The sequence below is a fragment of the Chamaea fasciata genome, unplaced genomic scaffold (genome assembly GCF_029207755.1).
Source record: "Chamaea fasciata isolate MVZ Bird 193981 ecotype frontalis unplaced genomic scaffold, bChaFas1.0.hap1 SCAF_17, whole genome shotgun sequence".
Classification (NCBI taxonomy): domain Eukaryota; kingdom Metazoa; phylum Chordata; class Aves; order Passeriformes; family Sylviidae; genus Chamaea; species Chamaea fasciata.
This window is the reverse complement of record NW_027094102.1, coordinates 2856610-2926555: the sequence shown is the minus strand read 5'-3', so window position 1 is coordinate 2926555 and position 69946 is coordinate 2856610. Positions and strand designations below refer to the sequence as shown.

General features: G+C 46.9%; 3 protein-coding genes and 1 long non-coding RNA gene across 5 annotated transcripts in view; all 4 read right to left on the bottom strand.

Annotated features, from left to right (window-relative positions):
• Positions 1-24292: 24292 nt before the first annotated feature.
• RBM38 (RNA binding motif protein 38) lies at positions 24293-38267 on the bottom strand. The gene is made up of 4 exons (XM_066198762.1): positions 38036-38267; positions 37200-37323; positions 36528-36582; positions 24293-25211 (listed from the first exon to the last, which is right to left on the bottom strand). Exons 1-4 carry the CDS (start codon positions 38201-38203, stop codon positions 24914-24916), a joined length of 645 nt encoding a protein of 214 aa, XP_066054859.1. The 5' UTR covers positions 38204-38267; the 3' UTR covers positions 24293-24913.
• A 4360-nt stretch (positions 38268-42627) lies between these two features.
• Positions 42628-44965, bottom strand: LOC136298244 (uncharacterized). The gene is made up of 3 exons (XR_010723282.1): positions 44653-44965; positions 43775-43830; positions 42628-42949 (listed from the first exon to the last, which is right to left on the bottom strand). It is a non-coding gene; the product is annotated as an uncharacterized lncRNA (long non-coding RNA).
• A 6298-nt stretch (positions 44966-51263) lies between these two features.
• RAE1 (ribonucleic acid export 1) lies at positions 51264-58809 on the bottom strand. Of its 2 annotated transcripts, XM_066198929.1 has the most exons (13): positions 58744-58809; positions 58176-58272; positions 57936-58040; positions 57263-57355; positions 56776-56862; positions 56298-56384; positions 55985-56056; positions 55375-55482; positions 54958-55064; positions 54776-54851; positions 54087-54281; positions 52525-52610; positions 51264-51966 (listed from the first exon to the last, which is right to left on the bottom strand). In XM_066198929.1, coding segments are annotated over exons 2-13 (1107 nt in total). In that variant the 5' UTR covers positions 58266-58272; positions 58744-58809; the 3' UTR covers positions 51264-51965. The 2 variants fall into 2 exon arrangements, with proteins under 2 accessions (XP_066055026.1, XP_066055025.1); XM_066198928.1 differs by having other exon boundaries at positions 51264-52610.
• A 1157-nt stretch (positions 58810-59966) lies between these two features.
• The window catches only part of SPO11 (SPO11 initiator of meiotic double strand breaks), an 11021-nt gene continuing 1041 nt past the window's right edge, over positions 59967-69946 (bottom strand). Inside the window, exons 2-13 of the mRNA XM_066199124.1 lie at positions 68751-68864; positions 66306-66394; positions 65618-65684; positions 65302-65410; positions 64613-64699; positions 63297-63333; positions 62964-63073; positions 61979-62078; positions 61438-61475; positions 60709-60785; positions 60404-60515; positions 59967-60137 (exon numbers count right to left, since the gene is read on the bottom strand). Of these exons, the coding sequence (XP_066055221.1) occupies positions 60018-60137; positions 60404-60515; positions 60709-60785; positions 61438-61475; positions 61979-62078; positions 62964-63073; positions 63297-63333; positions 64613-64699; positions 65302-65410; positions 65618-65684; positions 66306-66394; positions 68751-68864 (1060 nt within the window). The 3' untranslated portion in view covers positions 59967-60017. The remainder of the gene's footprint in view (positions 60138-60403; positions 60516-60708; positions 60786-61437; positions 61476-61978; positions 62079-62963; positions 63074-63296; positions 63334-64612; positions 64700-65301; positions 65411-65617; positions 65685-66305; positions 66395-68750; positions 68865-69946) is intronic.

Below are 69946 nucleotides of genomic sequence, written 5' to 3'. Positions count from 1 at the left end.
AAACACCGAGTTTAGATGTCCATTTTTGTGCTGTTTGTGTTGTACCCCTTGCCTTAATCTCAACTCGCGCTGCCAACCGCGGTGCATTTGCTGTATCTCCCCTCGCTACCTTTATCTGCCAGCATGTTTTAAATTAGTTTAAAGAGTATGGGAGCTTAAAAAAAAAAAAAAATCCAAACAGGCATCTTCAGATGAAAGCCAGCAGCATCGCCTTTAAAAATAGAGCAGCAGCCCTGCGCGAGGTGCCGAGCAAGTGGGTGCACGGGCGGGGAGCTGCAGAGGCACTGTTTAAACAGAAGGTAAATAAGTGGCCGGGGGAGCTGCAGTTCATCTTGTTCCCTTACGTGTTGCCCAGATAATGCAGCAGATCTTCAGGCAGGCTGGTTCTAAAAATGGCCACAGCTCTTGGGTTTCACGGGGTGACGCTCAGGCTGCCGCTGTCCGCCCGCCTCCGGTGCAGCCTCCATGGGAGCAGCCAGGGAAATGGCATTTGGGGCTCCAAAACCAGCAGCAGCGCTCAGCCCTTGGCACTGCTGCTTTGTGAAGAAGGCTTTTGCAGTGAAGATTTTGTGAATTTATACCCTGGTGGTTAATGCAGAAGTTGCTGCCTGTAAATCCCGGGGGTCAGGCGGTGTTTTAGTTAAATTCCCTTTCCTGCTGTGGTTGACCTGTGAAAACAGCAATCATCTGACAGTGACAGCAGCACTTAATTAGTAATTCAGGATTAAAGTGGGCTGTCCAGTGAGTGATTTCACAGGAGCAGAGTTTAGGATTGAAGCTAGTTTAATATAACAATTGTCTTGAAAGCCTCCTTGGCATTTTAATGGTGTTTTTCTTTGGTCTAAATATATATGAGAAGTTGAGAGGATGTTTAAATCTGAGCAGGGTATAAAAGGGACCAAGAGAAAGAATGAAAGGTCTTGTCCAAACTCCACCCAGTTGTGTGAGCCCCTGGCGTTCCTAGGACAGGGATCGTCCCAGGGAGCTGCACCAGTCACCGTTCCTCCCGCTGCTCCAGGATGAGCATTAGTATCTTTACCTTCCTTGTCACCCTCCTCTCTCCTGGCTAGCTGAGCTCAGCTCAGCTGTGCAAAGGACAAGTATTTGTTACCCTTCAGTGGCTGCAGCAATGGCCGACCAGCCCTTCCCTGCTCCCGAGGAGACTGTGTTTGGATTGAGCATATGTTGCTCACTGGAATGGAGAATTCTCCATTTTTTTTCCTAAATGAGTTTTCTCAGGCTGTCCCTATTCAGCGAATTCAGGAGAGGAAGGGCAGCAGTGCCCCTTGGCCAGAGCATGGCAAGCACTTCTGTTCTCCTACAGGAGAAGGCAGAGTGCAGCCTTCCCCATGGCAATAGAGTGATCCTCTGTTGGGTGAATTGTTGCTTACAAGGTTAATTAGCTGCAGAAAATGAGCTAGAATACTTGGGAGTAATGAATCATAATGAGTCATTATATTTGAGGAGTGACAAATTAAAATCACGCATGTTTTGGACTACTTGTTTTAGTCAGAATGGAAAATAGGGCTATGCTTTCTTCTGCTCTTCTGCTTTCGTGTCAAGATGTCAGGAGATAAATCAATAGGGCCAGAGCTTGTAAAGTCTGGCAGTGCCCAACTGCATGATGTTTAATCTTTCTCCTGGATCCTTGAGCTGGGGGAGGAGCAGGAGCTCCTCTGGAATCAATCCTTTTGCTTCCACCTTCAACAAGAGGGATTTTGATCTGTTACTGAGAAAACATGCAGCTTCTCCTAAGCTAAAAGAGAGAAAAAAAAAGGTTGTGATGTCCTAATGCCATGAGTGGTGGTGTCCTCTGGCAGCTTTGATTGAGGTGTAGCACCCTCATCTAGGGAACTACATTAAATTATAGCTCCACCTCCCACACCAAGGTGAGTCAAGGGACCTCTTGGCAGCAAGATTCATGAGATCCTTCAGCTCCTGCTGCTCCCAGAAGGATCTCTGGAGTTTTTCTGTGGAATTAGACCAAGCAACGTAGCAAACCAAGGAGCAGACAGACATTGGAACCCCTGAAATACCTGGAAAATAAGGATTAGCAAGCTGCTCCTACCTGGAATATAGCTGCTGGAATCTCAATGTAGGACGAAGGACACTGTGAAAAAGAGGATCTTGATGAGAAGAATTCTTTCTTAGTCCCCTTCAAGAATTAGAATATATCCCTGGGTGAGCTGAAGCCTGGCACAAGCTGCTGTGCTTGATTTGGGGTTTTTTTGTAGTGTGTTACCAAGGTTCAGCTGGTTCAAGGCTGGAGGAGCTGCGAGCAGTGGGAGGATTTGAATTCACAGCTTTCCTTTTAAATATACCAGTGGCTCCAGCAGGGCAAGTGGGACTGCTGCTGATTAAGTTCTTTGCAGGATTGATGCCTCTGGAAGTGTTTGGAGAGATCTGACAAATCTTTCTGTCTGTTGAAGGTTCCCATGGCGTTAGCTGTTTGTCACCACTGGGAGAAAACATCTTTCACATCATCTCAGAACTAAGAGCACTTCAGGCTTCAAAGACAGAAGTTACCAACTGGCACTTAGTTTTGCTACTAATTATTTGTCAAAACCGAACATAAGTTAGGCCCAAATTAGTGCATTTCTCCAGATGTTTCCACAGTTGCCCTGCCTGCAGCCCTGCGGGTTATGTTCTGAGTTTTTAAGCACTCATTTTGGTCCTTCTCACCTCCACTGATGTGGCTGGTCCAGGCATGGTCAGGTGCAAACTCTCACTTAATCGATGCTATCAGGCATCACTGACACGAAGAAAATTCTCCTTGGGGTGCAGAGCTCTTTCAGGAGGCAGCCGGTGGGGTGGCTGCATATAGACCTGGCCCTGAGCTTGGAGATGTGGATTCACACACAATCTCTCCTGTGAAAGCAGCTATTCTTGCTCTTGCCAGGCTGCTCTGAAGACCCATACAATGATGCTAATTGTAAGCCACAAGCTGGCTCTTATCTTCAAATTGTTTTTTCTCTGACAATTTTAAGAAGAGCTCAGCATGTTCTCAGTAGGAGCTGATAGATGCTGAGCACTTCTGAAACCCTGCCAACTTCGTTTAGGCTCCTGAAGGGAACTGAGTGCTTTTGAACATATGATCCTAAGGGTGCATTTCGTAACTCTGCAGCTCTGTCCATGTCATTTCTTCCCTCTCTCCCTGTCCCCAGAATGCTCCTGGCAGCAGCAATAACACCAGCAGCACCAGGCTAGTCATGGCTTGAGTGATGTCTCAGTTAAGACGTCAGCTCAAGCCACAGTGAGCAGAATTAAGTGACAGCAGTTAAAAGGTGCCTGTCTGCATCCTGTGTGCAGGATCCCCATCATCGCTAGCAGCAGAATGGATATATTTGAGATAGCTGGAATGGATTTTATGTAAGTACATGAAAACAATAATCTAGTGCAAATTCTGCCTTGTTTTTCAGGGTGTTTCGTTCCGTGTTTCAGGCCATGTGAGCTGTACTTGACAATGCTCTGACTCTCAGTTTCAGGATTCAGATTTTCTCCTAAGCAGATTCTTGGGGCAGATGTAATGAACATTTTTGCAGTGTTCATGGGGCAGGGGAGGAAGGCAGACAGGCCTTTATCCGAAGCTTTCCCAGCAGAGTTAGTGCATGGACAGCATCTGTTTTGGTGCTGTGAGGCTGACATCCTCTCCCAGCACACTTGGCAGCGAGCGGAAGGACCACATGTCAAAAAAATCTGGGGGGCCCAAACTCTGCGGACAGAAGCACGGCAAAGAATTTAAACATCAGTGAGCCGGAGTGATGCCGGAGGGCCGGCGGGGAGCGATTAGCACAGTGCTCTGGAATGCGGCGTTTCAATAGCGCTCCAGAAGGCTCTGCAGCCCCATTGACTTCTGCAGCGTCAGGAGAGAGCCCCGGCGCTCCGCTGGGCTCGGGAACGTGCAGGGCTGTGTGTGCAGCTCCGCCGAGCTCACCCCGCCCCTCCTCCTGCCCACGGGGGTTTCCTCTTCTCCCCAGCAGTCAGGTGCACACGAGGTGCGCTGCCAGAGCCCCCTTGGCAGTCCGCAGCGGTGTCAGCTGTTTGTGTGCCCCGGGCCAACGCGCTAAAAGCCACCTGTGGCCACGATCCAGCTGTTGCCAGCTGTGCGGTGGGGTGGGGTTTGCGTGGTTTTTTTCTCACGCTGTGGGCTTGGGGTGGTTTTTATTCCACCGGTTTTGGTCTCTTTGGGAATGCACCCAGCGGGACTAAGCATGTGTCTGTGGTCGCATTCACTTGTTTCGTTTGGTTTTCTTTAAATTTTCCTTTCCCCGCCCCTTCAGGTTTCTAGGTATATAAATCCAAGTGCGGAAAGAATTAAAAATAAAGCTGGCTGATGTGAACACATACTTTTTTAGTTGAGGTGGGAGAAGAATGCACTCATTCAAGCCTTCATCTAGGGCAGGGAATTCCCTGGCTTTTGTCTAAATATGGCTTGCGAGAGCGGAGCACAGGCAATGCAATGCTTCACTGAGTATTGTTTAAAAGGGAGCTTGGCACCGGCCAGCAAGTAGGATTCTTGTGAAAACATGGCACAAGGAGTTGTTTGACAGATTCTGACATAGCAAAGTCTTTACAAGAGGCAAAAAAAAAAAAAAAAAAAAAAAAAAGAAAAGAAAAAAAAAAAAGACCAAAAAAAACACCAACCCCCAAAAAACCCAGAAAAAAACCAACAACAACAACAAAACAACAAAAAAAAACCCACAAAAAAACCCCCACACAAAAAAACTCCAAACAAACACCACCTCTCAAAAAAAAAAAAAAAAAAAAAGAAGAAAAAGAGAGAAACTGCAGAGTGCACGAAGTCAAAAGCATATTGCCTGTCTAGGAAGACTGCAGAATAAAAGGTGCTTAGCACTGAGTCATACCCTGCATGCTCTGTGGGCCTGATCCTATCAGTGATCCATGGCACTGAGTTAAAAATCCACTCCTAAATGATTGCCTCTCTCATCCAGGAGAGGACACGAAGAACAGTGAGAGCTGGGGAAGAGGTTGCCATGGCTTGAACCCACTGGCCAGAGTCTCCATGCCAGACTTGCCAGGTTGGATGGACCACCAGTGTTCCACCCTGCAGGCAGTGACATCTCACCGGCAGATCTTTGGATGCAGCACTCAGTCCCAAGCAATCCTGTGGTCTGTGTAGGTGTCTCCTTTTTGCAAAACTTACGCTGAGTTGTGGTTTGAATCTCTGTTGCAGCAGCGTCCCTGCCCGGAAGGAAACCCTTTTCCCTCTGTCTCTGCTGCATCTGGAGACCTTGTGAGAACCTTGCAGCACGAAGGCCTTTGGCCATCTCAGCAATGGAGAATTTTGTCTCCAAAAGTCCTGGTCTATTTTTGAAATATGGCCATTATGCCAGTGTGTTTTGGGGGAGGGAAAGCTTATCCAGAACTCAGCACTTCTGGAATTCTCGGATGAGGACACATCAGTCGGTGTTTCCACTACTGACAACAGCTACTGAACAGTCTGTGGAGCTCATTCAGAGAAGGACTTGGCTCAGCCTTCCCTAAATTTGCCTTGAATGCTACATCCATGCTTGATCATAGCTGGAGCTTCCTCTCATCAAAGGTAAGTCACTCTTCCTCTGGTTGGTTGTTTGGATGGTGTCTTGCAATGTAAACCGGAATGATAGGAGTAGTCTGTCATTAGCACACACCCTCAGGCAGTTTTGTTGTTCCTGAAATGCAAGGCCTGAGTTGTTCTGCTGCCATAGGATTGGTGTGGTGAGTGCTTTAACTGCTCTGCATTTGTACTCGTGTTAGTGAAAGCTGTTCCCTAGGAGTGGTCTGGTAGGGGTCAGAAACCAGGAGAGCAGATCCACTCCTGTGGTCATCTTCCAGTGAAACCAAAGGTCAATCCACCACATATGTTGCCCATGAGATGCACTCCGTGGCAAAGTAACAGAGCCCAGGAGTTTCTGTGTCATCTTACCAAAGCTCAGGAGAGAGCGAAGGCACAGGAACACTCCCCCGCCCTTTTTGAGCATTTCAGCTGATGATGGTAATTGTAGTGGAACTGCTGCAAATATTTCAGAGAGCAAATATTTGGTGTCCCCATCCAGCAGAAAATAAGTAGAGGAGCCAACCACCTGCCACTCACTTGGTCACCTCAACAAAACCAGGCTGGGGCTGAGGATCAATAGCAACGTCACTGAGCTTTTGTGGTGAGCTCTCTCTGAACATGAGCTGTGCTGGGAGAGCAAACAACACCTGGAGGAGCTGGGCATGGGCTGAAAGGGAGCAGGGATGGTGGGCAGAGGCTGTTTGGGCTCCAGGGTGGGGCTCTGGCATGGGCAGGAGGAGGAGGATGCCTCCCTCAGCCCCTGGTAATGCGGGAGGTGAGTGGGTGGGTGCCCGGCCCCGGCTGGATGGGCAGCAGCTCCTGCCAGGAGCAAACCTTGGAGGGGAACTGCCCCCAGCCCCTCCTGCTCTTGGCTGGGCTGGGGTCACGCCACAAATGGCAGGGTTGTCACTGGGCACCGTTTGTCTGGCAGAGGCAGCAGATGTGGCACACCTCTGCCCAGGCAGAATTCCCTAAGGAAACCAGCGTCCCTTTGCCCTAACTGGGAAGCAGGAGGATGGCATGTTACCCAAATACCCAATGTCCAAGTGATCTGCATTCGGGAGCTGGGTTTTTTTTTTTTACTTTATCTTGTTTTGTTGTTGTTTTTAGCCTTCTAAAAACAAACTCCAGATTCGTCAGCTCGAAGTGATCTCATCGCATTACAGATTTGCTTTCCTGGGAAACTAAACTCTTCTGGTGTAATGATGGGAAAGTCTCACCTTCCCTTTTTCAATACTCCTTTAACCAAGGTTCTATTGAAATTAGCTTGGCAGGGCAACACCTCAGAAGCAAAGACACAAAAGAAAACCTTTTGTTACTATTAGGTTTTTTTATTCTATTTATTTTCTTACCCATCTCATGATTTTGGGGAGATGGCAAGTGATTTTTGAATCTTTATTGGCACAAATCCAAATCTATAGAGAAGGATACATTTTACAGTGCTTGTCCCACTGCCACCAAAAAAATACAGGCAAGCCTCAATAATTAATTATTGCACCGTCTTTTGGAGTTTCCTTTGAGCTGCAACACTGTCTGCTCACTCCTACTCTTTTTTCTGCGTCTTACAAATTCTTTGCACAAATGGAAGCCCAGCTCAGCGAGCCCAGTGCGGTATCACTGTGCTCAAGTGAGGATGGGCTTGGCTCTTCTTCAAAGGGAGCTTTTATCGAGTGTTTAGTGTGATGTGACAAAGCAGGGAAGTGTGCCATGGATGTGATGCTTCCTAATCCCCTCCTTCTACCTTGATTAAACTCAAGGGCAATTACCCTTGCAGGGTGAAGAGCGCTGCCAATGTGCATCATGTTTACAGCTGTACTCATTTTTTTATGCTTTTTTTCCCATTTTGCACTAGGACAAAACTCTCCTGCCTTATGCCAGGGATAAAATCCATTTTAAATACCAAGTTTCTCATGTTTTGCCACAGGAGCCCTGGGATTCAGAACATTGTGTTTCGGGCTGGCACCGTTGCTCACATGTGCAAAGTGATGCCCAGGCACCCAGAGACCTGCAAGGTCTCACTGTCAGTGCAGGGAAGCTTTGGATGGGGCCAGCAGGAACTAAAAAGATTTATTGTGGGACTATTTTATTGTGCTAGGAACAAGAATTTACTGTCTGGTGTGAGCGGGTTTTAGATGCTGCTGTAAATTCCAGATGAAAATTTCACAGCATTTGCCATCTCATTTTGCCCTATTTTGTTTTCTGGGTTCTGTTCTCATTTCTAGATTCTGCTTTATTCTGAATTCTGATAAATTTAAAGAGCCTCATTTTAAAAAACAAACAAACAACCACACCACATTTTGGTAAAAAATATTTGGGTAAACATTTATATTTTACCAATTTCCCAATTGCTTGTAGCAGTCACTTTAAAAAATCACTGCATCTAACTAATTTTACTTGAAAATATCCTGTTTCTTTTTTTCTCTCTGGTTTTTTTTTTCTTTCCTTCACAAGAAGCAGGCCAGATTTCAGAGCAACTTCAACAGGAAAAATGCACATCAGCACCCTGAGATATTTCCATGTTTGGCTTTGAATCTGTCAGTTTTACGTGGAGAAAAAAAAATGTTGTGAATTTTCTAGTTCAGAGACTTTGCAGTTTGGTGATTTGAATGCACTGAGGACGGGAGCTTTTCTGCCTGGCCATTCCTGCCTCCACCCTGTGTTTCACCCACCACTCTGTGCCCTGGCAGCCTGCTGGCTTCCTCCTTTTTTCTCTGGATAATCTTCTTCCCTATTTTTTTTTTTTCTATCTATCTATCTAAAATGACACGAAAGACTGTTTGGGTTGATTACGACACGATGCTGAACTTTTCTTTGCCGAGGACTCGCTGGTTGCCTCTGAAGCCACGGGTGGACAATGGTGGGACAGCAGACCCAGCTCCTTGTTGCTGTGATTCCAGGGCTGGTGTGGGATTCCTCCTGGCACGTTCCTGGGAGGGGTGACCCTGCAGGCAGAGCCAGGGCGAGGCTGCTCCCATTCCTGCTCAGCACGGCTGCAGCAGCCCACCTGCTCTCTGCTGTGCTGGAATATCAGCCAGAGCCTTGGCTCTGTTGTCTCAGGCTGCAAGGGGTGATTTTTAATCCCTCTATTCAGAGTGTTTGGAGGAACAGGAGGAGAAGCATACGGCATATGCTCACCTCGGCTCCCAGGAGGGGTGGGGGAGTGTCCCAGCAGCTGCTGGGGTGGTCCTTGTCCTTCTGTCCTTCCACAGCCAGGTCTGGAAGGCGTGCTCAGGGTGCCTGGGCATCACCCCACGAGCAGGTGAGCTCCACGAGCAGGTGCTGTCCCTTCCTCCCCTCTGCAGCCAACAGGGCCATGGACAAGAGTGTCCCAGGCCAGAGGGACTGGAGGAGAGACTCCATCCTCACCAGGATTTCCTTCAGTTGCATCAGTTCCACAACAGGGCTGGGAGCACCTTAAAGGCACAGGTTCTCCCTTCACAGTGCAGCTTTTGGGGTATTGGTGCCTTGGATGTTCGGAAGTTTGTTGGATGAAGGACCCACGTTTGATCAAAGCAGGTCTCTGGTGAGATCTGGATGCAGCTTTGGCCTCAAAGCACACGAGATATCTGCAGCAATAGAAGAGGGGGAGCAGGCTGAATGCTGAGCTCCTGCATCCTGCACCTCCCCACAGAGTCACCAATTCTCCAGCACATCCACCCTTGGTGTCCTGTCACTGCTCGTTGCCTGACCCAGCTGCAGCCAACAGGAGCACTGGCATAACTGGCACCTCGTCTTCTCCCTTCACTTGTTCCCTCCTGTGTCCCCTCCTGCCCACCCTGCTCTCGCTGCCTCGCCTGCTCTGGGCACCATCTGCTGAGTTTGGGGCTGTCTCATCTCACCAACTGTCGTTTGTCCTGGCTGTGGGGGGAAATGTGCTCACATTTTGCATCAAAGGACCCCTCAACCCCTCTCTTTGTGGACCAGCCGGGCTGTCGGAGAGGAGCCAAGCAGTTGGCACTCAGTAAGCAACGAGCGAGCATTAATAAAAGCATTACGGGGAGGTTAGAGCCTCATTAAAGTACTGCTAACGAACCGTCTGCCTTCCAGAAGCACGAGATTTCAGCTAACACTTCCTCCTTCTAATTTTATGTATATTTAAATCGTTCTGGGCAGGCAATATTCATTTCCGCAGACTGCTACAGCAAAAACAAAGCCCATTTTCTGCAGACGAGCTGCCCTGGAAGTGCCTTTGGGCGCTGTCTCCAGTCCTGCAGTCTCATCAGACACGGCGCAGAACCTCTGTGTGGTCCTGGCAGTGTCCTGGAGCTCACTGGACACAACCCCCGTCAGTCCCGGGAGCACAGCGGCACCGGGGGCTGTGGGATGGAGCCAAGCTCTTGGGCACACCACTGCGCCCCGCTCCCAGCCCTGCCCCTGCTGCTGGCACCCTTTGCCAGGCGTGTTTTGGGGGGACAGACACCCCACAGCTTGTGTGTGGGAGTCTCAGTACCCCGAGGTCTACAAGCAGCACCTGAGCCTTGCTGGTGGAGACGGCCGGGCTGGGGACTGGCGCTGATGCGGCTCGGCCAGACTTCCCCCAGGAGCCAGCAGGGATTTGTACAGGAGGGGCTTTGCTCTGGGTGTCCCCCCAGCACCCTCGGGGCTGGCTCCAGGTGGTGCTGCTGGCTCCCCACGCTCCCCCCGGGCTGCTGCAGACACCCGACTGCCCATTGTAAAGCAAATTAATTCTCCCCCTCGTCCGCCGGGGAATAGCCGAGCTCTCGGGGAGGCTTGGCAGCGGCAGTGAGGAAAGCAGCTGCTCCGAGACTCACAGCCCCTTTTTATTTCCTTTGCCTGGTTTTAGCAGCATGTGAGGGGCACGGGAGGCACATCTCGCTGGCCGGGATGCTGAGGCTGCCCTGGGTGAACTCACAGCTTCTCCTCCTGGACCTCCTCCTCTCACCTCCGACAGGTTTTTATTCTCCTGCTCCCTTTGAAGCAAACCCAGCGGTGTCACGGTCAAAGGACGGTCGGTGGTTGATGGACGGATCCATCTCTTTGACCTTACAGGGTAAACATGGTGTTTGTGACAATAAATGCCATTTTCCTGAATGGAAACAACCAGTCCAAATGGCTTCTTGCTAGGTTTAGCAGCCTGTCTGGAGGGTCTGCCCTGGGGAGAGGGGCGCCATGAGAGTAAACTCGGTTTTCCATTGCTGCTTTGTGTTGCAGAGAGGCTCAGAGCTCGATGCAGCTGCAGGTTTGTGCTAAGGATGTTCCCCCAGTGCTTCCCGAATTTTGTGGGGCTGCATGGGCAGTCTTGGGTGTCCTGCCTGGGGCTGGCAGTGTCTCAGGCTGGGGGACAACCAGAGCCTGGGGGAGTTCATGACTCACTGCAAAATTTCCTCTCTGTTTCAGGCATTACAACACAGATTTTCCTCCCGCAGAGGCCCCAGCTCTGCAGACAGGCACTACCCTCGCTGCAGGGAAATTTAGTAGGATGTCTTGGGGCAAAGGTAAAACTAAAGTACATCAGTAAATGTTTGCAGGATCAGGACCTTATTCAGGCATAAATCAGGTAGCTCCAGCCAACAATAGAATTACCTAAGTATAAAATCCCATGTAAGCCAGTAAGATCAGCTCCAAACCTGCTATGAATTTGCTTTTTGTTTCCATGCCAAGAATATATCACTTCTAACTGCTGCAATCAGGGCTGGTCCTTTCAGGTTTTTTTAAAGTGCTTTTGGGCACATTTATTTCCCATCCCCAGCAGATCCACACGAAGCCTGACCCTCCTTCCCTGGGGCATGTCGCAGCCTGCTTCACCCACAATAAATCCTCGCTATCAGAGAATATTTTTCTTTTCTTTCCTGGCTGTTTTTGTTACTGCATTCGGTAAACAAAGGGACAGCAGTGACGATCCAAACCCATTCTTTTTTATTTGCCTGGGAACAGAGTCAACTATTTGTTGGTCTTTTGTTGCTGTTTTTGTTCTTTTTTTTGCCAGTGACCGTTGAAACGGCTACTGGTACCTGTGGGGAGCACGTACTGGATTTGTCACCTGGGTGGATCTGTCACTGGATTTGTGACACTGGGTCAGGGAGGGGACACTGAGGAGGACAAGGAGCTGCTGAGGGAAGGTACCAGGTCAAACCAAAGGTCCAGGGTTCTTTCTGTCCCTCCCAAACAATAGCAGAACAGCCTGCAGCATTTTCCTGGTGGTGGTGTGTCCCTCAGTTTCCCCAGTTCTCAGTGCACTGTTGGTGCCCCAAGAGAAGTCTGATGTTGCTTGCACCTGGCTTGCACCTCCCATCCCAGTTTTTGGGAATGAGCTTCTCAAAACACTTGGGAGAAGGAAGGCAGGGAGGGATGGGAGCGAGAGAAGGGAGCTGGAGGCTCTTTTAGCCTCAGGGTGAACTTCTCCTGGCCTCTCCATCTCTGGGGCCTGTGCAGCAGTGAAGGCAGCTCAGGCAGCTCCCAGGCTGGTCTCTTCTTAGCAGACACCAAGAGAAGCATCCTGGCTCCCACTGCCATCCCCACCTGTCCCTCCAACCCACAGCAGGCCTCTCCAAAAACCCAGGCAGAGCTTCCCCTTCCACATTCCACCGGGACACAGCAGTCCCTGGGACAGCACTGACAGGAGCAGGAATGCATTTTCCATGCTTTGGGCACTGGTGTGGGCTGGGGACACCCTGTTGCCATCAGAGCCATTTGTCACCCCAGGCCACTCTGGAACAGGGTGTGGGGAGCTGCTCTGCCAGGCATAACTCCCGTGCTGCAAACCAAATCCTGCAGAGGAACATCCCCGGGAGCCATATGGTGTCTCTGAGGCTTTGATGGAGCTGAACAAAACCCAAAGCAACCCAGCAGGTTGGACTGTGAGCCACGGTGAGCCTGGGGGACCTGTCCTGCCCTGCTCAGGGCTGCCAGCGTGGGTGTTCAGGAGTGTGTTGGTTCCTCCTGGCAGTGCCCTGTGGAGCTGCTGGGACTGGGGGGTTTGCACGTAAAGGAGGATGGTTTTGTGGTCAGGTGATACAAGTGGGGAGAAGAGCAGCATCTCAGAGCAGCATCTCAAACACCAGTCAGACAGCAGGTGGGTCCGGGGGCCCTGGGGACATGCGGTGTCTGCTCTGAGCCTGTGCCAGGAAAGCCACGATTCAAACTGTTCTCAGGGCTGAGGGCAGCACAGCCAAGCCACCATGGATTGCTGGAGAGGCCTGCCCTGAGCTCTGCTCCTTCTGGGGAGGATAAACCGTGCTGCAGCACACAGGAGGAGGGGTACATGTGGTTCTAGCCTGATAGGGTCCCCCCAAACATGTCCCAAACCCACAGAGGCAAAAAAAAAAAACAAAACCAACAAACAACTCAGGAGAACTTCTCTGGGATTTTACCTTGCACTTTGTGATGCTCTGAGTTTGGTGTGGAAAGACACAGCCCAGGTTGGTTGAATCTCAAAACATATATTAAGGATTTGTTGCCTGGTCTCCAGGAGCTGTGAGCAGCATTTTCCGTGCTGGAAAACAGGCTGGAGGAGGGATGTGTGCCCTCCACCTGGAGCTGTGGGGGCTGCAGTGACTCACTGATATCAGGGGGCTGCCCAGAAAGGATCTGTGGATGTTTAATGTTGTTTAATGTTGCAAAGGCTTCTGGAAGTTTGCTCTATAATTACAGTTATGTAAAAAAAGAGGCAGATTTCAGAGTTTACTCTAAATGAAAAAGGGAGGGATGATTGTTTCTGACTGGTCATGGATTAATTTTTTAATTGTGTACCCACAATGTGTTGTCATGCAAGAAAAATCTAACCCTGACCAAAACTCATTTCAAAATGAGTAACTGCAACATTTTTTTTTCAGTCATTGTCTAAGAAGGCTGTTGCAGGACTGCTGGGACTTCCCTTCTCCCAGAATGATATTCTGGTCTAATTAATGGAGCATTTGGAGTCCGATAACATTTGCTTCCATCCAGTTTCTCATGAAAACCCTCCCGATGCCTCTCAGATCTTCATGAAGGTATGTAAGCTTTACTCCCCCACTTTCTCCCTCCCAGAAAGAGAATGGGAACTGGAAAATTCCTCCGATTTCTTGGCAGAGAGGCTGAGGTGATGGGGTTCTGCACAAAGCAGGTCTAGCCATGGACTCTGGCAGCAGTTTTATCTTCTTGCTGGGCTGGAAATCGTGACCTCAGCCATTGCAGCAGGTGTTCTCTGGAACACTCTGCGAGGAAATTGGTTTAAATAGCAATGGCATAATTTATCCATCTGAACTAGCAAAGTGTTAATCTGTCTCAGGGGTGAAACAAAAATTCTGTGAACCTTTCAGGGCTTTGCTTGGTTTTTCTGCACCCAAACAGGCTCTCAGAGCTGTGCCTTGTGCCTGCAGAATGCCCAGCACACGGAGGCCGTTTCTGCTGATAACGGGAAAGTCAGTGTTTGTCCCTGCTGTCAACAGGTTTTAGCTCGGAGAGAAACCTCCACTAAGCAGCTGCTTTGTGGCATTTTTACAGCAAGATAAAAGACGCCTGGAATTATTTGGTGGTCACCAAGCAAATGTTTTACTGGTGAAATGTTCCAGAGGTTGTTTTGAGCCTTGATTGACAAAAGTGCCAAAAATTTTACAACCCTCTCCATGCCCTCCGCTCCCCAGATTCATGGCTGAGCTGGGAGAAGGAGATGATGGGGATGATGGAGGTGTAGATAGGAGGAGATGGAGTCACCTGTGCAAGAGCTGCAGGGGTAACCCGGGGTTGAAGTGTGGGGAGAAGCTCATTTGTTATGCAAATGTCTGCTTGAGCCTGGCGTAGACAGTGGAAAGCTCGAATTATTTTAAGCAGAGGACAAAAGTTCTCTCCATCCCCCTATCATCTTGGATCCTTGAAAAAACAAAACAAAACAGAAACCTCTGTGTGAACCATCTGACAATGATCAGCAACTTGGCTTTTCTGGCAGGAGCTGGGTGCGCACAGGCGCATGGAAAGAGAACAATTAAGGGAAAGAAGACGGTATTGGAAGCAACCAGGCTTTACGTTGTCTTGATGACAACATGAAGTGATCATCCTCCAGCCCTGTCTCTCGGGGCCTCCCAGGGACAGCAGAGCTGCAGGGCTGGGGGCTCTCCCTGGGTGACACACAGTGGAGCTTCCTTGCTGCCTACTTTGTTGGGGGCTGTGGCTCAGCCTGGGCTCTCTGGGCAAGGAGAGGAGCGAGGGTGGCTGTTTTGGATGCAAGAAGCCTTTTCAGGCCCAAAGTTCGAGCTGACCCATGCAGGGGAGGCACCCGTGCATGGCAGCGACCTTCCTGTGCCGGCCGGCGGCTGGAGCTCCCCGGCCACCTGCCCGCGGCTTTGCATGAGCAGATGTGCATTTCATGCTGCTAAGAAAACTCTGTCAGTATTTACATAGCATCCAGGGGCACCGAGGGGACAAAACTGAGTCTTTCCCACGTGGGCAGTGATGCCGAGCTGCCATTTCCACGGGGAGAGCCCAACCTGCGCCACGTGCTCCGGCAGCATGGGCTGTGTACTCTGCCCGCAGGCAGCTGCGGTAAAACCCTGTTTCCCAGACAAGTTGCATCACTCCAGAGTGGTTTTCCCCTGAGCTGAGCTCTCCCCTGTGCTCAGCATCCTTGTGCCCCTGAGAAGGCCCAGTGGGCCGCTGCACTCTGCTCTACAGAGGGCTGGTTGAAGCTGGGGGTGAATCAGCTTTTTAAAAGGGGCTTCAGATCTGCACCAGAAAGATTCCCACGGGTTCTACTGGCCTGTGGTCAGATGGGGGGGAGCAGCCTCTCCACTTCACTGGGCGCTGGCACAGTCTGGCCCCTGCTGAGGGAACCTCCCTTTTTCCATGCAGTACGTGTCACACAGGGTCACTTCCAATGATTCCTGCAGGGCTTTCCTCACAGCCCTGTCCCAAACACATCGGGGATGTGAGCTGTGCTGCGCCGCTTCTCCCCAGAGCACGTGGGTCCCTGGGGCTTTGCTGGTGTCTCTGAGGGAGGGCAGCAAGGCCATGGAGGCTGGGGAAAACCCTTAACAAGTCTAAACAACCCTCCAAAAGCCCCATCGAGCCTGCAGAATCGAGTTCAGGTCATCATGGGCTCTGCTGGCTCCTCAGCTAAGGGCCACTTGCACCCAGGATCCTGTCAGCACAGGTGACATGCCTGGGAGCTCAGGACTCACCTCGTGTGCCACAACAGCTGTGACTGGCCGAGACTGAAAGCGGCACTGAGCTGGGGAGGTTCATGAGCCCGTCCCAGGCACAAGGCAGAAAAAATGGAATGATTTTCCTTGGCATGGCCAGGAGATGCTGGCAGGACTTCCCCAGTAACCCCAACATGTCTCATGGCAGGACCACCTGCCCCCAGCCAGGTGTGAGCCAGGTGTGAGCCAGGTGCAGTGGAAAGAGCTGTGGCTTGTGGTACAGTAACACCTGGACCACGTTTTCCCCTCTGTATAAAATGCTTTGTTTCCTTAGAGCCATGTCTGCACTGCAAAGTCTCTGCTGTCATTCTTCAACACTTAAAAGCAGTTGCTCTCTCATGGGCATTTTTGAAATGGTTTGAAAAATCTGTGTGGGCATTACAGAGTTTGTTTTCTCTGATGACTATTTTTAATCTTGTTTTTCATTACAAAAAAAAATAAAGCGAGATAGATATGAATTGAAACTGCGCCTTTAAATACGACGTGATATTGACCGCCCTAAACTAAACACAAAATAAGGGAGAGTTGGAGCATGTGCCTTAAAGCTGGGAAAGGCTAAAGCTTTGAATGCCACTCGCTTGGCAGCACTGTGAGAGCAGAGCCCAGGAACCACGGCCAGGGCACGGCGCTGGCCAGCTGGCACCAGAGGGGTTAAAGAAGAGGGTTCACCCTGCAAGGAAAGAGCTGAAAGTGGCCCTTCCAGGAGGAGATGCTGGCACCCCACTCCTCCCCTTGGCACCCAGCCCGAGAGAGCCACCAGAGCACCCCTGAAAGGCACACGGCAGGCCAGCCCACAGCAGCCCTGGGCAGCACAAAGGCAGCGAGGGGATGCTTCACTTCTGTGCCCCGCTGGTTTCCAGCGCTGCAGAGGAGCTGTGCAGGGAGCTGCGCCCTCCCCCAGCTCCCTGGCCCGTCCTAGGGCTCTCTGCTTTTGTTCCCGTGCTGGGGACTTGGCCAAGTGGTGTTTGGCCGGAGCCAAAGGCTCCGAGAGGCCGAGAGGGCACGGTGCTCCCTGCAGCAAGCCAAGGATGGGATGGGGGCCCTGCAGCGGGGCCTGGGGGAGTGGGGCACCACACAGCAGAGGCAGAGTGTTGCCCTGCAGTGCTGGCAGTGCCATGTCACACTCAGTGCCTTGTCATGCTCAGTCCCATGCTGCCTGGAGACCACGATGCTTCAGGACAGGAGCAGCTCTGCATGTCCTGCGTTGTATTTCAGGAAGGGAAAGTATTCCCTTCCTGCAGGGATGTGCCCGGCTGAAGCCAGGGAGGGAGGGCGGCAGCATGTGGGAAATGCAGCGGCACAGACCCTGACGGATGTCGTGGTGAGCTATTTTAAGATTTTATCTGGCTGGCCTCTGACAAAAATGTGCTGTGGAGCAGAGCTTATCATGTGCAATTTGGCACACGGGGCCAGTGAGGGGACAGTGGAGCTGGACCCTGGAGCTGGGGGAAGGTGACGCGGAGCCAGTGGAGCAGCAGCGGTGGGTGCTGCTGGTGCAGACGTGAGTGTGTGCCACAGGAGATGGACATGGACAGGGTCCAACCCAGCCAGCAAAAACCAGGTATCTGAGCCAAAATCCCAGGCCAGGTCTGAATCAGGGGAATGCCAGCTTTGCTGTGCTCCTGGCTTCCTGGTGTCACCCAGAGCACGAGGATGGACTTCAGCTGGGACCTTCCTACCTCCAGTTTCTAAACTTTGGATCTTCCTAAATGGGGTTGATTGGTCAGATGAGTGATGCTGCCTCCTGTAGCCCCCTTTCCCCATGGCTGCGCCCCAGGAGCTCAAGGCATTTAGAGCAGAGGAGGTGAGTGGGCCAGGGTGTGAGCCCTGGGGTTGGCACCACCAGCAGCTCCTGCTGGCTCCCCCGGGGGCGGGTGAGGGGGAGCTGGGCTGGGCAACTGCAGACAAACCCTGCGAGGTGAGGAGGTGCAGCCCTGCAAACACCCAAACCGACAGCAGCACCCAGCACTGCTGGGAGCCAGAGGCTCTGGGAGTTATCACCCTCGCCCTCTCGGCTGCTGGGGCTGGAGATTAGGGAGCAGCTCCTTATCAGCCCCTGGTCCTGCCCCTGTGGGGCTCCCCTTTCGGTCTTACTCACTGGGGAAATGAGTAAGCCTGTTGTAACCACCGTTCTGGGACCTGTGGGGCTCGATGGGTTGGGGTGAGGGTTTTTAAAGCACCTCTGCACAGTGACCTGCAGCAGCCGGGACACGCTGCAGACACCCAGTAGAGCTGGGGCTGTGCTGGAGCTCAGGGCCCTGCACAGCCAGGGCTCACTGTGTCTGATGAGGATGGGAAGAGTTAATCCTGTGTGCGTGCAAAGGAGGGAGGGGAAATCCAAGGTCCTCACATGCCCACAATCTCCAGCGTCTAACTTGCACACAGACCCCCACACCTGCCCCCAAAACCATTGCCTGTGCACAAAACTCTTGGCCCAGCCTCTGAACTTGGGCCCAGCTCCTGTGTGTGTGTACCGATCCATCCATCCATCCATCCATCCATCCATCCATCCATCCATCCATCCATCCATCCCTCCAAGCAGATCTCAGCCCCTGCCTCCTCGGGGACCTCTACACAGCGACCATTGCCAGCAGTTTATTCGACAGCTACAAGAAAATATTCCTGCACTCTCCAGCTCCACGAGGCACATGACCCGGACAGTGCCAATGGAATAAACATTTGGATTTAATTTATTATCTTTCCTGCAGCCTCTGTCTCTGCTGGTGGCTGCAAAGGGGCCGGGGCTGCTCCCTGCCTGTGGGACAGGGGCCGGGGCAGCCTGGCAGCCTTTACACAACTCCATGGGATATTTTTATTTTTTTTTCCATTCAAGCCTGTGCAGAGTTCCTGGCAGGACTGGAGCTTTCGTCCAGATTGCAGATGCCCAAAATATCTGTATTCTGGGCTGAGCAGACTGAGGCTGAAGTGCCCGTGGTTGGCTGATTGAAGAGGACATAGGGGAATACAGACAGACAGACAGACAGACAGAGGAAAAGTGCCTGAACATGTATGGCAAAAGGATGGGGGATGCTCCTGGGGTCTGCCCCAGCTCCAGAAATGACTCTCACACCAGCATGGGATATTTTTACTGCTTTTCCCATTCTGCTGAAGCCTGAGCTCAATCCAGGCCATGGTTTTGCCCCAGATTAGCTTGTGATACCAGCCATTAAATTTGGCTGCATTGCTGTTATGTTACACTTCACATTTTAAGTAATCTTCTAAACTGTGGTCCACCTGGCATCTTCAGGAGCCAGGATTTGTGAAATAAAAGTTAAAATGTTCATTGAAATAAGGCGTTTATGTGTATTCTTTCACATACACGCGTGAATGCACACAGCTACTGATAAAAACCATGAGTTTGTTCATACATACGTGTTTCTAATCAGATTTATAATGTATGTAATATAAATGTTTTTCTACATATAAAACTCATTTGAAACAGGAAACCAAATTAGTTTACCTTACTAAAGTGGCGTGAAGTAAAGAGCAGTGAACACTGTTGAAAAGAATGTAGGATATGGTTTTTGGAGGGCTTTTCTTCCCCTGAGGGCTCATTCTACCATGTTTATTTCTAAAACCTGCTAATTTTAAAGCCAGCTCACAGGAGACTATTGGTGTGACTTTTTATTCCATTTCACTTTCATTTTGCAGAGTTCAGGGTTTGTTTAAGGTGCTCACATGTCAGCAGCTCATGCAAACACACCAGTGGATGCTACAGGAGGCCACAAACGGCCGTGGGTGTCTGCACACACTGACCCTGCCTGTTTATCCATGGACAGGAGCCACTCCACTGAAATGAGTCTCATTTTAAAAGATCTTTTCAGTGTTGAACATGTAACAAGATGCTCAGCGCTACTTTCAAACCAAGACATGCTCCTGGCTGATTTACAAAAGGCCACAGTCTCCACTTTTATGTGGGCAAATGCTTTTAAAAATTGGCTCCCGGGATTTTGGGTGCTCATTGATTCATCCGCTGACAAACTTCCATCTCTGACCTTTCCATTACCAACTTTCCCATCTCCAACTGCTTCATCATCCTCCTGAGCATGGGCACACAGCTAATAAATCTGGATCTTTAATTGCCCTCCCACACTGTGTGGCTTTATCTGTCGTCATTCCTGTCGCTGTGCCTTCTCACATCTCTCTGCTTCCAGGTTTGTGCTGCTGGAGTCAGAAAAAGGATAAAACTGTTATTTAGGTTTGGGTTTAGGTGCAAATCCCTGCAGTAACACAGCCCATGGCTGCATGGCCCCACACGATGTGTCTGACATGGCTGAGTTGGCTCTGCCTGGGGGAGGTACAAACCCTCTGCTTTTATCTCATGCAAGGTCCCATTTTTTTGATCCTTTGTGCAGCTGAAACCAGGCAAAAAAAATTGTGTAGGGAAAAAAAAAAGCAACCCCAAACCCACAAACCCACCATAACTTCCCTTGCTAAAATCAGTAAGGACAGAGGGTCCTGCTGGCCCAGTGCTGCCAGGACCACTAGGGTGGAAAAGCCTCAGGTCCCAGGAACATCCAATGCCTTCGGTACCCAAGGGAGATTTATTTATCCCCCCCAGTTTATCCCCCAGTGGAAGTTTCCCACAGCCCTCCAGGAGTGGGTGCAGCAGTATCAGCAGGCACAGGTCTATCAGGCGGAGCAGAAGCTTTTCCAGGAACTATCCAGTGAAACACGTGACCGTGCCCGGCTGAAGTGCGATACGTGACAGGCATTCACCAGGTCCCCGGCCAGTCAGTTGACTTTGTTATTCAAACTATTTTAGTGATGGTTTTTAATCCCAGGCTTAAGTTTTTCTTTTTTCTATTTTTCTTTTTTCCTCTCTCTCTCTCTCTCTCTCTTCTTTTTTTACTCTCTGAACAAGGGAATCTCTACGCTGGCAGGATTCAGAGAGGCACAAAGGAGGGAAAAACAAGCTTCAGCCAGAAGAGAGAGGAAAAAAACAAAACAAAAAAAAAAGGATGCTGTTAGCATTCCCTGTATTCGAGGGGGTAAAAACATTTTGCTGTCAACTCTGTTTTAAAGGGTAAATGCCTACAGCAACCCAGTTACCATGCAAATAAATCCTGTGCTCAGCCTTTCCCTCTCAGTGCAGAGTTTTGGTGCTGGGGCTTGTTAGCCAGGGGAGCTGGGCAGTGGGGGCTGGCAGTGCCCCCCATGTCCCCAGTGCTCCCAGTCCCAGCCTGGGGATGGCCACTGGCTGGGGGTGCCACTGCAAACCTCTGGACCTTGACAGGAGCTCGTGGGGGTGCCCAAGTGTCCCCCAGATAACGTGGGACGGCGGGGGGAGCACAGCAGAGGTGTGGGCTGGGTACCCCCTTATCTCCTTATCACAAGCAGATTCAAGCAGCTGCTGGCAGCAGAGCCCTCGGCTCTGCCTCTGTGACAGGGGGACACCCCAGGGAGAGCGAGTGCCTGGAAAGGGCAGAAATCTCACCCAAGACACCCCCTTTCGTGGCAGGCAAGTGAGGAGCCACCCTGGGGCACAGGGCTCTCTCTCACTCGCTGCTGCCAGGTGGAAAGGGAGGTGATGCCAGGACACGATGCCAGACTGTGGCTGGGCTCATCCAGACGATGACCAGCACCCCAGCACTGGTATTTATGGTGACACTTCCCCATGACAGCAGAGGGGTGGCACATGCCCCAGCACACACAAGACAAACCTTCCCCTGACAGCCCCAGTGTGATGGTTTCCCATAAAAAAGATTTGAATTTGTCATGCAAATGACTGGGCGTGTGGGCACAGCTGCTGAGAGGTGGCCTGGGCTGGGACAGCTGCCAGCATGGCCACAGGGATATGCCCAGGACAAGGTCTGGCCCCCCAAAGCTGGTCCCTGCCCTGGAACCTGCCAAGCAGATGGTGCTGGCAGAGCAGTGCTGCCAAAACCACCCAGCCCTTGCTGCTCCTCCTGGTCCCTGTGGCTCACTGAAGCTTCCAAAACAAGCATTGTGACCCCCCTGCTCGTCCCCTCCCTCGGCTTCTGTCTGGCTGCAGCAGAGCTGAGCTGCCCAGGGTGAGCTTGCTTTGTGCTGGGACAACATAAGGAGGTGGAAGAGGATGCTCCATCGAGCAATGCATTAAAAAAAAAAAAAAATTATACTTTTAAGCAACTTCAAAATGATTTAAGCACTTGCCCTGTGCCACCTTGATCAGTCGGGAGCCAGGCAGCCACTGCCTCTCACCCACACCCCACTGCTCATACTCTGCAGTTCATCTCCTGTCCTTCCAACACTGCAACCCTTTGAGCTCTTCCCACTTTCCCAGCCCGGCACGGGACAGGGAAGCGCTCGGGCTCCTTTCTGGAGGCTCCCCAGCACCACCTGGCAACACAGCCCCGCTCCCACCGGGAAGGAAGGATGGCAGGGTTCATCATTCTGCCCGCCCGCCCGCAATTTCACGGCCGGGTTCTGGCGAACAGGAAGGCGGCAGGTCGGGCTGTTGTTTTGATGTGGCGACTTCTCGAAATGAGGCCGGAGCAAAACAGTGGGATCCAGGAATGGCAGCGCCGGGCGCTGGGAGCGCCGCCCGCGCCCTCGCTTCCTAGCAGTTTGGCCACCTCTCGGGATATCAGACAGCTAAATGGAAAACCGTCACTCTTTTCACTTCAGAGCGCGCCGCACACAGGGGTTTTTTCAGCAACAATCCGATTTTCGGCAGCCTCGTTGAGCCGGGCAGATGTGCGTCCCCAGCAAAGACAAAAGGCCGGCTCAGCAGAGCCAGGCCCCACGGCCTGGGCACCTCAGGGCTACTGGGCTGGGGCCGAGTGCTCCCCAGCAGCTCCCAGCACCCCCACCCAAAAATCCTCCCCTGCCTTCTCCTCAGAAGGAGTCCTGACAGGGAGAAAGAAGCATTGCTGATTAATCTCCGGCCCCGATAGCACTTCAAAGGCAGGGCCCGGGCCAGGCCGCGCTCCCGCCAGCGCCGCGCTGGATGCGGCGCTCGGCTCTTACTCCTTTGGCAGCCCCGCAGCGCGTCCAGAAAGTAATTACTTAAAAAGGAAATAAATGTCACCCACATGGTTGTAAGCAAAACCTCGGGCAGGACGAACAGAGCCCCTCCAGGATCTGCATTCTCACGCAACGCAACACGAGCAAGGCAGGAGCGAGTCGTTTCCGTTCATCGAGATGGGCTGTTTACTCTGAGGGCCACCGATGACATTAGACGTGCCCACCGTGGGCATTTCAGCTCCCCAGGGTAGCCACGGTGCTGAACTGCCTCTACTTTCATCCTAGGGCATCCTCTTCCCCCGGGATGGCTTTAGGCATCACCACCTGAACCAGCAGCAGATGTTGGTGCTGAAAACGCGGCCCTTCCTGGCACCAGGCCTGCGTGACCTTTATGGAGATGAACCAGATAACTGGCATGATCAAACAGAGTAATTTTATTTACTTTTACAGCTTGACTCTTGGAGTTTGTAACTGTCAAAACCTGAAACACCAAAGCAAGTTGGTTGGGGGAAGTCAAATGCAGCACCAGAGCAGCAAATGAGGTTCAAGGGTGAGAGTCTCTCCTGTTGGCACCTGCCTGGTTCTGCTGGATCTGAGATAATCCTCAGTAAATCCCCTTAACCAGGACAGGGCTCTGTTTCAGAGAAATTAAATTTTAGAAAAATAACCCCCAGCTTATTTTAGGCAAATAACAGAAGGAAAGTGATGTCCTGAAAACTCTGGGACGAGATCCCATCTGCCCCTGCTGCCACTGGAGCTGCACCAGGATGGCAACACCTCCCACCCTCTGCTCCACACAGCGCGAGGCAGCACTTGGTGCCAGCCCACAGGGTTCTGTGTGCTCGGAAACCCAGAGGTGCCTCGGGGACATGCAGAGCAAGGGCAGCACGTGGGACACGCTGCAGGATGGTGGCATCACCTGATGCCTGCCAGGATCAGAGCAGGACACGCTCCTGTGTCCCGCATGTCACACTCCCAGCACACTCGAGGGCGAAGCCCGGCACGGCCAGACCAGGTGGGCTGGGAAATACTCCCTGAGGCACTGCAGCCAAGCAAACATGGTACCATACAGCACTGAATAATTTTAAAAGTTAAAATAGTTTATTGCTGTCTTTGTAGAAATGCACTTACATCGCCTGTTCTCTTCCTTTATTTGGCTGTTGGATTACAGGCATTAAAAGGTTACATTTACCCATTTGTTCAGTGACATAACACCTTTTTCTCTATTGCTCCACTCATGATATTCTCCTAAACCTTGCTGGCCAACAGCCCCAAATCTCTTTTACATAAATACTGTAAATGTCTCCATAGGTTGCAGCATTGTAACAAAAGATCTACCAAAGTAGACAAAGTGTTCAGTATTCTTGGTTGGTTTTTTGCATTTAAAAATATACCTAAATTTGAGATAATCTTAACAGAGTAACAATTACAATAAGAAAATAGTACAGTGCGTTGACTAAAGGAATATTCCGCTCTCCTTCAAGCCAATATTCCCTTTTGCATGTTGAAGTGATTCAGCAATTACTTAAGAACTTTTACCTACATACAATAATTTAGTAAAATGAGAATTAAACAAGGCAGATACTTACTACTATTCTTCTGTCTGCAATTCACAGCTCATGCGAATAAAATCGCAATAAATATTAAAAAATAGTTTTTCTTTTGCTTTTTTTTTTTTTTTTCTGTAAGGCATCTCTGAGTATTACAAAGTTTTTGTACAACCAAAAAATAAGATTGCTTTTTTTTCCATGTTCTCCGAGTACCTCTGTACCTCACCAGTAAATAAGAGGATTGTAGGCTGGATGAGGAAGGAAGGAGGGGGGGCAGAAAGAAGATCACAGGTGATGGAAGCAGACCGCGGTGTGTGCAAGAATCTGTAGTTTTCCCCGTGAAACATTTCAGCCGCTTTTAGAACATCTTCAAGACAGTATCTGTCCAGGTTGAAGGAAAAAAAAAAACCAAAAAAAACAAAAGGGGAGGAGGAAAAAAAAAACTTACCAGAAGTCCGCTTTCATAAGCACAATCAGCCTGCAAGGATTCGGGTTCGCCCTCAACTCTATAAATAGCTTAGGTATCGATATGCACCTACACAAGGAGGGAGGGGGGGATAAAAGGGACGGGGGTGATTTTTTTTTTGTTTGTTTCGTTTCTTTTATTAGTTTTTTTTTTTCTTTTTTTTCTCTTTTTTTTTTCCTGTCCTCCTGCTCTGTCCTAGTCGCATCCTCCTTGCACGGCGGCGGCGATGAGAAGATTGTCCCGTGAGAGGCCGAGCCCCTCACTGCATGCGGTCGGGCTGCAGCTGCTGGGGCTGGTACTGCACGAAGGCGGCGGGCGCCGCGGGGTTGCTGGCGGTGATGGGCGGCTGCACCGTGCCCGTGTAGCCGTATCCCACGAAGCCGGCGGCGGGGGAGGCAGCGTAGGGGTACTGGTCGTAGGCAGCTGTGGTGTACTGGGAGTAGGCTTGGCTGGCGGCGGTGTAGTCGATGTAGGGAGACGTGATGGACTGCACGGGGGTGGGGATCACCACGCTGGGCTGGATGATAGCTTGGGGGTAAACGTAGTGAGGCGTCAGTCTGTGGAGGAAAAGGGAGAGAAGTCAGCGAGTGGCCGGGGTTACTCCTGGCCTGCACGTCCCCTCGTCTCCCTCCCCGCCGCCAAATTCACGTGCGTCAGCCATGGAAATGGTGCTGCCCTCGAGTGAGAGGTGCTCGCCGGGGTGGGGATGAAAAGCAAACACTCCTAGACCTGAGGGTGGGAGAAGTGCAAGGTGAAGCATGGGCTGCTATTAACACACACCCCCTGGTCCCCACGGCTTGTATCTCCCACTATCCAGGCTGCTGGTCCCCAAAACAAGCTGCCTGGAGGGCCGTGACACAGCCCCTCGGCTCCCACGTGCCCTGCCCGTCCCCGCCAGCCTTTCTGCCTCCTGTATTCTCCATCCACACTTGGGTGGAGGGTCCAGAGGACCCACAGCCCCTGTGAGGCACCTCCTGGCACCAGGGACAACATCTCACTCTCCACTCGTCCCACCAGGAATGACCACAGCCCCAGGCCCTCCAGCCTGCCAGGTGTTATCAGTTACTACACACTTACACCGTGTTTCCACAACACTGGATATTTAGGGAATGCTACAGGGTGTTTGTTGTAAAACAGGAGATATTAACGCTGCTTTCTTGCCCCCCAGTAACACTCCCCAGTAGCCGGCAGGGCAGTGACACTCCTGTGCCCATGAGCTGTCACATCTGCCCCTGGCATCTCTGCTGCCCTTTCCATGAGGGTCTAAAAGTGCTGCTTCTCCCAGCTTGCCCCTGCCCTGAGGTAGCTGTGCTGCTGAGAGGAACTTAACAATGTCACAGTCAATTAAAGTCCATAGATGGAAAGATCCTGGAGGTGATTAATGCAGGAGTGCCTACTAATTTGCTAGAAACTGCTAATGAGGAGGAAAGGGGGGGGGGGGAAGCCTCAAAATGAAAGGGCTGTATTTTCCAAAGGGCCCACATCAAGTCAGGTCTCAAACAAGGGCAAAAACTCTGCAAACCTCAAGGTTTAAGTGCATCCACGCAAAGTGCCACGGGCCAGGCAAAAATGGGGAATTGCATGTGGCGTGAAGAGTGTGGCAGGGTGACACCAAAAAGGGCACCCTGGGGAGAAGGTCCCTTTGGCCACTGCTTGCTATACCACATAAGGGCACAGAACGAAGCAAAGCCATCCTCTGAAAAGCTTGTGCCACCCTGTCTCCAAAACCAACTCATTTTGGCCGATAAAAAAAAAACCCAAGGCAAAACTCTGCAGAGAGATTACGCAGATTCAAATATTTTGGGGATTTTTGTGTGGATGTGTGTGACAGCACATTTTCAAACACAACCACTTTTAAAAGCCTCCCACAGGCTCTTCACGAGGCACAGGGCTGTGCATGGCTTCTTTCATTCCACCTGTACATCCTAAATCTCAGCCACCACCTGCAGGGTGCCGGGGTCCACCTGGGGCTGTCCCTCCTACCCAGCACTTACAGGGCTCTTCCCACTTGCTTTACAACCACCCCTGGATGGTTTAATCTGCTCTTCAGGCAGGAGAAAGGCTTCTCACAAACAAGGGCTCATCTGAACCGAGTTTTCTCTCCTTTTCCCACTCGCATATGCGGTTTGTTTTCGCTTGAGACAATCTGCATGACAAGAGGATGACTGCTCTCCTCTCCCCACACAGCAACACTGCCTCTGAAATCAGGGTCCTTCCATATGCCCAGGGAGGATGGATGATGCTGAGCAGCACCTCAGCCTTTGATTCAGTGCAAAGCCTTCTTCTGAGGCCACCAGACACCCCTGGGCAGCAAGAGGGACCTCACAGTCCTTCAGTCCATAAACACACCAGGCCCAGCATCACCCTGTGGGTAACAAGAATGAGATGAGGCAGCAGAAATTCATTGAATCCCTTTTTGTCCAGCTCTGATCTAAACTGAGGCCAGCACAGCTGAATCAGAGCTGGAGCTTAGGCACCAGCTCAGCCCAAGGGCACTTCATGTCACACACTCTCACCAGGCAGTGGCAGCCACCTCTTGGAGCAGCAGAGCCGAGTCCCACCCAGAGGTTCCTCACGCCTGGCACTGGGGGATTTTCTCTTCCATTTGGTTTTAAATAACTCAGAGGTGCAGTGCTGCTCTCTGGGCCTGCCAGGGTCTGGGGAAAAGGAAAAGCTCTGCAGAGGCACCCCCAGGCACTAACCCTTGGGCATGACATGAGCAGGCTCTGTCCACGCTTATTGCCCTGGCAGATCAGCAGCTCAGCCAATATCCTGCATCCCAGACAGGGCATGGATGCTCTGGCTGCTCCTCGCTTCCTGGTACTCCAGGGCCCAACAAAATTAAAATCACTTCACAAATGCAACAAAAAAAGCACAATCCGATAAAACCACCCGGTGACAGGAGCAGAGGAGGGGCCTGCACTGTTCCTGCCCACAGCTCACCTGCGCTCACCAAATGAGGACAGCCCAAGAGACTCCCAGCAATCCAGCCTGAGCATCACCCTGTCTGAGCAGCTCCTGCATGCCCCTTGCTGCCACCAAACTCTTCCCCAGAGCTGGCACAGCCCATGTGGGGGATGTGGTGCCATCAGGGTGAGTGGACATTCCCAGCTCATCCCAAGAAACTCCACACTGTTGGCTTTGCTTTCGTGTATGGAGCTCCTCCACTGCAGCTCCACGGTGGGCTCAGAGACAGCAAATCTACAACATCCTGCACTGCATTTTTCCTTCAGCAAGGAGAAATTCCAGCTTTTCAGTGCTACTTGGAATAAAAAGCACCATTAGCTTGAAAGGCCCACTTCCAGAAATCCATCCCACCAGCCCAGTGCATACACAAGCACACATCGCTCACAATAGCTGGTACCACACTAAACAATCCCACTCAGCAACTCCAGGATCTGCTTCTAAAGGGAATGTAAATGTAAAAGGGAAGGTTCTTTTGGCCTGTAGGATTTCAATAATTCAGCTAGAAATTTCAGTCAAGATATTATGCAGTTTGGTCTTCTGAATTAGGTGGACAGATGGCAATTCATCAATCAAAACAAAACACACAACCCAAAGTAAGGTCACTTTGATGACTTGCAGCTACAAACAAAACAAACCAGTGCAATAGGATGAAGTTCTCTGCTGGCTACATTTAGCATCCACAGAAAAATCTTAAAATATTTTCCCTCTTCCATTATTTCTGAAGAGGAACTTTCAGGAGACAAATTGAAAAAAAAAAAAAAAAAAAAACCAAGCTGTTCTGGAGTTCTCTTTCTAGAACTCAGCAAACTCTAATCTGAATTTCTACAGGATGAGTCACATCTGTGTTTTAAGATGCCTTTCCCTTCCTCCCTCCCTGCAGTTTTCCTCCATCCCCCACGATGGGCCCTGCCAGCCAGAAGAGAACTTCATCAAAAACACGCAGGGTGTGATTATAAAACATCAACCAAGTGATCAGCCGTGGCCACCACACACCAAAGTCATCCCTGTGAACAGCAGATGGACGAGATGCTGCTGGCACGACACCGACCCATGGGCCAAGGCCACCCAACACAAGGAGCACGGTCAAACCTAAGCCTAGAGGCAGCAGTGGCACAGGAGGGACAGCAGGAGGGACAGCAGGGACTTGGCAGGGCCCTCGTGGGGCCAGCCCACGCTCCTGACCATGTGGCACCACGCCACGGTGCCCAGAATTGAACCAGAACAAAAGAGATGGTCACAGAGCCGCTGGCAGAGGGGCCACGGGCTCTGTCCTGCTGCGGCTGGGGGACAGAACAAACGGGGCCCCGTTTTGGTGCAGGCCTGGGTGGAGATGTTCAAACACGTCAGGGGAGGCACCCGTGGCTCCAGGCAGATGAAAAAGTCCCTTTCAAAACCTGCCCTCACCCAGGTCTCCTCCCCACAGCAACAGGGCAGGGCTGGCTGGGGGGCAGCCAGGAAAAAGGGACAAGTCAGGAGGAAATGTGTCCCACACCTCTCCCCAAACACTGAGGAAGGGGAACAAGCTCTCATCAGCAGCTCTCCCAGCAGAGCTCATCTCAGAGACACTTCACATATTTGACTGTTTTGTATCAGATTTACACCTAAAATGTGCTTTAGCTGCATCTTCTCAGCTCTCTGCTATCCTGCAGGACTTCCTACACACGAGCCATGTGCTGCTCCTGCAAGCTGCACGAGTTTAGGAGAGCAACAAGGTGGGAGCTCCTGAACCTCTCGATCTCTGCCAGCCCTGCTGGGAGCTGGTTTTATCAGTTGTGAAGAGGTGGAGACAGCTGCACCCCTCTGTCAGGAGGGACACGGCATCACCCAAGCATTTGGGAAACAAGGAGGGGCACAGGGCTCTTGGCAGCCTCACAGAGATCAGCACACAAATGCCACCACCACCACCAGCCTTTTATTCCTTGAAGAATAAAAGAAACAGAGCCCTTTGTGTCTGCCAGTGAAGGCACAAATTCTGGCATTTGACCCCAGGAATTTGGCCTCCATTTCCACTAGAGCTGACCCATTGGCTGCCACGGGGACACCCACACTGCCACAGCACGTGATGGATGGCAGGAGGTGCTGGGGGTGCTGCAGGACCAGCTGAGCACAGCCCCTGGTGATGTGGCACCTCCAGCCACTGCCCGCACGGCAGATCCAAAGGTGTATTTTGAAGGGGCTCCCGAGTTTAAAGCTGCTGTGGGAAGCACAGCCCACACTTGCACTGGCAGTGCCACGGCACCACCACGGCAGAGCTGGAGCTGCAGGCACACATCCTGGTGTAATTCACACTCCAAGGAATCGTTCCTGAGGGACACTCCCAAGCCAGCAAGCACTCACCTCGAGGAGACACTCAGAAAACGTGTGTGGAGTGCAGGCAGGGTTGGCCACAGGGATCATACGGGCCCCAGCCACGATGACAGGCTGTGGAAATGTGAGAAATTCAGGTGCTGTTCTCAATCCAGGCATGAGGAGGAGGCTGGAGGATGGCCGGGGGGTCCCTGCTGCCCACCAGGACTCTCACTCCTGGAGGGGATCACAGTTTATCCACTAACACTTGGGTGCACATCAGGACATTGGCCGTGCCCTGATCACTCCGTGATCCCTCACCATCCACTGACAGGGCTGGGCTTCAACCACAACATGACAAAGCTCCAACTCCTGAAATGTCCCTACCAGAGCTGCCTTAAACATGCACTGAAATGTCAACAGCTTCTGCCTCATCAGCCAGCTATCCCAGCCAGCTCAAAGTCACACAAGGATGAACTCTGCAGCTCCATGGGATTTATCATCACCTGCTGCAACACGACACAAACACAAAATAGCAAAGCAATCAACACAATTTCTGCTGCTCGTGTAACTCCTTTGCCTGTCTGTCTTCTCCTCATCCTCCTCTGTCCCTCTGAGAAGATTTACACAGCAGCCTGTGCAAACAGGTACAGGACTGAGCTCCCTGCTGGGAGCAGATGTCACCACGCCAGTGACAATCACCAAGGCATGATGTGTCACAACAGACTGTCCCAGACTGCAGTCAGTGGGAAAAAAAATACAGAATGAAGTAAACAAAAAAAAAAAAAAAGGCTGCAGAACCAAAGATGGGAGTACATCTCACAAAGATTTAATCCTGTTTCTCAGCTCAACCAAGAGTCTCAGATCAACATGCTGAGCTCCTCCATGACTTATAGCCTGGCTCAACAGCTTTATCCTCTGCATCTTGCTTCCCCCACACCCAAAGGAAGAAGGAAAGAAAAAAAAAAAAACCAAACCATGATCCAAAACAAAGGCATGCTGGGCCAGACCAAAAATAGTTTTGGAGAGAAGCAGGCTGAAAAACACTCAGGTAGCAGGAGATAACATCTGCCTGAAACAAGAGCCATCTGGCACCAAGGAAAAAGCCACATGGAAGTTTATCCGCAACCAGTCAGCTCTCCAGAGAAGGAAAAACCCCTCCCCATTCCAGTTATCAGCACAGCCAAACCAGAAACTAACTGACAGAAGAAACAGGGCCTGTTTCACACCAGGGCATGACAGGAACCTGAGCCCATCAACATCCTTGTGAGGAACCTGGTAGGATGGCAGGAAAAACCAGGGTCTCCAACAGATTAAGCCAGCTTGCCCCAGAATTCTGCCTTTGTCTGAACTCTCCAATTCTCTTCTGCAATTTAGAGAAAATCAATGGCAGAAACATCTCTAAAGTCTTCTGAAGTACCTGACAAGTTTTGGAATAATACATATTAGTGACTGCTTTCAACTGGTTCCCTTTTCTTTACACATGATCCCTTCCACTGACCTTTAATTAAAACCATCCACTCATTTGATTATCAAAACCCCTTTCTTGGAGAGATGAAGTATTTCGAAGTAGAATGCTTCAGCTATGGAAGAAGCAATGAAATATTTCTTTTTGATAAGAAGACCTACACTGATAAAACAAGTAATTAAGTAATTTCTCAGTCAAGAAAGAAATTCCATTTTAAGAGCTTGTGATCTCTGCTATCAGTTGTGCCTTAGTGGTAGTAGAACATTTAAGACATCTCAATCTAATCCCTCCACACCTTCCTGCAAGCTGGAATCATGGGGGATGCCTGGACCCAGCGTGGTTTTCCCAGCCTCTGCTGCTTTGGCCAGAGCAGCTCAACTCTGACACAGGAGAGCTAAAATGCTCAAAGCTGCTGACAGGGAAATTGCAAGTGACAGCACAACCCTGTTTACAGCACTTGGAGACTGAGAAACGGGAGACTGAGTTTTAACTGCGAGGTCCAGGACTTTTCATCTTTTGTGATCACGAAGTATATTTAGCTCTGGAATGTAGTTTGCTCCCATCCGTGGGGAACAAGTTCTTCATAAAAGTTGTATTTAGAAATGACCCGGTGTCCTTGCTACCAAATTATCAGCACAACTGTCTGGTTCTCCCTGGCTGGTGCCCTCAGCGCCGGGGCAGGATGCCCAGGGCTGCATTCATCATTCCAATTACTGGGCATGTGCTTAATACTACGAGTTGGGGCCCATATGCCAACAGCTGCTCAAAGGAAACATGAGATCAAGCACAAGCTGGGCTGCTCTGGAAATTCAGACGCGTGCATCAGTCTGCCACTTTGGGACTCCGTGGCACCAGCCGGAGCAACACAGGTGAATTTTGGATCTGCCACTCCCCAGCTCCTGCACCAGTGGGAAAGGACTCAGGTCTCTGCTGCTGAGGGGGCTGCTCTTGTGCTGGGGAGGACAAAGAGGAAATCCACCAGAGGCACTGGAATCACACAGAGAAGATGGCACAACTCAAGCCATGTGCTGTAAAGACAAAGCCAGAGCCAGCTCAGGCTGTCTCTCCATCACACACAAGCCTGTGGTGCCCTGACTGCCCAGGGATGGCTCAGATCCTTCACCCAGAGCCTGCCCCTTGCAACAGGTCTGAGCTCAGCACATCATTCACACAGCCAAGTGTGAGGTCACTGTATCAGACCACGCTTTTGTGTTGTCTTACAGGCCGAACACGAGCAAATTGTGCCCCAAGCCCAAAAAACAGGCACACCAAACCCTTGGGCCTGACACCAGCATTTGCCACCTTGAAGCAGATGTTCGAGAAAATTCTCAGAGCAGTCTGATCTGCTTATGAATACACGTCTATGCTTAAAAAACACAAAATAAAATAATAAAAAAAAAAGAAAGGGATTTCTTTCCAACTAGCAAGCATCTGGTCTGAACAGCAGCCACCATGCATGAGAACCAGCAGCTGAAGCCGTTTGGAAAATGGATTTGGACATTTCTTAGGGAATGCCCCCTTTCCCCCCTGAAGCTTTCATGTTCCTGGCACAGGGTAACACCAGGTGCTGGGTGCTCCATCCACAGGAGCCTGGCAGAGTGGGATGGGATCCTGCAGCCTCCAGCTCCGGGTAAGCGGGCAGTGGGAAGGTGGAGCAGGGGGATGCCAGCTGACAGAGGCTGGGCACAGCACGTGCCCTTTTATAAGCATAACCACAGCAAAGATGAAAGTTTGTTGTTGCCTTTTATTTTTAACCCAATAGAGAAATTTTAAGGATAAACAGCTGCGAGGGAGGCTGGGCTGACACAAAGAGAGACTTTCTTCACTTCCTAACTGCAGCAGCATCAACGCATGAAATTTTAAACTCAAAGAGATTTAAATTTAACTCTTCCTGACCTTGCCGGAGACCAAATGTGGGCCAGAGGCAGGGGGCCACCAAAACAAGTAACTACACATGGATGGGGCCTCTGGAGCAATGACATCCAACGTGCAGCCATGGAAAGAGCTGGATCCTGCCACAAGAGACAGCTTTATGTTTGCAAGAGCTCAGTCACTTACTCAGTCCCTGGTAGATCTCCCACACAGATAGCTCCTCCGCTGAGGCACAGCGACAGGAATGCATCTGCCATATGCTGCCCGTGTCCAGAGCAGCAAGCAGAGAGGAGAACCAGGGAATTCCCGTTCCCTGTACAGACTCAAACCTGCCTCCAGCTCCAGAGTGCCAGAGGAGGACACCACAAGGTGGGACCAAGCAGCTCTGCCACATCAGCTGATCACATGAAGCACGGCAGCTGCAAGGACGCACTGGCACTGCCAGGTGCCTGCAGGCATAGCACAGTCTGCAAGCTCCAGGCCGAGCCTCAGGCCCAACGCTGCTTCCCTAAACTCAGCAGCCAGATCTCCAAGTCACCCTGACACAGACACATCCTTTGCCTTGCATTACTGTTAAGATCTCTGGTTACAACAAGCTAGAAAGTTCTTTTCCTAACAGGATTTACTACTGACTCCGTGCTGTCTGCTGTGCGAGTGCCTCCCCTGCCAGGACAGCAGGAGGAAGGAGAGAGGCTCCTCGTGGTTTCTCTTTCTGTTCCGCATAGCCCTGGCAATATTTACAGCTGCATTTAGGTGTCTGGGGCTGGGAGGGGGGAAGCCTTTAGTTTATAAATAATCCTCTCCGGTGTTTGGGTAATTTTCATAGTTTCCATTCACTTCAGGTTTCACCAAAACCTGCGTTTTGTGGCTTGATAGCTGGGCCATGGCTGGCTGCTCGCTCTTCGTTAACTGCCCAGGAGTTAACGGTTGCTCATTCATTCCTGCCCTGCCAAGCCCAGCTCGCTCACCCGAGCACCCCGTGCCCCGTGACAATCATCTTTTGGAAACCACAATGCCAACCCCTGGGCACAAACGCTTTGCAGAGACAGGAACTGCAGGAGGGAGAGCCAGGCAACATCTCACACCAGGGGCAAAGCAGCCGAGCCACTGAGCCTCCTTCGGGAAAGGTCAGGATCCACTCGGCAAACAGACAACAGCAATTCAGTGAGAGACCCTGATAAACTCCTCACCTACTCTCGTATCCCACTGAGGGCCAAGGAAATTGTGGGTTCAAGGGAATGCAAGAGCGGAGCTTGGCAGGCTCTTAATTTTGTTGGTCTACTGAGGAGACAAAGAGGGAAGTGGCAGCCAAGCTCTGTTGAGCACCTGAGGCTTTGCTCAGAAGCCACAGAGCAGCCCCAGTTGTGGTGCTCAGGTAAAAGTGGTGCTCAGGTACACACATTCTGTAAAACCCACATTTCCAGTGATTCTGCTGCACCAATGACTGAATTCAATGAAATTCTTGTTTACTGATGCTTGCAAATAATGATATATAATCCCCTGCCTCCAGCCCTCGGTTCTCCTGGTTCCTGTCTCTTGGCAACTGATAAATAATTTATAATGTTCTCCACTGTATGTGCTAACTGCAGCTCTGCTGGTTTAATGATGAAACCAATGCCTAAGAACTGCAACAGGAACTGTCCAGATCACAAGGAACGTGTAATCAGTCGATCCCACACTCCTCTGGATGTGAAACCAAAAGCAAACTGTTGGAAAAAAAAAAATTGTTTTCAAGAGCTGCAGCTGCAGGGCAGGAAGGGCACCCAGAAAACTGCAGATAATCTGCAAGGTGCTCCTGCCAACAAGAGGAGTTTTAACGGGCTTCACCATTTTGTTCTCCTCTGTTCCCATGCATGGTAGGACTTGCCAGAGGCTGCTTTTATTGGCAACTTCTCTCCCGCACTCCCATGCAGACGGCTCTGGGTTCGCATCTCAAAGGTGCTGCTGCCGCTTTGGGGGCTGTGAAAGCTCTTGCAGCTCCCTTGCAAAAAGCAGCATTTGGTCTATGCAGCTTAATGTGGCTGCATAGATTTTTGTGGCTCTTTCTCCCCCCCAAAAAAGGGGAGACTCTTCACGTAATGGCAGATGTTCCTCAAGGCTTCCCAGCAGAGCTGTGAGCGCTTGTTTGAACCGCACACAGCACACGTACGCTGGGTGTGCGCTATTGTGGCAACACAGCCTCTCACATCCAAAAACTCATGGCAATGAGATTATCCAGGCAGTTGGCAACTGCGGCCACGAGGGCAGAGGAATGAAAGTTTTATTGTTAGCAGATTTTTTTTTTTTCTCAAAAAAAAAAAAGAAAAAAAAAGAAAAAAAAAGAAAAGAAAAAAAGAAAGAAACAAAACAGCCCCCCAAAAAATAAGTGGAGAGCAGGGAAGGGATGAAGTATTGCTGTTGACAAAGGCCAAAATCCCATCTATTTATATTAGAGTCACACAAAAACCACACCAGGGCAGTGCTCAAAAGCTTTAAAAAATGCACCTACTTTCTTAATGCTCTTAGAAAATAGTAATAAAAAACCTTATCAATATTCACTTTCTGAAATGGTGTAAAAAAAAGAGCTGCATCAATCATTAAACAGTTAAATGAGGGCAGTATGACAGTCACTATTGTTCTCGTGAAGCACACTTGTCTTTTGCCGAGCAGCTGCCAGATCCTATTAGATGTATAAAAAGAGGACTTTTCTAACCGAGTAGGGATGGTATAAGCTATTGAAAACAGCAGACAAAAGCCCACTTTTGCAGACTATTCAAGCCTTGTATAACATCTGTCCAAAATCAATTTTTGACCTAATGTTACTTTCATTAAGTAACAGACTTTGTTTCCAGTGCAATTTGTTTTCTAGGATAAAACTGTATCCTAAGCGTTATTACGTGGGAAACGGCACAGAGGAAGCAGAGGATCTTATTTGAGAAACATGAGAACAGAATTTGCTTAATTGTTTTGACACCTTAAGTAGTATAATAGAGAAACTATTTTCCATTTATTTGAATTCCTGTGAATTCTTGAAGTTGGCAAAGCAGCGAGCAATGCACTGGGTTTATTATGACTAAGATTTACTGAGGATAAAGAAGGATCTTTGGGAATTACATTAAAGCTGACAAATGCACAAAACTTCTGAAATCTCCACCAGAAATAAAGTACTCTGAACATTAACAACAGCTGTTGAAACTGTCCTCTCTTGACGACGAAGGGTTTTTTCACACATTTTAAATACTGAGGAAGTTCATTTGTGAATCTGATTTCAAACAGACCGTTAGGAAACATTTCCACTTACCCAAAGGGTCTCTGAATGAAGGCTGGATGTAGCTGCTGCACACCTATGGTAAAACCTGAAAAAAAAGGTTCGGAAAAAAAAAAAAGAAATATTAATGAATGGCATCCATTGTACCATTCAGCTCGCAACACACAGGCAGAATTACACCACACGTCTTTGCATTTGATCTGCTATGCATGTGAGCAAATTCAGAGCCCCATTTAGAAAGAAGTTAAATTTAACATGCATATGTGATATGCACGAGGAGCAGATGGGAATTCATGATGAAAGCCCAGTGTGAATGTGCTGTTATCGAACAGACAATGGGGTATAAAGCCTTATTTTACACACTGGGTACTGTGGTCATTAAACCAAAGGGAGAAATGACAAAGTGGATCTCACTGTTAATTCTCATGTAACAAAGAGGTTAACGGGCAAACAGATCAGCTGTGGAAGAAAACAGCTTTAACACAGTTCTGTGAACTTTGGTGGGTAACATTAGTGCAGCAGGGCTGAGTAAGGAGATACAGCAGAGAGGTAACTGGACTATGCAGCGTCCTCAGCCAACAATCAGAACTATGGAGGACAGATAAATGTGCATCGTCAGATCAGATGATTCCAGCCCGAGGAACTTGTTTCCTCGTCTTACAAGTTATTCTAATACAGAGAGATGGGATCTCCTGGATGCCTCACCAGTTTGAATACTCCTTGGTTTAGCTCCCAAATACGCCAGGTTCACATTTGCTTTCCTGCCGTCAATGATGGGGTTGGGGTCTTTGCAAGCTCTTTCAGCAGCAGCTCTGTCTGCCATGGTCACCTGGAACCGAGCACAGCCTTGTTTGTAGCAACAGCGCTTTGTAAACACTCCAGCAACAGGCACTAAGTGCAGTTTATTTACTGTTCTATTTTGAATCGGGAGCTGAACTCCCTCCGTGCGGCCCCGCTTGCACGGCGAGCCGGGAAGGGCTGCTGGGACTCGACGGAAAAGCGGGCGCTCCCCCCGCGCCCGGTTTCCCCGCTGGGCCGGTGCCAGCTGTTCTCCCCTGCCCTTCCACCTCCTCCCCGGGCCTTTTTTAAGAAGCTGGCGGAGCCCTTCCCAAAACCCCCGGCGCAGAGGAGTTCAGGGCAGCTGCGGGCGGGATGCGGAGACCGCGCTGAGCCCCGCACGGACATCGGGAGGGGGCAACAGGTGCTGAAACGAACGGCACGGCTTGGGCCGACACGGGCGGCTCCAAACGGGCCCCCAGCCCAGCCTTTGTCCTGACCGAGCCCCTCGTTCCCGCAGCGGGCACAAGCTCCGCGGCAGCGACGGGACGGGCGGCGGCTCCGCAGCGCCGGGCACCGGGGGGGGGTCCGCCCGGCCACACCGGGTGTTGGTCACTACACCGGGAGTTTGTCACCGCACCGGGAGTTTGTCACCGCCCCGGCGGGCCGGCCAGCCCGGGGCTCCGCTGCCGGCCCCTTCCCCGGCGCACCGGGGGCAGCGCCGGCGCCCGTCCCGCGGCGGAGCGGAGCGCAGCGGCACTTACAAAGCCGTATCCTCGGGATTTGCCGGTCTGCCGGTCCGTGATCACCACCGCCTCCTCGATGTCCCCGAAGACCTCGAAGTACTTCCTGAGGGAGGAGTCGGTGGTGTGGTAGGGCAGCCCCCCGACGAAGATCTTGGTGAAGGTGGTGTCCTTCTGCACGGTGTGCATGGTGCCGGGAGCGGCCGGCCCCCGGCCGGCATCCACCCCGAGCAAAGAGCCGCGCCCCGCCGAGCCCCCCCCCCCCCCCCCCCGCGGCGGCCGAAGGCAGCGGAGCGGCGGCGGGTCCCGGGGCCCTTACAGCCGCCTCATGGCCGCGCCTGGAGCCGGAGCGCGGCCCCGCCGAGCCCGCCGGTGCCGGTGAGTAGCGGCCGCCCCGCCGTCGCCGCCGCCTTTGTAGGGCCGCGCGGCCCCGCCCCGCCCCGCCGCGCCGCGCAGGGGCGCTCGGGGCGCGTAGTCCGGCCCCGCCCGGGGGTCCCCGCGGCCCGCCCCGCACCGAGCCCCCCTCGGGCCGGGCCCCGCGCACCCTGCGAGTCCCGGCGGCTCCCCGGGGAGCAGGGCCGGGCGGGAGAGGGCGGCGCTCCGGCGGGATTCCGCCAAAGATGCCGCGCGGGCAGCGGGAGTCCCGCGGCCCCGGCCCGCTGCTGTTGCACAACCATCGCAACGGCGAGGGCTCGGGCACGGCGGGCTCGGGCACGGCGACAAAGCCGGCCGGCAGCTGGCAGCCTTTGGGGCACGCAGGGGGGCGAAGGCGCGCTGGAAGCCAGGGCAGGAGGAGGGAGGGGTGTGGAGCCCAATCGCCGAGGAAAAACAGCCAGGGAGGGGGTCACGGAGTGAATAAAGGTCCAGAACTGTCTTTCTCAAGCAGGTTCTTAAGCCTCCCGCTTCTCCACTGAGCACCTGGATATGTACCTGTGCAGCCCCTCTTTGGGACAGGGATGCACCGCTCCCATTTCCACTGGTACTCAGCAATGGAGTTCTCCACTGTCCTCCTTTGGCATTTTGTTTCGTGAAAGGATGGGCAGCTTCTGCTGTGAAGTACAAGGCTGTGAAGTGCCACTGCCTTTGACCTCACCTGCAGGTTTCTGCCCTGACCTGCGATTCAAAGCTGGGAGAATCGTTACTCTAGCACAGCCCCACATTTACTGCCTGTATCCCTTAGTCCCTAACTGCAGGAAAACAAAAGCTGAAAAGCTACTTGGTGCTTCAGAACCCAGCACTGGGGAACTCCAATGGTGGGCTGCTTGCAATGCTTTAATTCCTCCTCTTCGGCATCAGCTGGAGTTTGGGGTGTGGGAGAGGATCCCAAAAATCATTATTTGTTCATAGTTTTCATCACCCCAAATCTCAATAACTGCCCCTGTGGCTTAGGTTTATCATATCTCAGAGAAAGAGATTTTTTTTTCAACATGATAAATGCAGAGATAACATTTTAGGAAGAAAAAAAAAAAGCCAGTGAAATTCTAAATCATCATCTACTTTGGCTTCTATACAGCAGGTTCAGACTCTGCAGACACTTTTTTTTGTTACAGACCCCACAGAGAAAAGCCAGTTATTTCAAGAGAAAGGAATGCATTAATGTCTGCACTCCATAGTTATTCATTAATATTTTTCTTGCATCGCTTCCATAGTTCTAAACACCCTATGCTTCATAAAAGAGAGAGAGAGAAAAAAAAAACCCAAAAAACCAAGGAAAGCCATTAAGCTTCTCAGTCCTGAAGAACCAGACTTCAAGACTAGGGTGTATTTCCTGTGATTACTGTGGGAGAAAGATGGAGCTGGGCCAGCAGCACCCACCATCACTGAAAAATTGACAGCCTTCTGCAAATGGATGGCTCATGGAGCCTCTGTGTCTTGTGAAGGCACCAGCTGTCCCTGGCCCATCCAAACAAGCCTGGGATACACCTTTGGGGTCGGGGCTGGGACCTCTCCATCCCTGAGTCACCCCTTCTGTCTGCACGACTTCCACCACAAACTGCACATCAGCTGCTTCCTGGGCTGCCCGAGCTAATGACAACCCAGTTGGCATCCAGTCACTGTCCTTTTACAGAGCTTCATTCTGCTCCAAATGATGGCAAACGTTCAAATCATCCAACCCAGACTCCGGCTCCTCTGCAGGGCGGGCAGGGCTGGCAAAGTCCTCCAGAGAGACCAGCAGCATCTCTGCTCTCGATGCTTTTGCTGGGCAGGGGGTGGGGAAAACACCACAGGCTTTTTTCTTCTTCAAACATGAGCCCTGCATCTCTCAAAGAGGAAATCCCAGCTCCTCTTCTTCCCTGGAGGCAGGAACAGGAGTTCTCTTACGGACAGAACAGAACAAGAGAGGGGTTAGGGCACCACAAACCCCCCGGCAGCGCTGGCGGGGCCGGGGGAGGCGGCCTCGGTGCTGCCACATCCTGGAAAGCAGGACGGGAAATGAAATCTCCCGTCTCACGGTGCAGCTATTGCAAACACGGGCTCTAACGAGCTGTTACGACAAACACAGCAGGAAGGGGAAGAGAAAGTGAGCAAGGAGAACTTGATGGAAGTTTAACTAATTTGCTTTTATTTTTTCCGCCTCGTTCTTGGGGAAAAGCACTCATCCTCCTCAAAACACCTACAGGTAAAATCCAGCAATCAGATAGAAGCTGCAGGAGCTTGGCACAGCCGAGTTTGCTGACACCTCCCTCTGCTTTTACTGCAACAACAGGGGTACCTGAGAAGAGAAGAATATATTTCAACTTTCCCTGGTCAGAGATAACTCCTGCAAAGACAGGCATACCTCAAACTACAAAGCTGCCTTGGGGAAGGCAGGATGTTGCTTAGCCCAAATCTAAGAGCAGACTGCAAGCAAGAAGGAGAACACAGATCTGATAAAAGCTATTGTAGGGGTGCATTTAGTCCTTTGTAGTTATTAAGAAATTAAACTACACAGGTCAGTCAATGAGGAGGCTGGGAGAAAAGTCATCTTTTGCAGTGGGTGTACAACCATCCATATCTTTAATGTACAGAATTTGTATTGCAAATCCAGAGCATCCTATTCTCATTCAGATTGGGAAGATTAATTTTATGATAATTCACCACAGTTAAATTGGGCTTTTACTTACATATTAATACATTCCTCGAGGCTTATGCAAAATTGATTCACAAAGGCTCCTTCTGGTGGACTTCAGCAGCATTATCCAAGAGGTGGAATGGAACAGCTGCAGAGCACCAAACCGATGTGCTGGATTCCACTGAAAATCCTGGGGAAGGTGGCACTGCAAGACTATCCAAGTGCAGAATGATATAGAAATGGTCCCTGCCTGAAGGATGAAAAACAAATTATAGCAGGAAGTGATACCTTTGGGAGCACAAGAACAGGACAGAGGTGGGGAAAGAGCAGCAGGGAGAATATTTCCTGTTCCTTGGCCTCTGCAAAGCCCCAAAGTCCTTTCAGTTCTTGTCAGTGCCTCCCTTGGCAGTGAAGCTGTGGTGCTCTCCTTGTAGACTTGTCTGAGCATTTTCCTTTCTTCCCCCAGTGTCTTTGGGAAAATTGATTTGAGACACTCCAGGTCTGATCTGCAAGCCATTGAAGAACCTGCCTCATTTCTTAGCAAACTGATGGGTTTTATTTTTAAAATGGAGCAGGGCTACTGTGGAGCTCTGACCTTTTCCAGTTCCTGCTGCTGCTCAGCCAAGACTTCATTGCTGTAGGGCAGTGCCCTTGGGTTTTGCCATGGATACCCGCTTATTGCAACAACAGCAGATGAAACATCCCCCTTAGAAGCTGCACAGTTAAATAAGTTAACTGGAGAGCAAGGGACTCACTGTGGGAACTGTTTGGTTTGTTGGTTTTACTAATGCTCAGTCTGGATGCTGGCCACCAGCGAGGCTGTGAACAGGGAGATCTTGAGGGGAGCTGCATCCAGTGGCATTTGGTTTAGGTTATTGCAGGAAATTCTGCATCTGGGCCCTCTGTCTCAGATTTTCTGGTTTGGTGCCCTGAGCACACCATAACCATTGCTTTACCCAGAGCTGCTGCTGCAACAAGAACTGGAGTATGAAAATCATTCTTCTCTGGGCCACTTGTAACTTGAGCCGAGGAGGTTCCCAATCAGGGCTGCTTTTTGGCTTTGGTTTCTGTAGGAATCTTCTAGAACTATTTCCTCTTCTGAATATTCCACAATGGGGGATGCTGAGTGAACTCTGTTTCTTTTTTGCTGGCCGCACTGGTTACACACAAGCAGACCATCAGCTCTGGTGGGCATCTAGAATGATCTGGTTTAATGTTCTAGTAACCTGCATTAAAACAAAACAAAACAAAACAAAACAAAAAACAAAACAAAAAACAAAAAACAAAAAACAAAACAAAACAAAACATGGATATAGAGGTTGGTAACTCTGGGACTGAGAGAACAACAAATGGGACACCTCACTCAATCCTGCTGGACCACAAGCATGTGTTAGACTGTGGCTAAAGGAAATGTCATTAAAAATCTAATTCTATTTCCTCAAACTTTCCTGCCCCCCCTGTTTGATGTCCCTTCACAAAATGAAAATTGCATATCTGTGCCATGACAAAGGACAGACAGAATCATGGTAATGCAAACAAGATTCCTGAAAAAGAAGAGGCTTGGAGGAGACATTGCAGAGCTCATAACTGCTGGGAGGATCTTGCCACAGGAGGTGCCCTGCAAGCCTTGGATATAAGTCCAGATGAAAACAAAGGCATAAAATACGGCCAAGGAAACTGAGAGGCTGTGCCACCACATTGCTCATACCTCTGCAAACTGCCAGCAGGGAGAATGTCTCATATTCAGGAATCTTGTGCTTTGCTCTTGGTGCCACCATCACCGTTTCCCAGGAGTTTCTCAGAGCACAACTTGGCACTTTTCCTTCCACATGCCCTTGTGCCAGCCATGTGTGTCAGGGGAAGGATGAAGCAGCTGTTTGGGACTAGGAAGGAAAAGGTCAGCAAGGAAAGGTGGACCCTGTGGTGGTGTCCCTTCAGTGTCACTCCACTCTGAGTGGTCACACCGACATTTCTTGGTGCTTTTTACCCTGCCCTTGGGGAATTTCTCCTCCACCATCTCCAGATCACTGTTTATCCAGGTAGAGCTCCTGGGAGCTGTGTGTGCAGACTTGGCCCAGCCCTGGCAAAGCACTCTGGGGAGCTGGAATGACACTGGGCTGGGGATGCAGCCCGAGCCTGCCAGCTGGGGATTGTCACAGTGTGTCAGCAGGGAGCTGGGCTGGCTTTCTGAGCAATCAAAATACTGCCCTTGATTAGGATGGTGGCTTGTTTTCTGGCATTGTCGGCATCTCTGCCAAATAGTTTTGTCATCATCAGTATTGTAATGTCTTGGCCTAGAGCAATGGTAACCCTTGCCTGTCCTGTGAGCTTGGGGATGATCTCTCTTTGTCTTAGTGAATGACTAATGAAAAGTGCAGATGTTCATATTGCAACTAAACCATGCAACGAATCCAGGAAATCCTTCACTAGCTGATCTTAGTTTCTTCTTTGCCTCGTAGAAGGCAGGAAAGGGATGATGAAGGGTTAGAAGCAGAAAAGGAACAGGACAAAGCAAACAACTCATGGTGGTTTCTGGGACAGAAGTTTCTCTCCAGATTTTCTACCACAACTCCTCCATTGGCAGTAAGCACTGGGGAACAGGAGCACTGAGAGAGATCCAGAAAACATTTTCCTGCTATGACAGCATCTACATCTCAGCAGAAATCTAAATATCTAGGCCAAAATACTGCCCATTTCTGTCAGGTCACCTTTGGTGATGTTGGAGGGAGAGTCTCTTCAGGAACCGGCTCAGGTATCCCCAAATCTGCAAGGCACAGGGAGAAGAGAGAGAAGGATAAGAAGATGAAACTACTTGTTACCACCCGCTAACCACAACCTCCGATAAAGATACTGCTCCTTTCCTGAATCCCTGCACAGACACTCTGCCTCTCTTTAGTGAAAATATTGTCCCATCTCTCTCAGGCTGGGATTTAATTATCAGGAGGGTTTTCCTCCCTCAAGAAGTTTTTTAGAAAAAAACATTCCATTTGAGTCAAACATGCAAACTACATCTCAAAATAGTTAAACAAATATTTTTGCTGTTTCAATTTTATGTTGTACTTTGGGAAAATATTAATTGTAACTTCGTACTTTTGCAGTTTGAAAACCATAAAACTACATTTTAAAATGAACAAGAAATCATTGAATATTCTTTAAGGGAAGGAAGCAGAAAAAGTAAGGCCTTTTGAAATAGCATTAATAATTTCTTTTTTCAAATATTTGTGGAGTTATGTTAAAACTAAGTGGTATTTTCTGATTTAAAAAAAGAAAATGCCAGAAGGCTTCTAACAATCTCTGCCAAAGCTGCCAGGGCCACATCTCATGACCTTTTCATGGGAGTGCATGTGACAGTGGTAGCACAAACTGAGCAGGAACTGTCCTCCCACTCCAACCAGGGAATAGCCAGGACACAGAGGAACATTAAACAAGATATCTCAGCTCTGGGATGTAGAGCACAGCCGTATGGACACAACAGATATCCTAAACAGCAAAAGACAAGTGGCTGCAGAGCTGGAACACATCCATAGCATTGGGGAAGACCCAATTTCTATCCCCCTTCCCACAGGTGAGCACACCCAGGTCTCACCCTTGGATCCCCTCCTTAACCTCATGGTCCTTTTCTCCAGGTTGCTGTGTTTTAGTCCTCACTAATCCAGACTCTTCTGTCACATCACATCCAACGAGATAAATAACCCATCTACTCTGATATCTGCTTTTCCAGTTGTGGTACTTTTAGAAGGTATTTGATGCCCACAATGTACCTGGCCAGGTGCAGAAGAAGGTACACAAAAAGAAAAAAAATATTAGCATGGCAGTTAACCTTCCTTAAATGTTTTGTTTGAAACTCTTTAGAGCCTTCTAGTTACCATGTCTACTCTATTTAAACACAAGGCAGCAAAGGTTCGTTGCAGGGGCTCTGAACAGGATATAAACACAATTGGAACGTCAAGACAACAAACCAACCTATCAGCACTGGATACCAAAGCTTTATCCATGGAAATTCCTGGAAAGGTTTTTAAACAGAAAAAAACAGTGTTACCTGCACTGAAATCTGGGCAGGATGATTCCAGCTTCTACATGATCTCAAAGAGTCCCAAATGGGCCTTTGGCAAAAAGAATCAGATACGATGGTGCCACAGCAGGGCAACACAATCACTGACTGGAAGGGTCAAATCTCACTTTGGGCAATTCCATCCGGCTCCTGACAGTCCAACATCCACATCCAATCTGCTGGAGCAGTGATTCCTGATGAGGAAAAGCCATCAACAGCTCAACAGGCAGCAACACAATGTCCCCAACATTGCAGCAGGAGAATGACATCAGCTGAACATGACAAGTGAAACAAAGGCAGGCCACTTCCTGCTAAATCACACGGCCCAGTTAGTGCCCATCATGCCTTTAGTTCGTGGCGAAGCACGCAGAGAAAGGTGCAAGACAATAAAGAGGCAGGTTCCAGATGCATTCTCAGGAGGACACAAAGGCTGGCAGATCAGCTGCTCTGTATTTTGAAGTCAAGCTCCTGAATGAAGTGCATGGATCAGTACCAAATCAGGAAATCCATTCTGCTGCTTGGGGTTTGGTTTTCCTTTCACCAGCCCTGGGGTGCCAGGGCCAGTCTCACCTCAAAGGACATTTTCATCAGCCTAAAAGGAAAAAAAACCAACACTCTTCTGTTCTTTACCAAAAGTGTGGCTGTGACAGCACCATCCATAAGGCGGCCTGTTAAGCAAGCAGGTCACTAGTGGGGAATGTTACCCTGGGCCAAGCCACATTCAGAATAGTTTGGAGAGTTTAATCATCCTCTCTCTCTTCTCCCTGCTGCTGTTTGCAGGACCACCAAAGAAAGGTGCTCAGATGATGAGCTGGATGAGCTGAGCCATTGTGACAGACACAGGTCAGCACTGCAGAGAGACTCCAACTGCATCACGCAGCCAGTGGCTGAACAAAAGCTAGAAGGGATCAATGGCAAGGTTTTGCTAAGCTGTTCTCTTTGAATAGACATTTGCCATCTTTCTGTGGTTTTTTTGAAAAGCTGTTTCAGCCCAGTGAAAGTGTTTCTGAAATGCCACATACTCGTGTTTGAAGTTCCACAAATGTAGATTTTTCTTCTTTACAGTTATATAGATGCTGCTCTATAAATTAAACATTAATGCCTGAACAACCAACTGCTGTCTGCAACCCTGCTGCTACAGACCAAGAATGAGCATTACTTAGGAAAGGGAGACCTCCAAGGAAAAGAGTCAGGTATCTGCAGAAAGCAATTACCTGTCAGTAAGGGATACCTAACTCCATATAAATCCCACTGTTACAGCAGGAGCATGGCAGACAGCTGTCCTTCCAAAGGAAAAAAAGGTTGTGAAGATTTCATTTGAACTCCAGTTTAGTCATTTGAGAATAGTTTGAGCTCCTGCATTATCTCTGCCCTTTACTGAGGGCAATAATCATGGCATATTCTAAATAAAATGGATCTCCCCTTGCTGTAGATCAGTAGCAAGCTGGGTTTTATAGGCAAGGAAAGGAAGGTGACTGAATCAGCTGGCAGTGGGTCAGAAAAGGACATTTGAGCTTACACCTTTCTGGGAAATGGCACAACTGTGAGGAAGTACCTTGGGAAGGGCTGAAGAAAATCCATTACTTGAGCTTTATTTCATAGTGTTCCCAGGAACAGAACATTATCCCTCTGCTTGTCTGGTCCAGCAAATCAACAATCTGCATTTAAGAAACATTAACGACGGAAAGCATTCCCTGTCAAACTACAAAACATTTGTTAACACACTCCTAAGGACAGGCTTAGCTGACCTGGGTATTTAACGTGCAGTTTGCAGCATTTTTCTATTTCTAAACAAACTCATTGCTGGATCTCAGCACATCCACACCTCACAGGTTTAAAGCAGTTACTGCCTGCAAAAGACACCCCGGGCCGCAAAGGGTAAACTTTCCCTATGCCCAGGGAAGAGCATTACCTTAATCTCTTATCTAGGCCTGCTCTCAGTGGCACTTGATACAGGAGCTATACCAAACACTTCCTTGAACATGTAAAGCCCGGGATTGAGTTACACACAGCTCAAGATCTGTGCCACCAGTAAAACAAAAGCGCCTGTATTACCTGGCACATGCCTGCTAAATTATTGAAGTGTCCCTTCAAACTGAATATATTCACTGGCTAATTAGTCAACAGAAGAAAACGGTCTCTCTTTACAAAGCTAATGCCGGCAGGTATTGTATCTTTTATGCACTGTAACAAAAAGCATTTGCAGAACTGATGCAACGCAAACATTTGGAATTGCTCTGTCCGTGCACGAGCGTTCCCAAGACACACGGTCCCCTTTTGTGGTGCTGCCTCAGTCTCACATTACCTTACAGCCTAAAAATGCGAATCACTTTAACCAAGCGTAGCACCATCCCCATTTCAGAAGCAGGTAAATGCTGCAAACGCCTGGAGGTTTGCTTTGCCCCTGAGGAAGGAGTGAGATCACGGTGGCACAGGCACCAGCCTGCCTGGGGATGTGCAGTCACTGCCACTCTCAGCTCACACTGCTGATGCCCCAGTGGGCCACTCCAGAGGCTCTGCTCTCCTGGGCTTGTTCCCTGCTGCAGATCCTTGGGAGCACAGGCTGCTCCGTGTGCACACAGAGCACCCTGGCAGTCCCAGCATGTCTGCTGAAAGCAGCACAGCCAGCCAGCTGGTGTTGCTCCCTTTATTCTGACCTGGCAAGGGAAGAACAGCAGCAGTTTCCTCTCCTGGAATGGCTGTCCTGTGTCTGAGAGCAGGATGGGCCCTGCACTGCTGGATATAAAGCTAAGCTTACCTGGAAATGCATCTAGATGACTTCCAGCTGTTTGAACACCAGCTGCAGGATGAAATACAGTTCTACCAACTCCAACTCACAGCCTGAGGTGTGCAAAGACAATATTCTGTCAGTACAAATATTACTGTTTTTTTTTTCCTTTTGAACTACATCTGTTACACCTGACACTAAGGGGACAGATGGGTTCTTTTAGGGGTCTTTGGCAGAATAAAGACAGCACTAGATTTTAGTTACAATCAAGGTTTTCTCAGCAGGATATTCTGATTAGCACAGCACAGAATTGTATGGCACAGGATTTCTACAAGTAGCATCACTATGGTACAATCTGTAAACAGCACAATACAGAATTTAGAATTTCGTAATAGCCTGGACCCTCTGCAGGTCTGAGGATCTTAGCACATGGTTCAGTGTATCAGTGTAACAATCATATAGAAATCATGCCACAGGATGAGTCAGTCAGTCCTGAGGAAGCAGAGGCCAGTGGAGGCACCTGTGGCCATCAGGGGTCACAGGTCACTGTCCAGCAGCAGTTTTGGGTCCCAGCTCCCCACTGAGGATTTCTAACTCCATGATTTCACAGACAGAGCCCTGGCTGCTGTCACACTTCTCTGTGTGTGATGGGCTCAGCAGCAGCACCTCAGGAGCCTGGGACCTTCAAGGCCAGCAAGGAAGGGAAGAATCAGCCTGGAGCCCAGGAATTGGGAGGCCAGCAGCCAGGGGAAGAAGAAACATGTTTGGTTGACTTGGTTCAGAGGACCTTCAGGGCCAGGCAGTGAGAGAAGGGGAACAAACTCATGACCTGCTTGCTCAGATGTCTCACTGAGCAGCTATAAGAGCATTGCATAGTTAAAACTTGGTTTATGTTTATGGCTACCAGCTACACTCCTGAAAAACTCAAAAATAGAAATTATTTCCATCTTCCTCTGTTCACTGAGTATCTTGGGATAACTTGCTTTTCCAAATAGCTGTACCTTGTATTCCAGCAGCACTCCAGCTCCGTGCAGAACCCCAGGCGTGCTGCAGCCCCGGCTGCAGGGAGAGCTCTGCTCGGGAGCCCATCAGCACTGCCATCGCCTGGCACCACGGCAGAGCTACAGCAACGGCTTCAAACCGCAGCGTTCTGTGCATCCTGCAGCTGCCGGGGTTCACAAAGTTACCGGGGAATTGTGCCCGTTCTGAACTTGTTCCAGTCATTTTTGTGTGCTGCAGCTCCAGATGATCATCATCACCTGGCTGGTAAAGCTGAATAACCCAGGAGAAAATGTTTTACATGGTCAATCTGCATCAGAGCTTTTTGAAATAAATCAGTCTTACCCAAATGACTGCAAATGGCACTTAGCCAATCTGGAGACTTAAAAATTAACAGCCATTTCATTTGGCTCAGGTTCATCTCTGCAAAAAGCAAAAACATTAGAAAACAGTGGTTTCTATCATATCAGAGGCCGGATAGTGTAAAACCTCATGACAGTGATCTGACACAATTCCTTCTTGTGGGCAGCTGCCCAGACATCTCATCTGCAAACAGCACTTCCTTCTTCACCCACAAACTGAGCCAGGCCAAAGCAAGAGTTTTATTGAAATATCCCACGTACACCTAATCCCACCTCGACCTCAAATCCACACCTCTCTGCAGAACAACTCGGTGACCAACGTTGCTGGCCTAGGAGCTGAACTGGAGCACTCACCAATTCAGGATTGCATTTCCTGTGGCAGATGGTGAATCAATACTCTGCCTGCCTGCCATTGTGCAAACAGCTCTCGGTTCATTCGTGAAAGGCTTTAGCAGACAAACTTTGCCAATTATTTCGTTTTCTGAAATACATTTCATTAAACCAATGTGCAAAACCACTGACACGTGAGAGCAGCAGCAGGAAACTCAACTGAGAATGTTGTAAAATGTTCCCATTTTGAGGGGTTTAACTGGGCTGCTCTTTATGCCAAAGATTATTTTTCTGCAATAAAACACACAAAACTGACAGCAAACTTTCAGAAAATTAAAGAAGCTATTTTATAAATCAAGCATTCCTATGGTTAGCTTTGGGTACGTGTTAGAATCTTACATTCTTCACTCACTTTTTTGGACAGGTAACTGCCATACAATAGCAAGTTAATACATTTCCAGAAATGCACAAACACTTTAAAGGGTGTGAATAAACTCTGATTTTTCATGCTTGAAGGGATACAGCTGTGTGTACTTTACAACAGAACCTCACAATAGTTCCAGGGAAGAGCAAATTATGTTCTCTTAACTTGGGTAATGGAAAACAATTCAGTTCAAAGCCTGACCCTCCTCCCAGCTGAACACATCTAACGTGCACAGCAACATAATGGAAACTATGTCCTTCTAAAATTAGTCTGAACAAGTAGCAAGTGATGACTAAATAATTCTGAAGCCTCACTGACAAACTCAGCCCAGCAGAGTAGGTACTCAACGTATTAACACATAATGTGTTATGAAACAAGACTCACCAGTGCTGGCCTCAGTGGCCACTGAGGTAGGTGCAGCTCCACTGGATTCCAGAGCAAGGTACCTGCTGAACTCACCTATTTTCTCTCACTCATTCACACATTGTTAGGTATTTAAACAAAAATTTAGAGATTTTTTTTTTAAGCAAGAAACAGTGACACATTCCATTCTTCCCTGTTTACAGCAGTGGGAGTTCTCCACACTTCAGTGATCCCATACACCTGATCTGGAGCCTGCAGTTGCTTGGTGGCATTCAGTTGACTGGGAAGTCTGGAAAAATATGCCAACAACCAAAGATTGCTGCATAACAATCACAACCTTAGGGAAAAAAATCAACAGAAACCAAAGAAATGTCTGAGCACATGACCAGCTACTGATAGAAGTGCTGGGAACTCTTTCCTACTTTAAAGAAAACAAATTGTGCATGAATGTGAAATCTAAAACTAGGTAATAGAGGTAGCAGGGAAAAAAAAAAAAAACCCTACCTTGAGAAATAAACAGAAAAAGATAATCCCTCAACAAAGCAGAGTTGAGTGCATTTAAAGGGTTTTCTTCTATACCAAACAAGAAATACCCATCCAGCAATAACTGCTGAACACAGGGAAGAGTCTGGAGTGAAAGGACAGGGTGCTGGAGAGAGTTTGAAGAGTCTATGATTCATTTGTACTCACATTGTCAGGTGTTTGGCTGCTGAAATAGCAATGAACTTGATTCATCTCACAAAACAAAAGGCCTTTCACACCAGTTCTCCCAATTCTTTAAGGCAAACCCACAGGAATCATTCGTAGTGGAACAGAAGTTGAAAAATGCATTGTTTTCAACAGTGCAAATGTCCCTGAATTACAGTGAAAGGCCAAGAAGCTGCTTTTAAAGGTGAAGCACATTGCCTTGCACACATTGTTATAACAGAACTTCTGAATATAAAAAAGCATTTAGTAAAAAATTTTATTTGAAATGTAGCATGAATCCATAACCATCAGCATTAAACCATAACAGTTTTACAGAGAATTTGTACAATATGCCATGTAATTCTATACATGCTCCCCCCAACCCCTTTTTATTCAGTCCTTATCAAACAAACAACAGTTAGACAGGAATAATAAGCATTCACTTCCAAAAAAGAAAACTTTGGCATGTATACAACTGGCTAGTTAAAAGTAAACAGTGGTAGATTCAAGTCAGCAAAAGACCCACTCATTTTGTTTCACAGCATTTTTGATCAGGATGAAGCTCCCCAGCCCTACTTTCTAGTTAAAACAAAAATAAGTATTTTTTTCAGTCCTGAACACCCTGTTACAGGACAAAACCATGTCAAGAGAGATGTAAAATACTCAACTTGTAAGTCTAAAAGGTGTCAGCTTCAAAGAAGTTTAGGCCAAAGGGATTTTGCACACATCAGTTTGGTTATGAATAAAACCTTTAAAGGTCTCCTCATGTTCCTGAACTCTGAGCTGTTTCACCACTTGGCACCACTGCAGCTTCTCCTATGAACTAGAAAAAGCAGTTTGCTCAGCAGTCATGTCCACTGCAGGAGTGCCACAAACATCTGAAGTTTGCACTGGGCCCATCTTCTGCCTTGAGTTTCTGTCACTGCTCTTGGCCCCTTACACATCTTTCTAGTCATCTAAAAAAAGGAGGGAAAACTATTTGCAAGGCATTTCTTCCTGGCATACAGCAGACACTGCTTCCATTTCAGAAGCCAGAAAGCAATGAAAGAACCCCTGAATTATTAATAAGAAAAAAACAAGCCTCCTTTGAGAAGAATTACAGGTGATTCTCCAAGTACTTACAAAAAATACAGTATTTATACAACTTCTCCAGAACTATTATAATTAACATATTTTAATGTAATATTAACAAAATAAATCCAGAGATACAAATGGCTGCACTTCAAAGCAGGACTATTTACCCCAGATGTTGATTTTGCTGCAATTTCATTATTGCTGTGGAACAGAGAGTGGTTAAGTCATGTCAATACGAGCCTCTCTTTCTTATACACATCAGAGTTTCTAATTTGGAAAATGTTCTCCAGCAAGTCAGAACACATTCGGTGTAATTTTTACACTTCCTGCCAAATGTTTGTGATCCAAAGTTGACTGAACCATGGTGCAACAGGGCACAAATGGCAGAAGAGCAGAGGCAGGAAGGGCAGAACAAGGAGAGGAGCTCAAGTCAGACTCACTACTTCTTATTCCTGGGCTTCAGCTCTTCTGCTGCATTTCGCAGGAAAATGTAGTTTTTCTTCTGTGGATTATAGAATTCGTGACCCTAAAGACAAAAAATAAACTACATTTACTCTCTTGAAAGAAAAAATACCAGCATTACTTAAAATGGAAGAATATGGACATTCCATTTGTTTGGTTTATTAAGATTTAACCTTGAAGTTTTTAAGACCAGATTGGATTAGAAACAGCTTACTTGAACAGCTTGACCTTGAACAATTACAAGAACTATACATTTGAAGTAAAATTTAAGAGAGTTTTATCCATTTTTAAAGTATAAAATATTTTTAATTAAAAAATACCCCGATATCACTAAGTTCTACTTTACAGATGCGGTCTAAGAATTCAGTATGATTTCTTTTAAATGCCCTTCGAGGCAAAGAAAATCTAAACCTTTAATGGCCACCCAGCTTCACTTTATATTTTCCATCTCTTAAATGACAAAAGGTCACATTTTTAAAAAGTGAAGCCCGAGTTCTACAGTCAACTGCAGAGTTTTCTGTTCCCCAGCTGCAGATGCAAATATGCTGTTTTGCATCTCATTTGCATACACATCACCAAATTAATACCCAAGTATCCAAATCAGGGAGAGTAAACACTAATAAAGCTATTGAAGTCCCACATGCAAGTTGGAAATTACCAACGCTAGGGACAAGAAATGGATCTGGGAAGGAAGGTCAGTACTTAGCACCTGCTGATTTTACTACTTAATACTAGTTTACCTGAAAGGTACCAAGCATCAGAACTGAAGAATTCATCTGACCTGGCATCAACAATTATTTTAATGTGCAGAAGACTAAATACAATGCAGTGAATTAAAATTTAGCTCTCTGTAGCATGCAGCTGAGTTAACCAATGTGATTTCTGCATTTGTTTCACTCAAAACCACAAGGAACATTATCCTCCAAGCACCATGAAAATTAGTTACATTTCAAGCTTGCCGCCCTTCCTCCTTGAACTACTAAAAAGTATTGACTTTCCACAGATTATGGTTTGCTGTGGTTCTGCTGCATCTGCCTTGTTAAGTGTGGACTAAAAATACATAAATAAGCACCATCAAAAGCCTCACAAAGTGGCAGTGAAAATTTAATACAGAGCATTCAAACACTGGGATAAGTGTTTATAATCACAGTCACAGCTTTTTTCCCCTGCACAGGCAGCAGAGATGTGCATTTCACAAGCTCTGTGGGAAGCTGTCAGGATGCCACACTGCCCTGTGACACGGCCCACGGCACGACGTGTGTGAGCAACCATAGCAACCTCTGAATCAGGGGATTTACATTTTGCTCATCCGCATTTGTAAATCAGCATCCTTTGGCAATCTCGTCCAGCTGAAGCTGAAACACCACAAAGTCACAGCTTTGGTGTTAAACTTCATCAGGTGGCCAAAATGGCCATTTTAAGTTCTCTTAGAAATCAGAAAGATTCACCTAAGTACTTATAAAAAACAGCAAAAGCCTCACAAGAAGAAGAGTCTTAGTTATCAACTCAAAGTATGAACATGAGTGTAAACCCTTCTTACCTTTGACCAATCATAGCTGGAAGCATAAGCAAATATGTTGCCATTGTGGTTGAAACAACAAGCAGATATTGGCTGGTCCAGCTGCTCTGAGGTTTTTAGCTTTGTCCGTGCATCTTTATCCCAAAAGCTGAATCTCCCATCGGACCCTACTGTGGCCAGAGTGCCATGGACAGGGTGGAATGCAATCCCATTAACCTGCAGAGCCACACACAACACCATGTAAAACACCACACACAGCAACAGGTGAGGGCAGCACTCACAGAAGATGTGCTGAAGTCTACAAGAGTAAATATACTAAATTTCAACTAGATATAGCTCTTGAAGTTTTAAATTTTTTTTTGGAGAAAAAACCCCAAAGACAACCAAAGAAAAACCACCAAAGCAACAAGAAAAACATCATCTTCTTGGCCTGGTACCTAATAATTCAATGCATAATGCCATTACACAGCTATTGTTTCAATATCTGCAAAATTAACAAGTGTCAACTCTACTTGTTGACAAGCAGATTCAATGAAAGGCTGATCTAGTGCTTGTTTTATGGGAAATATAAAATTTTGCCTTTCCTCTTAATAAAGGACTATGACAGGTCTTGTAATGTGTCTAAGACAGCCTTAGGCAAGATAAAAGGTCAAGGAGAACAAACAATTTTACACTGGGAGTGCACAGGATGATACATGTTGGATACTCACAGCATAGATGTCCTGAGGCGCTGATGTGTTTGTTCCATTGGAGCGATGGCATTTAAAAGTGAAATTATCTTTTGCACTGGAAAAGAAATTAAAAAAAAATTTAAAAAATAATAATAAAAAAGCTTTTTATTTTCATCACTGTGAACTGAGCAATAAAGAGAGGATTGTTATTGAATACTCACGGGTTTGGGGGGTTGATATAATGAATTGCTACTCTCCCTTCAATACTTCCAAGGGCAAATCCAGTTGGTTTGTTCACTTTGTCTTTGAAAATTGCAACACAACGATGCTGAAGTTGAGAAAGACACAAAGGAGTTTCAGACAGAGACATCTTTTCCACAGGGACACAAAACTTCAAAGTCATCAATGCAAGGTATAGCAAAACCACTAGGAAGGTCAAGAGATAGCTCAGATTCTGTTGAGAATTTGAACAACAGTATTTAAATTTCTAAATCATTGAGAAGATCAGCAACAGATCAATAGCAAACTAGGTCACTGCCATGCTAAGATAACTTGGATTTGAAACACTGCATGTTTTTACAAAAAGTGTCAAGCCCAGAACGTCAACCATCTGCATAAATACAAATACTATTATTTACCTGGTGTTTCAGAGGAGATTCTATTCTTCTAAATTCAGAAGGTTGGTTCTCTAACTGATAAACTATCAAACCCCTTTCTGCAGTGGCCACAGCTGCCATAGGATGAACCTGGATAAGGTTGTAAAACAGGTTGGAAGAGACACACCTGTGTTAATTGCATGGCAGAACACCCTGAAGAACTTCAAGGAATGAGAGGGAGGGAAATAGGAAGCAGATAAAGAAAAAAAGTTCATTTATTCACATATCTTCAAACACAACCAGACAGTTTTTTCCTGCCACTGAGAAATTAAAACACACCAAAAATCTTCCAATTATGAGCTGACTCTTCCAGTGTGAAGTGCAATGATGGTTTACAAACTTGCCCAGAACTAAGGTAAGTCAGTCCTCACACTGATTTTTGTGATGTTAAAAGGACACCAAGTGTGTTTGGTAGGATGAAAATCCCTATTTTCCAGGGCCTGATCAAGAAGATCAGGTTATGTTCCAGTACTACAATCACACAGACATCAAACACTAACAGTATTCAAGTCCTGTTCTATAGAAGCCCCCAAAACTTATTCCTGTTCCCAGTTATCCAGCTGGCACCAGTCTACCACAGATCCTGACTCACCACATCTGCACAGTAACATCTCTCAGGGAGCTGCAGAGTCATCATAGGTGTTGGTGAACGGGTATCCCAGAACTGAGGGACACAGAGAAATAAACAAACGTACACTTAGAGCTCAGGATACACTTCAAATTATTACAGGAGAGAGAATATAAGTGTTTCATTCTTGTAATAAAATAGTGCAACTCTCTGTGAAGTGAGGCTATTCCTTTTAATTATTAGATCCTAATAAAGTATTTTCACTTCTCATAAATGTTTTTACACACAAATTACTAGTACACTTTGTGTCCATTTGTTCAGGTAAAAAAAATCATACCTTCAAGGTTTTATCCCAGCTTCCTGTCATCACACAGCTGTAATTCGGTGCTTTAATCCAATGGATAGTCTTCACAGGAGCATCATGCTGCAGAAAGGACAAACACACATGCAAGAAGCAATCATTAAAGGACTAACTCTTCTTAAATTAGTCACCATAATTACACATTCTACAAACAGACATTAACTTCTGTATCTGAGAATGTAAACTGTAATTCTGTTATTGTTGCAGTAGAAAGCTGGTGTTTGTGAAGTGAACTGAATGAGTTTTAAACATTTTTTCCCCCTCTAATGCAGCAGAGTGACTTAGATCACTGCAGCAGTGGAAAGAGCTCTCTTAGGTAAATCAGAGAAAACAGCAGCCCAGGGTTTCTAAGTCACTTTGATCACCTGTTCAGGTGCACTTCACTATCTCAAAAATATAAAAATTAGAAAGGTAGCTTTTAATAAAATCATTTAATACTTTGGGCTTTACTTACTTGTGCAATCTGAATTGCTTGATTGCTGTTGAGATCCCACATTTTGGCAGTTTTATCGCAGGAAGCAGTAAATACCTTACTCCCATCCTAAAAAACAAGAATCAAACTAAGAAATTAACAGGCTCTGTGGGAAAACTTTTCAAGTCTTACTCTCTTCTAGTAACAGTGTAACATCAATGTAACATTTACAGGGATTGCAAAACAAAGAAGAAACATAAACCCAGATTTATTTATGACTGTGTCACGAAAGAACAAACAGTGCTAGTTTTATCTAGCTTTTAATACACTCCTAACTTTTAAACTCACTTTTACATCCATGCCAGCCCATCCCACTAGGACACACCCAGCACACATTTACAGCAATTTAAATCTATGCAATAACCATGGGCTGCAGCTACACGTGGCACTCATCTGCCTGCAAACCACACACCAATTTATTCAGGTTTTTGGTAAAAAATGTGCGTTTGTTTTTAAAATAACAACGTACATCACTCCAGCAGGCATCCAGGACAGGCCCTGTGTGCATCTGCTGAGCCTTTGGAATTGTCTGTCCACTATCCTGAACTTCCCAGCAGCGAACCTGGAACAGGAGAAGCAAATGCAGATTAACCATATTAACAGGAACTTGAAAAAACTTGTCCCGAAGGCCCCAGCCTCAGTTTATCCATCAAAAAGTAAGGTTATAAATACCAGTCTAGGTTTCTTCAGTACTAGTGAAACCTTATTTATTCTGCTTATGTTCCTTTCACCTGTAGAGCCAAAACTCAACCCCACAACTGCAATTCCACCTTGAGAGTGCCTTGCAAACCTGTAACCCCTCACCACACTGTCCTGGAGAACTCTTAACCCTCAGCTGGGCAGAACACAACAGTTAGAAAACATGCCCACATTTATCTTCCCTCCCTGCCTGAGCCAGCTGGGATCTCATCCTTCAAACCAAAAAAACCTGTTATGATAACTTAATAACTTAAATCTTTTGGGGTTTGTGCTGTCAAAGTGGATGATTTATCAGCTATGTTAAACTTAGTGCACTGGTACCAAACATAAATTTTGCAGTTCTTCAACAAGATAGGTTTCCAGGTGCCCTGCACAAGCTTTTAGGATCCCATTTTGAAGTTTAAGCACTTTATTCATCTACACGTCTAACTGAGAATACTTACATCATTTGCCCATGAACCTGCAATGAGGAAATTACCCGGCAGCGTTGGTGGACTAAACGCTAAACAAGATATGCTGTCATCAGGTGGAGATGTTACTTCGATATCCTATAAAGGACAGGAGACAGAACAACTTCTGAAAACTGTGAACTGAGCTCTTGCCACTCCTATAGAATGAGTGACTGGGTCCTGCTGTGACAAATTAACACACACAGCAGCAGCACAGGGGGCTGACACGCGTACCTTCATGGGGTTGTGGTTATCTGCTGTGGTGCTGCCAAACATGCTGGTACCGCCGGTACCGAACCCCGACGTGGATCCGAACAGACTCATCCTTGCCCTGCGAACGAGCCAGAGGCTGAGCCCCGCAAGGCCCTCGGGCGGGGCAGGGGCGTCTCACCGCAGCCACCGCACCGGCACGGCCTTGGGAGGCACCCAGGGATAGACCAATATACCAAACAAAATGGACTAAAATACAATTAAATACTTAATTAAATAACAATAAAAAAATAAAATCAAAAAAGACACTTCTCGCTGCTGTTGGATCCCCCCCACAGGTCTCGGCTGCCCACCCTCGTATCCCTCTCGGGCCGTGCCCTGGCAGAGCCAACCCAGCCATGTCCCGGGTAACCCAACCCCGCGCCCGGCCGGGGCTGCCGCCCCTCCGGCGCGCACCCCAGCCGGGGCTCCCCGCCCACCCCCGAGGCCGCCGCTCCGCGGAGCTCCCTCCCCCCGGCCGGCGGCAGCCGGGCCGGCCCCTGGGGCGCCGCGGGGCCGGGCGGGGCCGCGGGCCGGGGCCGCCCTCACGCACCGTGCGGGGCCCGCTCCGGCCCGGAACCTGCGACACGGCCGGCGGCGAGCGCGGGACGGGCCGCGCCTCCTGCGCAGGCGCCGCGGGGCGGGGCCGCGGCTGCGCCTTGGGCGGGCGGGGCGGGGCGGGGCGGGGCGGGGCCGGGAGGGAGGTTCCTGCCCCGCCCGGCCCCGCCCGGCACAGCCGGAGCCTGAATTGATCCCGTGTTCTCCCCCGGAACCGCGGCTGGGGAATTTTGGGGATGTTCCGGAGCCGCAGGTGACCTGACCCTCCTGTGGTACAGCGGGTGCTGTACCAGCCCCTGTACTCTCTGGAATTACAGTGCCTGTTGTAGCTCTGCCACTGTACTGTAATGAAAAGGACGTTATAATGTAAATAAAAAGGACCTTTCATTCAAGTTTATTACTGGCGGAACAGCCGTAAAAAAAAACCCCTAAATAAATCTGCTAAAATTACTAAAAACTAAATAAATCTACTGAAAATATCCATGCTTATGACTGTGGAGATCGATTTTGGAGGTGTTTTCTATGCAGTCAGTCTGATTTCCTCACTTAAAAATTAATGTACACTTCGATCACCACAGTTTTCTGCTTCTCTTTACTGTTTTACAGGCAACTAAATAAATGAAATGAACAAGGGATTCTGTTATGATGTGCATTGTTAACAGGATTGTTTATTAAATTCTTAATCAGTAACATCCGCTTTTTTATTTGTTCATTGAAGACAAATAGTAATTTGATTGCTAGAAGATTTATAGCTGCTTGAGATACACAGTAATAAGGAATTATTTCTGGCTTTTAGCTCCGAATTTACAGTGAACATAAAGCCCCACAGTGCTGTACCTAAAATAATTTCCAACAAAAGGCACGTACAATAAAATTTTAAGTGAGCCTTTCAGTCCCTTCAAATATAAGAAGTTTGTTACAGCATCATACTGTGCTTTAAGATAGAAGGCAAGACAATTCCTGGGTACATTTTTGAACTTCACATTTTTCTGGCCAGAAGGAGCATATTTCATTATCTTTTCTATGTGTTCTATTGCATTTGGCGCTGTTTCACAGCAGAACCCACAGAATGGAAGTAGCAGTATTCTGCAAAAATCATATTTACTCTTGTACTTTGAACAAAGAAAAAGAGAAAGTTATACTGTAGGTACAGAGGGAAAGAAACTGAACAAGAAACTGACAGATACTCCTTTGTCTCTGCACTTGTTTTCTTAAGTGCAGTCAAATTAAATCAATATACAGAAAAACATTTCATTTGCAGAGCAGAGTTCATAGCCATCCACCGAACTGCAGTTTGTTTGGTAAATAGACTCTGGACAGGAAATCTGATGAGAGAGAAGTTAAAACTTGAATTTCAGCCTTCAGTTTAGATGCTGCCATAATTTCCAGCTAAAAGAGAGAGAGAGAGAAAGAAAAGAAAAATAAAGAAAAATTAATGTGTTTAGGAATTTAAGTAAGAAAATTCCATCCACTCATTGTAGTGCATGTAGAGCTGTAAAGTGGTTCAGAGAGACATCCCAGACTTTCTCAAACTTGCTTTCTTTGAGGGCTACAAAACCTGGCTGATTCTGCAATCCTAAGAGCTTGTCAGATATAGGATTTGTCCTGTGGGGAGTTAGAAATAGAAAACAGTAGGTTTATAGGTTTATACAAACCTCTTTTTTCCACAGTGGCTGACAAGCAATGTAAGGTCTCTTTAGAATACTTGCCAACTTATTTTCATCTTGCTTCGTAAATGGAATCAAGGCATCTTTGCGTATGTTTAATCTGAAAAAAAAAATTCTTAAATTTTCTCAGACACTTAAAAAAATATTTGGCCATCTTATTTCCTTTTATTAAGCCAAAGAAATGCATGAAAATAGTGCTGGATTTAAATGGATTTCTGTGCAGTAAGTCAGACTGCATTTCCTGTCTGTGAAGCAGAAGGATGCTTCCTTTTTCTTCTGAGGAAATAACTCACCTCTTGAGATCAGATGGAAGGAGACCAAGCCACTTGACAGAGGGAACAGTGAGATGATGGGCCTCAAAGGACATTGACTAAAATAAGAAAGGTCAGCTATAACATTCAGTGATCTTTAGTTTAACTTGGGATGTTCTTTTTCCATTTCTCTACTGAACAGTTCACCCAACTGCTCCTGCCCTCTGCCTTCACCTGTACCTGCCTGCTTTCCATGTTGTATTTCCATACCTTGTCTGTAGCCATGATAATACTTTCTTGTTCCTCTTGACTCTTCTTCCACAATGTTCCACACTAACACAAATATCCCTAAGCAAATTCTCACCCCAGAATAAAACCTTTACCAACATAACATTATTTTGTGCAGAATCAGCCATCTCACAGTAAGCTTCTCCTCCTTCCAAGGTCCCTCCAGCCTTAGTTCCTCTTCTAAGGCAGAAACAAATCTAAATGGTGAACCCTTTTCTATTTGGACTCTCTGAAAACTGCCTGTGCAGCAGAGAAAAACTGTGAAATATGGTTAAATGAAACACCTGGCATTACTATCCAATTTCTTTTTGTCACAGGTAGAAGATGCTTATGCAGACACACAAGGCCTAAAAATCACCTCTGTGTTGAAACAAAATGGTCAAGGGTAGCACCCATTCTGACAAAGGCTGTAGCACTTCATGCATTCCAGCTTCCAGGCAGGGCTACAAAACCAAGTATTTGAAGGGGAAAAGGTATACTCACCACAGATCCATATTTGTAGATGCACATTATTTCTATACCTGGGTTGCAAAATAGCAAAAGTCAAGTGTCTGTTTGTCTGCACCATGTGCATGTTTAAGGAGACTGTTTAAAAAATCAGTTTTATAGCACAACAGTTATGGCTTTATGATTAGTGAGGGTCTTATGGTTTGCATGTTTTTAGATTATGTCAAAACAATCAGAATCTCAGCATGTCACCTTCATATAGTTAAATGTTTCACGTTCTCTGTGTGCCATCAATTCAAACCCAAGGATTATCAGCTCTTTTACACATGGTCCAACATCTCTTATTAAAAGTGTCTTTCTTTATCCTGTGTAATTCCTATCTCTTAATGCTATTTCTTTGAGCAGCTGATTCTCACTTTGCAGTAATCTCCCTAATTTCAGGTGGGATCAAGGTAGATACATCACCTTCTGATTGTGTTGGATTTCTGAGCTCTGAGAACCTTCCCATAAGAGTGAGAGAGGACATTCTAAACAAATTTTGCTTTCCTTTTATGCCTTTGAACCTCTACGGATTTACCATGAGGATCTGCATCCATAAGGGTGAAAATAGGAATTTGAAAAGAATCCCACAGCTTCCTGACCAAAAGTCGTGTATTAAGATCTGGTACGCCTCTTCCCTAAAGAAATGAAAGAAAAGCAGACGGTTTTAAATTAACTGAAATGACATCTGGCTACATATGTGTTTACACTTGCCATTTAAAAACAAGCAAACAAACAAAATGCTGGCAGAAACATTTCTCCAGCAGCTGTTTTGCAGGGAAAGTTCTACGCTCCTAATTTGGCTTTGTGCAGAGGGAGGGCCAGACTGGGAGCAGCTGGGCAGGTGTTCTGGATTATGGGCACTGCACAAGCATCAGACATTGCTCTGTTCAAGGAGTTCATTTGTCAGGTCTGGGATTGATATTTGGACGTACCCTGGTGTCGGCATAGGCTGGTGTAAGAAGGACACTTTTTTATCTTAAAAAAATATTCATGGCACTAATGGAACAAATTAAAACTAGTTCTTGCTATGGCTGACTGAAGCTGGACTATTTGTGCCATAGCATTGTAGAAGTGCTTATCTCTCTTAGGAATGACGAAATGTTTTTTTCCTCATTGTATGCATATTTCATTTACACGTTCCTGTTAATTCCCCTGGCTCCACAGCTCTTTCAGTACAATCCAAAATCAACCAGTTCTGTTTCATTTGGGTTTGCAAAACCTCGGGTCCTGAAGGACAAAAGGTCACTCAACAGCTGAGCCTTTCTGAGGCTGAGCAGCAGCTTTGCAGCAGCACAGGAAGCTGATAAGCTACCAAGCTCTAAGGAGATGGTTGGAGGAAATAAGTCTTTAGAATGTGTAATCCATATTTCTATGAGGATAATTAAATTTTAAAAATTATTGTGAAATACGTTTCATATTAATTTTATTATGGCCTTTTGCCCAAGTTTGAGCAGCTCTACAATGCTAAAGTATTCCTTAAATTAGGCATAGCTGGAGGATATGAAACACAAAGGGCATACCGTGATCATGATACATGGGGACACTTTACTGAAGAAGTCATCATCCAGGAGTCTCTGGAAAGTTGCATCTTTTTCTACAATTAATATAAATTTGGCATGTGAGGTTAAATCTTTTGTGTTAAGGCCAGCTGCATGTAAAATGATCCATCACACCAATCATTTAAAACCAACTGCTCCAAAATACCTGTTCTGGAGCCAAGAGCAGTGATCATGACTCAATTTCAGAGCCAACAAGGAAAGCAAAAATTACCAGAACGTTGTTTAACTTGGAATATTCCTTGTTTTTACTTTCTTTTTTTCTTTCTACGATTAGAGCTCTTGCTCAAAGGATACTTTTAATTCCTTGAACATTAGATGGCACAGTGACTGCCTAAAACAACAAAAATGAGATTAATCATTTTAAATAGAGAAAATGATATATTTTAAAATAACAACATTAGGTAATGAAGGACAAGATTTCATCCTGAAACCACCAGTCCTCCTCTGTATGCAAAATCAGTTCTGACATTTTCACCGCTTTACAAGTGTATTCAACCATTCATGTGCATTGTTGTGTAGTGGTCTAGGAGTCCTCCTGTCGTAACAAGATGCTTTTCAAAAGTATTTGTGCCACCGTTGCAGAAAATTGTTCATCCTATGGGCATGATGGAGATATTAATGTTTTATCTGTCTTACCCAGAAAAAAAGTCTGCTTGGTGTGAAGACTGCAAATTTAATACAGACTTAAAACTTTCAAACATTCTTTTTGTAAGACCATTAAATTCCTTCCTTTACTGACCTCTAACCTGGTTTTAGGGGTATTTTGTATTTTGGAGCAACAGCTTGAAAACATGGTGATGTTTACATCTTCAATCAGGATTGGCTGAATCTGGCAAGCATATGGATGAGCAAACAGGAACTGGGGGAAGAACTTGGTCAAAGAGAATGTATATATGGAAGTGTGTGGTCTGTTTTAACTCCTGACTGTAAATCACCCCCAGTGCCAGGGTGGAACAACTCAGCAAATAAAAATATGGATGTCAGTAACAGGGGACTTAATGCTTACAAACAAAGTGTAATGGGCAGCTAAGGTTACCTTTCAATTTTGAAAAGAGCAACTAAGCCTTACAATGAAAACATTCTCCAGAAAAATGTGACAGTGGTCAGCAAGTCTGAGTTTTATTTCTGCTTTCATACTCTGCACTGCTGCAGAAAATCTTTCAGGACTAGGCCAGTTAAAACTCATCCCCTTAAACCAATTTTGACTTGTTTTCTCTCACTGTCAGAATTCAATCTGCTGTTACAGAAATGCTGTATGTTCAGAGTGCCCAGGATTCTTTGCTTCAAGAGCACTCATTTGACAGAACACTGTAATATAAAGCCCAAGATATTTAATATATACACCTTCCTCTGCAAGAATCCCATGGCAGAAGGTAGCACTAAAAACCATACCCAAAGATTTATTCCTGGTGAGTCTAGAACTGAGTTCCAGATTTACAATACAGTTAAGCAATATTTTCATCCGTTTTATTCACCCAGGTTGTAATGCCTCGATTTGCCACAAGCAGAGGTCTGTGTAGGGAATGCACACCATAACCTGAGCTACAAGGAGTACAGGTATCTTTATATATCTTTCTATATGGATTGTGTTTGTGGTTTATAATACATACTGTTGCACTGCAGGTACAATTCACTTTGGTACCATCTTCCTCAGTGTAACACAAATTACCAGCAACAAAACCTTTAGTTGTAGACAGCTGGAAGAAATAGTAAGTTGTACAGAGTAAATGGGAAGTTGCACAGACAAAGCAAGAAATCTCTGAAAAGAATTCCAGCTGGTACTAAGCAGTGATTCACTGCCCCCAGCCTTTTAAACACTGAGCAATGTTTTGTCCTCATGGACATACAAACTTAGTTACAATAAATAAATTTAGGTACAAAGGAAACCTTGTAAGACATGAGATACAACTCAATTTGACAGTTACATTTCTGATGTACTTTAAGTTTTGATTTAACCCCCAAATTATCAATTCTTCTGAGCAGAAATTTGTAAACAGGTGTCTTGCACTCTGAAGTTTAAATTCTGCCTTCACTAAATGATAACAAAGGCCCCTGAGATTTTAGCTAGCAGTTTGTCCCAAACCCTTTAGAAAAAGCAGATTCTATGAATTTTCTGTGAAGAAAAAACTCCTTTGAATGCCACAATTAACCATAACTAGGTTTCATTAGCACCAATGAGACTTTTTATTTTAACTATTTAATTCTAGCTGACAGCTTTTTGTGATATTTCCCCTTTCAGTTCAATCAGTTTAATAAGATTTGGAAATAATGACAAAAAGAGGGATAAGAAGCCACTTACTATATGTAGACTTCTCCGAGGTATCTTAAGCATGCAAGAAATGTCAGTGATTATTTGGTCCACAACACTTTGGCTACCAAACAGTAGAGTATCTGAATAATATATATCTCTATCAAGACAAAAGATTGCATTTGTAATTATAATACTGAAACAGCTGCAGGCTCATGAGAATTTTATAAAGAACACAATTAACCAGATAAACCTAAGGTATTCTATGTACAGGAATCCTGCAGGTTTGCATCCCACAGGTTGATTTTTCACAAAAACATACATGAAACACAGCTTTATTTGAAATTGCAGAAATTGACTCCATTACCTTTTAGTTGCATAAGTGTTGCTCTGCACCATCTTATAGATCATTGATAGTATTTTGAGTATCAGAGCTGAAAAAAAGGACGTTTTACAAAATACTCTGTCCATCTTCAGAAATGTGCATACAATAATTTGTCTTTGTACAAGAACATATCTGTGTCCCATAAATAAAATTTGAAATGTACTGTGAAAATAGAGAGAGACTGTACTCTTCAATAGACTCAGTAATTTCTAACATAATGAGAAAAAATATGAGGGAGTTAAGTGAGGGAATGTATGAACTAATGTCCAGGCCAAGAAATGAAATGACTGAGTTAGAAAAAGAAATGAGCTTATTGTCTGTATTCCAAGATTCTTTTCCTGGCCAGCTTTATGAAGAAGGGTGATGTTTTTACAGTAAGACTTATTGAATATGCCTTTAACTGATATCTGTTAAGGGAGGGGAGAAACTCTAAGTTTATTGTATTAATTTCACTGTCACTCATTACAATTTAATAGAGGAAAAAAAAAAAAGAAAAGCAGAAAGGCTGATCATAGTATCAGGTCGTATCAGCCACGCACTTCCAAACTGTAGTGCATAATATTTTAATTTTTGGATTTTTTTTTTCTTTGAACTTAGGAACTAAGGAGAAAATAAAATAAAATAAAATAAAAAAGAAGGCCCAAGAACTGCACTTTTCTTTTTGACTTACCAAATCTTCTTGCTGATTGAGGGCAGTCACTTCTTATGTGTTTTGTGGTACAACCTGGTATCATCTGTAGACCTACAGAGTCTTTAAATCTGACATAATGCAAACAAACACAATAAACTGCAAACTCCCTGAGTACAGGTAAATTGTTCTCTGCAAGGTAATTCAGACTCAGAAACCCCTTTCCTTGACCAAATACAGCAGTTCTATTTTCAGACTCAGCACAGAAACCATCGGCTTGGGTGGGGTTGGGGTGGCCAAAGGAAAAAGGCAGCAAAGAGTTTCTCAAGAAGATGCTTCAAGACTGAATTAAAGTAAAAAGTAGATAAGTTTCCAGGCAAAAATAGAGGCAAGAAAAGTATTTTATACATGTTTAGTACTGTTTATATATCAGCATCAGTAATTATTTAGCATGAAAGCAAAGGAATAAATGAGAAGAAAAAATCTGAATCATTATTAAAATAAAAACCATCTGTCACAAGTGACTTCCTGATGCAGACTCTATGAAAAAGTGTTACTATTTCAGAATACAATAACATAATCTAATTTATTTCCTTAAATTATTATGAGGACAACTTAATTGTATTCAGGTTTTAAGTGTTGGGGGGAAAAAAAATTGGCGTACATCCTTCTCTCTAAACAGTTGTTTAACCTAAATGAGCTCCACTATTTCCTGTTTCACCATTTCATCTGAAGGTGCACATTTCACCAAAAGAATCAGTTATTTTCTTAAGGACACTTCATTATTTTACTTAAAATTAATTTAGTGCCGCATGATTTAAAGCATTCTTTTTTCATTTCAGAGTTTCGTGAGTACATTTTAAAGGTGCCGGTGGTTTAACGGCTAAAATTTTATCCCAAAGCACGTCACGTTTCAAAATTCGTTTGTCCGAGGTTTTGCTCCGTGCGTCCTTTGGGTGGCAGAGCGCACACGCTGCACAAATCTGCAGGGACGGCCCGATGTAGCGGCTGCCTGCCAGCTTTAAAGTAACTTTATTGCCTTTGTGTTGCAACATTTTAAAGTTATTTGTGCTTATCGCCGGCCTGCTCTCAACATTGTAACTATAAAGGAGGAAACACACAGGTTGAACCTGGATCACTCCCGTTCTTCCCAGGATTGTGCTTACCCCAGCAGAGTAACACATATCTGAGATTACACTTCTCCACCAGAAATAATGGTTCTGCTCTTTTGGATGTGATTGATGAGTCTTATTTTTAACATACTGTGATCTTAACTCGTTTTAATTTGAACATTTTCCCCCATATGTGTTCGGATGGTAACTAACAGCTCACATTTGTTTTTCTAGCGTGGAATGCCATTTCCCCAAAGACTGCCAAAGATTGCAAAACTTCGTTAGAGTATTTTAATTTTACAGACATCTGAGTGAAACATTTTTGTCAAACTATCAAGACACAGACCATTAAATTCCCTAGAACCTACAAGCTTTTCAGTTAACTGATTACCTTCAGGCCCCTCAGGTTTTTTGATTGGCGGAAGTTTATTGTTCTCATTAAATGAGTATTCCACCAGAGTGTTATGCCTGGAAAGTTTGCTGTGCTCCCTCAACCTTAAATGTTTGTAATGTGTCCATTTACAACCTCTGCACTCTTATCAACCTGAATATCCTTTAACCTGCTGATGTCCAAAGCTCTTACAAGGCCGGAGAGAGATTTGTGTCTTCCTTTATTCTTTTGCTTATGCATTTTAGAGATCAAATAATCTCTCAGGTTTGATGATTTTCAGTTTAAATGAACTCCTTGGAGAAATACTGTTGCACAAGCAATTTTTACAAATCACAGAATGTGCTATAAAGGAGGACAGGTTTCTTTTTCTCTGATCCTGTCTAGGTCAGCTGGCAGAAGATCTGAAATTTAGACAATGTACTGGAAACTTGCTTTGCTTTATTTTGCTGGTAATGAATTTAAAACAGCACACAGGTAAGAAATACAGCAGGGAGAGGTGAGATGCATCTTCTCTGAATAATAAAAAGATTGTTTATCACTATCATTTTAAGAAATATGATATCATGAGGAAGAAAAACAAAAAAGAGGAATCATTCAAAGGGTTTGAAGGACAGAATTGCCAGTAATTTCTTCCAGCCCAAACCAGGTTTTTTTTTCACTCTAACACAACCTATCATTTCTGGTTTCTACTGCTTCCAGAAAAGGATTGTTTATAGGACCTCCCTTTCCTTTCCAACCCCTATTACGGTAGTTTTACATTTCCCTTTGTGCTGTGCTCTGCTATTACTTAATACATGATGCCTGTACAGAGTGGTTACTAAGCATTACTGTTTATTTGTCCATCACTTTTAAAAATTATTTCTTGATTCTAATGCTTATCGAATGATTATGTATGATTACCTATTCTGAAAGTTACATAATCAAATTCATATTCATAGCATTTATATTAATAGAAGGCAGGACTTTTAAATCTTTACTACTTACTCTATGTTTCTCCAGTCTGTTCTGTTAGCCACTGTGAGAACAGGTGCTTTTTTTTGGGCCAGGCTTTGAAGAACACCTTGGATAACATTTTCTATTGCTTCAAGAACTTCAGAACTGAAACAAAAAGAATTAATGACACAGATCATATGATAAAATCTACTTTTACTTTAAGTTTTATCAACTATCTCCCTCTTAGAAAAATCACATGAGCCAAAATATGCTTACAGCATATTTTAGTCTCAGAAATGTGGAGGCACACTTTTGTTTTTTAATTTTGTTTTGCTCATGTTCCCTAAAACCTTTGCCTTTCCATTGCAAATGCATGGCTAAATGACACAATTTTAAGTGTATTTCTATTCAATCCTGTAACCATCAAATTTTTCACCAGCTGAACTTCTAGACCAACTGGCTGGTTTGTGACTAATGATTAATGTTTTACTATAAATGAGGTAATATTGGGTTTGGCCATGATTTTGGCAAAGTTGTTTTTAAATGCTATAAATTTTAAAAGTGTTCAAGAGTACAAATACTTCCTGTTGTACCATTGCACATTAACCTTTTGATCTGCTGCCCTGAACAAACTGCTAAGGATTTTAATTACATGAAGGCTCAGTCTCAACAGACGCACCATGGAAAGAATCAACTCTGTATCTTTCACCTAAAAAGACAAAGTAGTCTTGCAGCAGATCCCTTGCAGCAAAACTCCAGGCTGGTTTGAGTGTTATGACAGATGCTTTTTATTTTCATAAGCAATCTGACTCCAGCATTTCAGCTGTCCTTAAAATTACAAGTGTACTCTGCACTATCCTAAGTCTAGGTAAGAATTAAAGAATTCATGGAACTTATTTTAGCTCAAAGTTTTATCAGCAAAGTCCAATTCTGTCATTAAGTGACATCCAGAGAAAAGATGAGTCAATAACAGTGCGTGCCACACAAAATGAATTATCTCAAATCAGCAAGAATGATTTTTAAAATTAAGCAGAGTCTCCTTAAACAAGAATAAGCTGTCATTAAAACTCCATTCTATCAGCTGAATATGTTTCTTCCATTTTATAGCTCTCTCCACTTTACTGAAACTAGATTATAATTTTTTTAGAGCAATTTGAAGTTCCAGCAGAACAAAAATTAGTGTTGAAGACAATAAAAATCTGTATGGGCAGATGGATGAAAGAACGGATAGGCAGGAATTCTAAATC

Excerpts from the sequence above, each read along its gene's own strand:
- RBM38 (XM_066198762.1), bottom strand. The coding sequence starts at position 38,203 with ATGCACACCGTGCAGAAGGACACCACCTTCACCAAGATCTTCGTCGGG. Across the intron at positions 37,324-38,035 it reads AATCCCGAGGATACGGCTTT|GTGACCATGGCAGACAGAGC; the intron begins GTAAGTGCCGCT and ends GCTCGGTTCCAG. Across the intron at positions 36,583-37,199 it reads ACCAAGGAGTATTCAAACTG|GTTTTACCATAGGTGTGCAG; the intron begins GTGAGGCATCCA and ends CTTTTTTTTCAG.
- RAE1 (XM_066198928.1), bottom strand. The coding sequence starts at position 58,265 with ATGAGTCTGTTCGGATCCACGTCGGGGTTCGGTACCGGCGGTACCAGC. Across the intron at positions 55,483-55,984 it reads GATGTTACTGTGCAGATGTG|GTTCATCCTATGGCAGCTGT; the intron begins GTGAGTCAGGAT and ends AACCTTATCCAG. Across the intron at positions 54,852-54,957 it reads TATATCAACCCCCCAAACCC|TGCAAAAGATAATTTCACTT; the intron begins GTGAGTATTCAA and ends TTTCTTTTCCAG.